The sequence below is a fragment of the Coregonus lavaretus genome, assembly GCF_964263955.1.
Source record: "Coregonus lavaretus genome assembly, chromosome: 24".
NCBI classification, from domain to species: Eukaryota; Metazoa; Chordata; class Actinopteri; order Salmoniformes; family Salmonidae; genus Coregonus; species Coregonus lavaretus.
In genome coordinates this window covers 30663461-30724931 of record NC_140011.1, presented here as the reverse complement: position 1 = coordinate 30724931, position 61471 = coordinate 30663461, and the positions used below count along the sequence as shown (strand labels likewise).

Sequence of the window (61471 nt, the reverse complement as noted above, 5' to 3'; positions counted from 1 at the left end):
CTTCCAAATGGACAATGACCCCAAGCATACTTCCAAAGTTGTGGCAAAATGGCTTAAGGACAACAAAGTCAAGGTATTGGAGTGGCCATCACAAAGCCCTGACCTCAATCCTATAGAAAATGTGTGGGCAGAACTGAAAAAGCATGTGCGAGCAAGGAGGCCTACAAACCTGACTCAGTTACACCAGCTCTGTCAGGAGGAATGGGCCAAAATTCACCCAATGTATTGTGGGAAGCTTGTGGAAGGCTACCCGAAAAGTTTGACCCAAGTTACACAATTTAAAGGCAATGCTACCAAATACTAATTTAGTGTATGTAAACTTCTGACCCACTGGGAATGTGATGAAAGAAATAAAAGCTGAAATAAATCATTCTCTCTACTATTATTCTGACATCTCACATTCTTAAAATAAAGTGGTGATCCTAACTGACGTAAAACAGGGACTTTTTACTAGGATTAAATGTCAGGAATTGTGAAAAACTGAGTTTAAATGTATTTGGCTAAGGTGTATGTAAACTTCCGACTTCAACTGTAATTAATATGGCACAGAATTTAGGATTACATAATCTAGGATAACCTTAGAGAATGGAATACCCTAGTGTCCGTATGTGTTCTTATAAAATATCATTTTGGAATTAAGCGTTACAATAATATCTGAACAAATGTGAAAGTTTGCACAGTTTGTTGCTGATCAGTCAACGTACAGTCCTTTTGGCTGTCTTAAGGAGGTGGTAATAGTGCTCACTGGCTAGATAACATCTGTACTCTATTCTACACTGAGAACAGCATGTTCCAAACTGAGGCAGAGTGTCATGCATTCCAGCTGAGTTTATATTTGTTACTAGGGGGTGGGAGAGCAAGGTGGGGTCGTAAAGGGGGGAACAATCTCTCACTGTGATTTCTGTCCCATGTGCTATATTTGCATTGGTGGAATGTTTGTTTTTTAATACAGTCAGTAGATCAACATTTGTTCACTGTGTACATTGAGTGCTCTGTTTAGGTTATTGAATTCATATTTGTGCAGACATGTTTTATTAAGAGTTATGTGTGCTGTATGTGCTGACACTGCATAATAGAGTAATGCTTCTTATTCCTCTGTCAGTTGCATTTCAGTATGTGTTTCACTCTGCAGCTCCTCCCTACTCCGCTATCGGCAGGTTTCTAGGTGAGGCCTATTTCTATCTAGACGTGCAGCCATATGGCCATAGACTGATATTTTATACTGTATCAGGGACCAACGTGGGCACCCCATAAGTGTCAAATATATAAGTTGGATAGGCCTAAGAGTCAAGCAAAGCAAGTAAGCTGTGAGTGTGTGATGTTTTGTTGTAGTTTTTACCTAAGCTTAGCCTACTGTAAAAGGTATAAGCATGAGCTCTTGTCCTGGCCGAGGTAATCTTTTCTTAGTTACTTTCCCAGTGATCGAAGAGAGGGTGATTGTTTTATCCGTTTTTTAAGGAGAGTTTGCGAGTCAGCGGCCAGGACTACGGCTGCCAGTGTGGGGGGTAAGATGGCGGACAGGAAAAAAATGATAAAACTGGAACATGTTTTGAGTGAATATGGAGTGGTGGATCACACAGAACTTTTGGAAGAGCTACAGAAGGAAATTGAACGTGACGAGCGTGAGGATGAATTAACTGCGGTGGCAGGTGCGGTGAAGACCGTCAAGTTTAAGCCTTGTCCTGATGATGGCATAGATGATTCTGGCCCAGTGGGAGTGAGATTTTTGGAGAGCTTGGATCCATGCCTTCAGGGAGATCAATATGTGGTGTAAGGTTGGGTGGAGAAGAGGTTGGGGAATGTTGGGTCGGTGAAAGTGACTCGAAGTGGAATCATGTAGATTTTTTGTGTTTCTGCCATCCAGAGGGAGCGTGTGATCCACACCACGCGACTGGGGACAAGAACTGTGACTTAAAAGGAGTGATAACTGGAGTGGCGTTAAGTGTTGTGGAGGATCAACTGAAGTTGAAGATTCCCTGTGTTTATGACGCCCGCCGTTTGGTGCAACGCAGACCCGGTGGAGAGCGTGGTGAAACAGTTAAGACACTGTCTGTACTACTGAGTTTTGATGCAGAGTCTTTACCAGATAAAGTTAATTTAGGATGTGTCAGTTGTCCCATGAGAGCTTTTGTCCCGAATCCATTACGGTGTTTTAGGTGTCAAGCTTATGGTCATGTGGCAGCAGTGTGTAGGAGGGAGATTCCTAGATGTGAGAAGTGTGCAGGAGGACAGGAGACAAAGGAGTGTGTAGTATCGGTGGAAAAAGTTGTGTGTGTAAGCTGTAGGGGTACCCATGGTGCTGGAGATCAGAGGTGTCCGGTGAGAGAAAAGTAGGTTGAGGTTGCCAGGATCAGAGTAGTGCAGAAGGTGTCTTATGCTGATGCAGTGAAGAGAGTAGTAGAGGAAGATGGGCCCAGGGTGAAGGATCCTAAGTCCCTGTGAGTAGGCCGAGGCCAATAGAGAGTGATTGGAATAACATGTGCTTCATTAAGGTTGTTTTTTTTGGCGTTCATGGCCATGGTTGTCAATTGTACCGCAGTAATGGAACGTAAATCACAGAGGATAGATGTTGTGGTGGCAGCTGCAGAGAAGTACTTGGGTGTACGAGATTTTACTGCAAAAGAGTTACAAGATGTTTTGAACAATAGTGTCCCGTCATCCTAGGCTGCTGGCCTGGAGTAGGATCAGATAGTGCCAAAGTAGTGGAATAGTGGTGAGGTTTGAATGGGTGCAGGGTTAGTTGGTAGGGACATTTTTTCCACAAAGTGTAATGAATTCATACTACAGAATAATAGGCTGATACACAGCCAATACTGTAGGTGGCAGCAGAAGAATAATTATTTTATTTTTGTATTTAACCTTTTTTAACTAGGCAAGTCAGTTAAGAACAAATTATTATTTACAATGACCGCCTACCAAAAGGCAAAAGGCCTCCTGCAGGGACGGGGGCTGGGATTAAAAATAAAAATATAGGACAAAACACACATCACGACAAGAGAGACACCACAACACTACATAAAGAGAGGCCTAAGACAACAACATAGCATGGCAGCAACACATGACATCATAGCATGGTAGCAACACAACATGGCAACAGCACAACATTGTAGCAGCACAAAACATGGTACAAACAATATTGGGCACAGACAACAGCACAAAGGCAAGAACGTAGAGACAACAATACATCGCGCAAAGCATCCACAACTGTCAGTAAGAGTGTCCATGATTGAGTCTTTGAATGAAGATGGAGATAAATCTGTCCAGTTTGAGTGTTTTTTGCAGCTCGTTCCAGTCGCTAGCTGCAGCGGACTGAAAAGAGGAGCGACCCAGGGATATGTGTGCTTTGGGGACCTTTAACAGAATGTGACTGGCAGAACGGGTGTTGTATGTGGCGGATGAGGGCTGCAGTAGGTATCTCAGATAGGGGGGAGTGAGGCTTAAGAGGGTTTTATAAATAAGCATCAACCAGTGGGTCTTGCAACGGGTATACAGAGATGGCCAGTTTACAGAGGAGTATAGAGTGCAGTGATGTGTCCTATAAGGAGCATTGGTGGCAAATCTGATGGCCGAATGGTAAAGAACATCTAGCCTGCAGCTTTGATATGTGCTGAGAGAAGGACAGTGTACCATCTAGCCATACTCCCAGGTACTTGTATGAGGTGACTACCTCAAGCTCTAAACCCTCAGAGGTAGTAATCACACCGGTGGGGAGAGGGGCATTCTTCTTACCAAACCACATTACCTTTGTTTTGGAGGTGTTCAGAACAAGGTTAAGGGCAGAGAAAGCTTGTTTGACACTAAGAAAGCTTTGTTGTAGAGCGTTTAACACAAAATCAGGGAAGGGGCCAGCTGAGTATAAGACTGTATCATCTGCATATAAATGGATGAGAGAGCTTCCTACTGTCTGAACTATGTTGTTGATGTAAATTGAGAAGAGTGTGGGGCCTAGGATCGAGCCTTGGGGTACTCCCTTGGTGACAGCCAGTGGCTGAAACAGCAGATGTTCTGACTTTATACACTGCACTCTTTGAGAAAGGTACGGTAGTTAGCAAACCAGGCCAAAGACCCCTCAGAGATACCAATACTCTTTAGCTGGCCCACAAGAATGGAATGGTCTACCTTATCAAAAGCTTTGGCCAAGTCATTTAGGTCCTTTAAGGTTGCAGTGACACATCCATAGCCTGAGCAGAAACCAGATTGCATACCAGAGAGAATACTATAGACATCAAGAAAACCAGTCAGTTGATTATTGACAAGTTTTTCCAACATTTTTGATAAACAGGGTAAAATAGAAGAAGAAGAAGAAGAAGAAGAAGAAGAAGAAGAAGAAGAAGAAGAAGAAGAAGAAGAAGAAGAAGAAGAAGAAGGTGATTGCAGCAGAAATACTTTTGAGGAGATGGGAATCTCCATTGGAAACATATTTCCGCCTGTTGTGTGTATGTTGCCCATACATTGTCAATGGGACGCGCGGTGCATTCTGGGTGATTCTGGGATGGGGAGATCACTCCATCAAGGAGTAAATGGGAGTCAATTGGGCGTTAGCTAAAAAAAAAAAAAACATTACCATGAATTACGTGAACAATAAGTACAACATTACAAATCTTTTCAGAGAAATTAGATAATGAAGTTGTTCTCTGCAATATCATACAGCTTTGAAATCGTGACATTGCGTTCTTTCGAGGAAAATAGGCAAGTTTCTCGACTCATACCCTGTCTTTTAGAAGGGATTGCGTGACGATTAGCTTAGCAACCGTGTGACGCAGCATGACAATGTGAACGTGATTGGTCGACAGTCTGCTGGGCGGAGCGTTAGATGTTTATTCATTCGTTTCCGGCTGGGATTCTTATCTCCTCCTTTTCTAATGTCAATTCAAGGGGCTTTATTGGCATGGGAAACATATGTTTACGTTTACATTTTAGTCATTTAGCAGACGCTCTTACATTGCCAAAGCAATTGAAATGGATGAACAAAAGTGAAATAAACAATCAAAAGTGAACAGCAAATATTACACTCACACAATTAAATGACTAAAATGTAAATGTCTATATACAGTGTTGTAATGATGTGCAATATCTCTGATTGCATTGTTGTAACAATATCTCTGATTGCAGTTGGAGAGCAGTGACTTGACCGGCACAGCTGATCGGGCCATAACGAGGCACTGAGGCAGACAGGCAGTCAGCTCGTTCGCCTGGGATGTTTTCGTGATGTTACCAAGACAAAGATACACAAATACAGAGGTAAAGGTAACCAAAATGCATAACTAATAGTCATTAATGCCGTTTTGCTACCGCGTGAGGTTACATTTGCATAGGACGCGTGGGAACATGGTTCACGTTCGCTATTTTACCTGGTCTGTTGTTGCAGTGGGGTAACGTTAGCTGGCGATTCTGTGATCGTTTATCAGGCCTTTCTGGTCCAACATGACATTTGAATTGGACTTGTTTAGGTATACGGGTAGGACGGGGTAGTTTATAATAAATTAAATTGATAGAATAGGCACAGAGTTTCTAAACCCAGAGACGCAACATCGCGAGACTTCCTGGAACGCTTGCGAAATAGACCAAGCAGACCAGGCCGGGGTTTGGGGTTTGAGAAATCAATGAGAGAAGTAAAAACTTCTATCTTAACTGTTCATTTTCTCGAAATCTAAAGGCACAACCTAGATTGGAGACAATGTCTCCAACCTCGTGAAAGTGACAAACTGACACGTTTTCATTTTCGTCCAAAAACAATTTTATATCGAAGGGGTACCTTTGATTTGACAATGTGCACATGCGCAGTTCGGAGTGAGACGACCGTTAGACCCGATGATGTATTTCTGCGCATGGGATTAGCCAGCCAACGTCGCCGCGACATCGCCTACAAGCGGATCGGGGATTTCTATTGGAGAAGCAGTTTCTCCCTATCTTCATACTGTACTGTCTTTGGAATAGGTGATTACTCAATGGGCTTGCACCGAGGTAAAATTCGTTTTATATTGGATATTAGGTGGGTATTCGGTTTTCTCATCAATATCTATTGAACCAAGCATGCCATGGCTATGAAGATGGTATATTCTGAATCAGGGGTGGATGGAGAAAAATCCACACCTTTTTATTTACTTTTATTATTATTTTAAAATAATACGATTTTGGATTTCAATCTTCAATAGCTCTTACACAAAGCGTGCCATGACCATGATAATTATATATTCTGAGTCAGGAGGATGGACAAAAATCCACGGCTTTTTATTGTTACAATTTAGAAGGAAAAATGTTTGTCCATCCTTCCCCGAATTCATAATATATAGTTGTAATAGTCATGGCACGCTTTGTGTAAGAGCTATTGAAGATTGAAAGCAAATAAAAATAAAATACAGGTAGCTTAGTGGTTAAGAGCGTTGTGCCAGTAACCGAAAGGTCGCTGATTCTAATCCCCGAGTTGACTAGGTGAAAAATCTGTCGATGTGCCCTTGAGCAAGGCACTTAACCCTAATTGCTCCTGTAAGTCGCTCTGGATAAGAGCGTCTGCTAAATGACTAAAAGGTAAATGTAAATTTTAACAACAACAATAAACAGTGGTGGATTTTTGTTCATCCTCCCATGACTCAGAATATATCATTTGTATTGGCATGGCACGCTTTGTGTAAGAGCTGTTGAAGATTGAAAGCAATATATATATATATATAATAATTATGATATTTCAACAAACAAAAGAAGACATGGTAAGGGTAGGTAACAACACATCAGCCTCGCTGATCCTCAACATGGGGGCCCCTCAGGGGTGCGTGCTCAGTCCCGTCCTGTACTCCCTGTTCACCCATGACTGGATGGCCAGGCACGACTCCAACACCATCATTACGTTTGCAGACAACACAACAGTGGTAGGCCTGATCACCGACAACGATGAGACAGCCTATAGGGAGGAGGTCAGAGACCTGGCCGTGTGGTGCCAGGATAACAACCTCTCCCTCAACGTGATCAAGACAAAGGAGATGATTGTGGACTACAGGGAAAAAAAGAGGACTGAGCACGCCCCCATTCTCATCGACGGGGCTGTAGTGGAACAGGTTGAGAGCTTCAAGTTCCTTGGTGTCCACATCACCAACAAACTATCATGGTCCAAACACACCAAGACAGTCGTGAAGAGGGCACAACAAAGCCTATTCCACCTCAGGAGACTGAAAATATTTGGCATGGGTCCTCAGATCCTCAAAAAGTTATACAGCTGCACCATCGAGAGCATCCTGACTGGTTGCATCACCGCCTGGTATGGCAACTGCTCCGTCTCCGACCCTAAGGCACTACAGAGGGTAGTGCGTACGGCCCAGTACATCACTGGGGCCAAGCTTCCTACCCTTTTCAGGACCTATATACCAGGCGATGTCAGAGGAAGGCCCTAAAAATTGTCAAAGACTCCAGCCACCCTAGTCATAGACTGTTCTCTCTGCTATCGCATGGCAAGCGGTACCGGAGTGCCAAGTCTAGGACCAAAAGGCTTCTTAACAGCTTCTACCCCCAAGCCATAAGACTCCTGAACAGCTAACCATTTCACTGTAAGGTCTACACCTGTTGTATTCGGCGCATGTGGCAAATAACATTTTATTTTATTTTTGTGCATTCTCCCCTGATTCAGAATATATCATAGTCATGGCAAGCTTTGTGTAAGAGCTATTTCAGATTGAAATCCGTAATCTTATTATAAAAAAATACATTTAAAAAAAGTGTGGAATTTTCTCCATCCACCCAATTCAGAATATACTATCTTCATAGTCATTGCATGCTTTGACGAGAGAACCGAATATCCAATATTAAACTAGTTTTACCTCGGTACTTCACGGATGATGCAAAGTATGCGACATAGGGTGTGATGATTATGATGCTAGGTCTGCGCACTGAATTCGCTGTGTAGGACCTTGCGGGGCCTCATCTTTTGACTGTGTGAACAATGTATGTATAGGAATTGACATAGTTCTGCTACTGGTACGAGACCCCTCGCATGAAGTAAGCTTCTATCTCTGGGCACTACTTGCAACTGCAGCTGCTGCAAGAGCGGCCGTTTGCTTTCCGGGCCGGCGACGTCATTCATGGCTAACAACGGTAGGATAAATGTAGACAGATGAATGTAGCCAATGTAATACTATTTGGAAACTTTTCTGTGTCATAATTTGGGGATTTTAAATTGTAACCAATCACGAACGCACCCGTAGAGGACGTAGGAGAGTCCGCAGTTCTCCACGGGAAGAACAATATCCTGCTACCCAGCACTTGTCTTGCTCTCTAGCTAGCATCTGTCACTCCTTGTATTTGGTTACACAACCATCTCCTATGCAAAACAGTAACACGTGTCTCGGCGTGGTGTAAAAAAGCCTTGTTTACCTCAGCAAAACAACACGGAAAACTATGGATATAGAATCGACAGTCTCAAGTAGCTAGCTAGGTAAGGTTAGATCTATTTTGTGATACGATTATTAGGATGAGAGACGTTTTATACAGCTGAAAACGGTTAGCTAGCTCCGACCGTATCGAAAAGGTTACGCAATCGGGACAGTGTGTGCAGACGAATTGATGTTATTGCTTTACGAAGTCAAGATGTGTTTGTCTTACAGAAAAGAGGATGAAAAGAACATGATTAGCACCGATGGCCTCTCTAAATGCGAGGCGACCCGGCGCGAGACGGGGAAAAGGCCACTGGGGGAGATGCTGCGCCTTCTGTCCGCTGTCATTGTCTGGCTTGTGACGGGGACGACGATCTCCAGTCTTAACAAATGGATATTTGCCGTGTACAACTTCAGGTACCCCTTACTGCTATCGGCCCTGCACATGTTGACAGCAATAGTGGTGGACTTTTGGCTTATTAAACTGCGAATGCTCCAGCACAAAGGCGGTGTTGACAAGCATAAGGACCTTACCAACAGCGCCAAATGGAAGGTGTTTCTATTGAGCTTGACATTTTGTGCCAGCATCGCGTTTGGCAACGTGGGTTTGAACTACGTCCAGCTGTCATTTGCCCAAATGATCTACACCACCACGCCAATCTTCACCCTGGCCATTTCCACCCTGATCTTGGGCAAGCAACATCACATCCTCAAATACACGGCCATGATGCCCATCTGTCTGGGAGCCTCGTTCAGCATTATGGGCGAGGTCCAGTACGACCAGACAGGTTGCTTCTTCGTATTCGCCGCGACAATGTTGAGAGGTGTCAAAACCATCCAGCAAAGTGAGTAAAGTCCCAGCTGATACCTTTTATAACTCCTTTATGATTGTTCTTATGTTGCATTTCTGATGGGTGTTGACATATATTTGTCATCACTTTTTAACATTTTAACTGTATAACTGTGGTAGGCCTAAGCTATTAATGTATGGATGTTATGTTGGAATAAAACAGAATGGCCCTGTGTACTTCAATACTTTCCCTTCAAGAGAGTGGAAAATATGGCCCATAAACGAAATTCTCTGACATCAGTGTATATTTGGTGTTCCCTCCAATCCCATGGTCATATTAAACTTCCCACACTGCAGTCAGGGTTGGAACATTTTCCTGATGCTCTGAGTCACTCCTCAAGTGACACACCCAGTCTAGCTAGAGGTGGTATGTTGCCTGTTGCTAAGGAAACTTTCAAAACTACTGACAGAGTTTACCCATGGAAAATGTATCAAAAAGGACTAATCCCTGCCTGGTAAACAGGTTGGAGCCAATGTTCCCTCTAATTTGTTTCATCACTGAGCAAATTTCAGGTCTGATGAGTGCAAACTTGAACGTTGTGAAAATTCTGTCCAACTTCCTGTGAACACTGAGGCTGTCCCCACTTTAAGTTCGTTTTAACGGTGGTCAAGTAGGCTACTGTGGCTATTTGATCATAATGTAGGCCTACCAGAGTGGCCTACCATAAAAAACAATGGAGAAAATGCATCCCATAACATTTTAACATGGAATTAGCTGTTCTATCGTTCAGCCTACAGTAGCAGCCAATGTGTGGTGTTCAATGTAGCCCTACATTCCATGAGAGTTTTTGAAAAAAACATGCAGGGCTTGACATTTAAACTGTTTATCCGCTTGTCCATCAGACAAGGAGGTGACTGAAAATGTTGTTGTGTTGTTTGATGTAAGAAACCACTTTACAAAATAAAATGCATAATTATTCCCATAGGCTACTTAGCTTATTCAAGCCTGTCTCAAAATACAACACTGCCCCTTTAAGAGAAAAAAAAAAAAGAAGCTCTTTACCTGACTGGCTTTTCAAAGATGTCTAGAAATGCACAGTTTTGTGCTCTTGTAGGAAGCAATCACTCTCCCATTGCTGACTACAAATGATCTATAACTGGGCTAATAACTCACTAACTAGCAAAAGATATGAACAAATGTGCACACGTCGCGCTACATGTAGCTCTCGCATTGATCTCAAAACAAGAGCACCTATTCACGACTGCTCATGCTGTAAAAACAGTCCAGTTCAAAGTTAATGGCACAGATCTATTTACGGCTATGGTCTGTTTGCATATAGGCCTACTACAGCTCTGATTGGTTATGGCGCACCGGTCTGTGTAGAGTACAGGCCTGAGTCCTGTCTATCAATGCAATAGAATCCTACTGTGTTCTGCCTACAACAAAATCTCTTGCATGGTTAGTTTTGCATACTAAGTCTTGCATAGTTTGTTTTGTTTCGGTATGTTGCATTGAAAGTGGCTAATATTGCATTGATTCGATCACAATTCCCACAGTAAAGGGAAACGTTGATAGTGTTAACTAACGGGGAAAACTCTAGAAAGTTGAGTGAAGTTCAATCTTGTGCTTCTCTGCGAGCGCTTATATTTATTCTGTGCGCAGTCCCGGGGGGAGCTGCGCACGCCCTAGCAGGCGCCCAACTTAGATGGAACAATGGTTAGAGCACTCAAAAAAACACGCAGAGAGCTCCAACCTGTTTACCATAAAATAGTCCTATCACTACAGTACATACTGTCAAGCGCAGAGGCGTACCTGAACTCTTAAAAAATATATATAAAAAAAATCCATCCACTTATGAATACCAAACGTAGGTAAGGAATCATGGAGGAGTTCTGTTTCCCCTAGGAATTGATGTCAGCTGGGGTTTGTTATGTTGGCTTAAGTGGTGTCCTAGTTACAATCATCTGGTCAATGTCCTAGCTATGTTCAGAGAAGGAACAATGTGTAATTTGAATCCTGGTTCTGTATTTGACTAGTATGAACTTGTTCATATATTTGCTGTAGACCTACTGGTTTTGTCAGTGTACAGCGTGTACTGTACAGAGCTGTAATGATAATGAGCATGCTAGTCTCATGGTGTGAAATCCACTCCGAGTTAACAAACCTTTGACATTTCCATGTTCTGAATTTCCTCCTCATCACTCAGAACCACCTTCCTGAATTGCCCATGTAGTTGGATGGTGTCATTTTGTTTGAGCATGCTCGTAAGGGGCTCACTTGTTTACGTTGTATGACACATATCGGTGGTGCACCTGTCTCTTATTTTGCTACAGGTTGCTCACTCCCTAGGGATCCATGCAATTATCTGACGTGTTACGCAAAAATAACACATCACAATGGCATGAATGTGGAACTACTAGTGCTGAGCGATTACTGCTTTTTGAGGTCTGGTCCCGGTTATTCAAAAATAATCACGGTTTTTGGTTTTGATAGTTATTTTTAAACATTAAATGCATTATGAAATAATCACATCAAAGTAATTTTAGACCTTTTTAATGGAAATTCCAAAGCCAAAAATAGTGAACATACAACTGCCAAAACATTGAAAACATTCAATTGTCTCTGTCAGGTCCACCTTGGTAGACAGCAAAATAACATTTTGAAATTAATATGAAAGAATACAATATTTCAGTTGTGTATACTGCTTTGTTTTTATTTGATGACTTTATTATTTTTCATTCCTTAAAGTCATCATCTCATCTCTGCTCAGGCAGTAGCAGCCAGCCAGCCAGACAACCATCTAATGTTATCTCTGTGCTCCCCATACTGTGCTGTCTTTGAGCTAGTAGCTGTATTCTGCAGTTGTCTGATGAAATCATTTTACTAGTTCTTCAAAGTACATAAGACATATTTTCAAGACCGCTTATTACCAACTACTAAAACTATCCACCGGGTAGAGCTACCTCACTAACTGTCTCTATCCCTCTCATCTTGTGTTGTGCACATTCTTCACTCATGCTGTATCTGTGTAGGCTATCCGTCTCTGTCCGAGCCAGGAAGAACAGGTGCAATGGATAATGGTCATTGTAGTTAATTACCATGTTTCTGCGCTGAACTAGGTTGAATATTTGCTTAATGAAAACTACAGGTCCCTTCAGCCCAGCATCCCACATAGTTCTTCACTTAATGGCTGCGTTTGAGAGCATCAAAACCGTGATTTATCATGGGTAAATTCTGACGGACTGACTGATCTACAAATAATATATAAAAAAATAAAAATAATTGTAGAGTGCATTTCCCACTCTCAATGTGCATAAGGAGAAAAACAAAAACAACAACAATACATAAAGTAGAAAAAACTCACAATAGACCAAAACATAACCTACTAATGCAACATATAGACTTTAAGCAGATTAAGCGATCAAACATTAAAAGCTAGCTGGAATAGGTCAATCTTTAGTTGTTTTTTAAACGAGGAAATTGAAGCTGCCTCCTTGACATGCACAGGTAGAGTATTCCTGCCAATAGGCCCTGGCAGCCACGCCGCACAGGTTTGTGGCTGGTGTGACCAGGCTGTTTGAGTCTGACGATCGTGCTGGGGAGTACTTCTCAAGAAGTTGGCATATTTATATTGGTGCATTACCCTGGAGAGCCTTAAAGGTAAGCAGCAGAATCTTAAATTTGATCCTATTTTGAACAGGAAGCCAATGGAAGTTGAATAAAACAGGAGTAATGTGAAGTATGTGAGAGCATCCTGGCAGCTACATTCTGGATCATCTGGAGTTGAGACAGGAGCCTTACTGGGATTCCTATCAGCAGTGCATTACAGTAGTTAAGTCGAGATGTTACCAGGGTATGCACAAGCTGTGACGGTGTCATCATCCAGAGAAAGAGAGAAAGGATTCATCTTACTCTGTGCACTCTTAGAGCCAAGTACAAGCTCTGTTTTGCAGCAATTAAGTCGTAAGGAAGTTCAAATGCATCCATCTCTTGATTGCATCTAGACCACAGGAGGCTGCTGAGGGGAGGACGGCTCATAATAATTGCTGGAATGGAGTGAGTGGAATGGTATCAACCACATGGAAACCGTGTTTTTGATGTATTTTGATACCATTCCATTGATACTGTTTCAGCCATTACTATGAGCCCGTCCTCCCCAATGAAAGTGCCACCAGCCGCCTGTGATCTAGACAGTCTGTCAGTTTGGTTGTAACAGTCTGAGTCCCCTTTTGTCCTCACATATATTTGAGTGTCATCAGCATAACAATGAAAGTTCAGTCCAGATCTTTGTATTAGTATACCAAATGGCAGCATGTATATAGAAAACAGGAGTGGCCCCAGAACAGAGCCCTGTGGGACCCCTTGAGTGACTGTGGCAGGGTTGGATAATTGCCACGTGTCACAAAGTCTGCAAAATCCAAGCAAGTTCGTTAGTCTGCTGATGAGAATCTCATGATTCACTTTGTTGAAGGCTGCTGTCATGCCCATAAATAACTATTGAATAGTTATTTATGATGCAATGTGATTTGTAGATTAACCAGTCTCGCCTTTCAAGTCGGCTGCAATGTTGAACGGGCCCAATTTGTCTTGTGAATTATTTGATTTCTCTCTTGAGAAACCGCACGTTGAGCTCTCCAAAAACTACAGTGCTGTACTATATGATTGTTTAAATTGTTTTATTTCTGTCTATCCTCTCTTATCTTCGTATTTAATCTCAGCACCCAGAACCAAATCTTGTGTTTGCGCTATAATGTTTAATTTGTCAGGAGACTACTTTATATTTGACCACTACGTGTGAAGCCTACTTTTGTGTGTGTTCTGTTTCTCTCTATGTAGGTTATATTTAAATGGTTTAAAAAAATGTTTGTGTCTCAGGTATCTTGCTCCAGGAGGAGAAGATCAACTCTGTGTTCCTGCTCTACCTGATGTCCATCCCCAGTTTCTGCATCCTGGCCGTAGCTGCTCTTGCCCTGGAGAACTGGGCCGTGCTGGAGTCTCCAATGCACTATGACCACAACCTGTGGCTCTTCATCCTGCTCAGCTGCCTGGGCTCAGTCATGTACAACCTGGCCAGCTGCTGCGTCATCACCCTCACCTCTGCCGTCACCCTGCACATCCTAGGCAACCTGAGCGTGGTGGGCAACCTGCTGCTCTCCCAGCTGCTGTTCGGAAACGAGATGTCAGCGCTCAGCTGCGTCGGCGTGGCGCTCACGCTCTCCGGCGTGCTCATCTACCAGAACTCTGAATTTATCTCCGACTACATGGACGCACGGCGAGCCAAAGCCAGGGAGCTCAGCCGAGGGAGTGAGGAGGACATCGCTGGCCAATCACAACCGCCCCCCCAAGACCAGCAGGAGAGGATAGATGCCGATGGCAAGCGAGAGGACAAGAGAGACTGAAAGAGAAGAAGAGAGAGCGAGAGGGTGAATAGGAGTTGGACTGTTTACAGCAACCCTGTCCTTCGGGTTAGTTAAGTCAGGTGGTTCTGTGGAGAGGATCAGGAGATGGGCTTCGACCTCATGAGGTCATAGTTGATGATGATGACATGAGTGACAGAACTTGTTTGGTTGGGTCGTTTTTACCTCTTCACTGTGCCAATGTATTTATTTCTGCCATGGTCTCATGGAACGAGAAGTCAGTCTAGGCCAGCTGACAAAAAAATCTGATGCCTTTACGAAAGTGACAGTTGAGTTTTTACTGTTCTAATACCCATACATGCACACATACTGGTATATGCATGCATGAGCACACAAACAATGTGATATATCTAATGAGGTGTCACTCGCACTACTCCACTGTGAAAATGTTCAACATGAGTGAGTGCTCAATGGGATGTTGGGAGGGAAGGACTAGGAACACTCCTCATATGGATGGGCAAAAAAAAAACAACGAATTGTACTGTTACTTAACCTTCCCCTGGTCTTGTATAGGTGGGAAAGAGGTTTCCTGGCAGCTTTTTATGTGGGGGATCTTAAAATGGGGGGGGGGGATCGTATTTGTTATAGTGCAATAGCTTTTGTCTAGATGACGTTTACAATGGCGGAGACATACAAGCTAACAGGGTTGGCATATCATTTCTGTTGGCTGTTTGTAGGCATGGAGGTCTGTGAGCCACACTGTTAATCTACTGCATAGTGAAGCAAAGATCTGAGGGGAGGCACTTTGTCCTGCTCAGTGTCCTCTTATTGAATTTCCTCTTAATAAAAGGAACCTATTATTCCGTTTAGTAACCTGTACAGCAGTTCTCACTGCAGCAAACCTCTATTATTAGGCCCATCCTCTCTAAGGAGTCTCACTCATCTTTAGTACAGTCCTTTTCTTCTGGGAGAGATCATAAAAAGGATTTCATGATCCTCTCCTTACCGCCACTCCAGGACCGAACAGAAATGTCTACCCTGCCAGGTCTCATGTCTCCACTCAGAGGGTGCCTCTATTTTTAACGTTTAGTCTCCCTTATAACTGACCTCTGCTGGACACTGTTATTGTAACTCCCATTTTAATACATTTTAATATTTATTAATACATTTTTGTTTTATTGTTTGTTTGTTTTTTCCCCTTTTTGAATTGGGTAAGTAACATTATTTGATGTCCCGTTTTGTGGTTCTTAGTAAGGACAAAGAGAACATTTTGTTTTTGTTTTTCTATCTACATAAAAACAAATGATGTAATTGAAGTTTGGAAGCTCTTACTTTATCTTGTCTATAGCAGGTTTTCCCAAAGTAGGTCCTGGGGCCCCCCCTGGGTGCACGTTTTGGTTTTTGCCCTAGCACTACACAGCTGATTCAAATAATCAAAGCTTGATGATGAGTTGGTCATTTGAATCAGCTGTGTAGTGCTAGGGCAAAAAACAAAACATGCACCCAGGGGAGGCGTACCAGGACTGAGTTTGGGAAACCCTGGTCTATAGCGCTGACGTATGACAGAGGTCACTCAGTAGCTGGAGGTCTAATCAACTGGTCTGTCACTTGGCAAACTGTCTGTCCTGTGACTGGAGGTCTTGCGTAACTCTCAGACCCAGGTGTAAGATTGCATGTAAGGCCAACGTACAGCAAGGAGCTTATGAAGGTGTTTCTAATCTTCCTTTCCCAGTCGAAATAACCTTCCGGTGTGCCAAACATTGACTTCTTGGTTCAGCTTCTGTTCAGTTCAGCCTCAGATCGACACTGGACAACAAAGTTGCTCTCTAATTGGAAATGGTTATATATATTTTGTTACCCACCTGTTATTTTTTCCCTAATATGTTGCCATATGCACAGCAGTAGACACAGAATGATTTGTTGCCAGCCTCGACCCGATAAATGAGTAATTGGAATGAAGATAAGATTAATGCCAGTCACCCATTTGTTTTAACATTCATAGTTCTATCAAGAGGATCTTGTTATTGATGTTAGTTTAAATACCTCAGTCTTCAACATGGCTTGTTAAAGACCATTTGTTTAATTACTTAAGTAAGTTAGCAGTTGAAGAGAGATCAAGCAGCTGAAAGCATGTCTGCCCACAACCACGGTTTGTCAACTGTTATCTGTTTGGTAAATAGCCTACTGTTTTAAAAGCCAATTTGGTTTAGTAACTTCGAATTGACGATAAGGGCTTTTCAATCACACAGCCCTTAGAATACCTATATATAGACTGTACCAGCTTCACAGATCTGGGTTTGATTTTACAGACAAAGTCGGTTTGACAACTCTGGGTTTGACTAGTCAGGCTGCATATTCACACAGAGTTGTCTTTGAGGGTGGGCAAAGCTCATATTGCACTGAGGAGTTATGGAGATGCTGCCTTTACAGCATAGGGCTCATGTGTATGTACTGTTTTTGATGTCTGCAAAAGTTACATGTAAATCATTATTTTATTATATTTATGTATTTTACAATCATGGCTGGCTCAAATATACTTGTTCAAGAACATATTTGTCTTCCGTCTTATTTTAGCTTAACAAAAAGGACAATGGCATGTCTAGACACACCTAAGCAAACACACAAAGTACAGTTAAACAAACTGACTACTGGTATGGTTAAGGGTAGGGACGTCCTAAGGATCCCGGATAGCACTAACCTATGTACAATACTGTATGTATTTAGTTTAGCTCACCACATGGTGGAGGCATTTTCCTAGTTACTGATATGTTTGACCTCAAAATCCCCAAGTCTCAACTAGGGCTGGGAATTGCCAGGGAGCTCAAGATACGATATTATCATGATACTTCGGTACCGATACGATATGTATTGCGATTCTCACGATTCTATATGTATTGCGATTCAATGTTCCAAACATATTGCTCACCATATATCTATTGCAGAGGGACATGGAAATAAAAGTGCTGAAAACAAATTGGCTCCCTATTTAAAAAGAGGATTTAGAACAAGCTATGAAGGATAAATACTGGAGTTACAGCCAACTAGCGCAAAAATTATATTGTGATATTGTCAAAACGATACGATACAGTTCATTCAGAAAGTATTCAGACCCCTTGACCTTTTCCACTTTGTTACAGCCTTATTCTAACATGGATTAAATGTTTTTTCCCCCCCTCATCAATCTACACACAATACCTCATAATGACAAAGCAAAAATGGGTTTTTAGAAATGTTGGCAGATTGATTTAAAATAAAAAACTGATCTTACAATTACATAACTATTTAGACCCTTTACTCAGTACTTTATTGAAGCACCTTTGGCAGCGATTACAGCCTTGAGTCTTGGGTATGACGCTACAAGCTTGGCACACCTGTATTTGGGGAGTTTCTCCCATTCTTCCCTGCAGATCCTCTCAAGCTCTGGCAGGTTGGATGGGGAGCGTCGCTGCACAGCTATTTTCAGGTCTCTCCAGAGATGTTCGATCGGGTTCAAGTCCGGTCTCTGGCTGGGCCACTCAAGCACATTCAGAGACTTGTCCTGAAGCCACTGCTGCGTTGTCTTGGCTGTGTGCCTAGGGTTGTTGTCCTGTTGGAAGGTGAACCTTCGCCCCAGTCTGAGGTCCTGAGCGCTCTGGAGTAGGTTTTCATCAAGGATCTCTCTGTACTTTGCTCCGTTCATCTTTCCCTCGATCCTGACTAGTCTCCCAGTACCTGCCGCTGAAAAACATCCCCACAGCATGATGCTGCCACCACCACGCTTCACCATAGGGATGGTGCCAGGTTTCCTCCAGACGTGACATTTGGCATTCAGGCCAAAGAGTTCAATGTTGGTTTCATCAGACCAGAGAATATTGTTTCTCATGGGCTGAGAGTCCTTTAGGTGCCTTTTGGCAAAATCCAAGTGGGCTGTCATGTGCCTTTTACTGAGGAGGGGCTTCCGTCTGGCCACTCTACCATAAAGGCCTGATTGCTGCAGAGATGGTTGTCCTTCACAGAGGATCTCTGGAGCTCTGTCAGATGGACCATCGGGTTCTTGGTCATATCCCTGACCAAGGCCCTTCTCCCCTGATTGCTCAGTTTGGCCGGGCGTCCAGCTCCAGGAAGAGTCTTGATGGTTCCAAACTTCTTCCATTTAAGAATGATGGAGGCCACTGTGTTCATGGGGACCTTCAATGCTGCAGAATCTTTTTTCTACCCTTCCTCAGATTTGTGCCTCGACACAACCCTGTCTCGGAGCTCTACGGACTATTCCTTCGTCCTTGGCTTGGTTTTTTTCTGACATTCACTGTCAACTGTGGGACCTTATATAGACAGGTGTGTGCCTTTCCAAATGATGTCCAATTAGTTGAATTTACCACAGGCGGACTCCAATCATGTTGTACAAACATCTCAAGGATGTTCAATGGAAACAGGATGCACATGAGCTCCTTATGTAAATAAGGTATTTCTGTTTTTTATTTTTTATAAATTTGCAAAATATTCTAAAAACCTGTTTTTGCTTTGTCATTATGGGGTATTGTGTGTAGATAGATTTTTTTATTTAATCCATTTTAGAATAAGACTGTAACGTAACAAAGGGGAAGGGGTCTGAATACTTTCCAAATGCACTGTATATCATCAAATAATATCCAAATATGTAAGTGTATCGATTCCCCCCCCCCCCCCCCCCCCCCCCCCCCCATCACTAGTCTCAACCTTGTTGTATGAAAAGAACATAATGAGAGTAGATTGGATTTGCTATCCATCTTCTGCCAAATGTGTGTGTGTTCAGTCTTTCCATACAGGGATGTCTTGGCTCTCTGTAAACAGTGAACAGTCGCTTTCTTGCCTGAATAAGGCAGTGTTATTGCTCCCCTTCTGCCCTGCATTTAACCCTTTCACTTCCTCTCAAATCATTTGTATATAGGGCGCTCTAAACAACTCTTCACTCGCCCCATGAGTTGATTAAGAGCTTTGTGTCAAAATGGTGTCATTACAAAGACATGGTACGCTCTCTAGTTATGCCTCATAAAGTTTTACATGACATAAGAGTCAATTGAGGAGAAGAGTTTTGAAGGAAGTGGTGAGGGAGGAGAGGACCGACATGATTCATTCTGTTCTTCCTCCTCCTCCCTGCCCTGAGTGTGGTGTTATAGGGCTGAGCACTCCCATGTACAGGTCTGAGGCAGAGGAGAAAGTGGAACAGGGGTACTGAACTGAACATCAGGGTAAAACTGAAGTCTCCATCACCTGCTGCAAACAGCTGCTGCGTTGTCCCCCAAGACACACAGACAGAACCCACAAAACAGGTAGGTGTGGGACACTATCACTCGGACTCTCCTGCTCTCTCAATTCCTATAACAGCTTTTAGCTTCCTCTATATGAATTGATGTTACCCTTCATGTACTGTATGTTTAGTTACTGTGTGTGTAGTTATATCAGTCTGTCTCTTTTATATCCATCTATTTTCCTCTTTGTGCAAATTTCATGGATGATTGGTGTTACAATGAACGAAGCTACATAACTATATTTGTACATGTTGTATACTGTTTGTGTGCTGCTCTAGGCTGGTTGCTGAGAGAATAAGAAGGCACACAAACAGTTCTCTAGAGCAGCATGGTTTATGTCAGTTTAGACCCAAGCACTGTTTATATTCAGATTACTGGAAGGACTACAAGTCGAACAGATGGTGTTATGCGTTTACATTATGAAAACGCTGCTATCGGCACATCACTGGGAGTTTAAACTTAAATCTAGAGCTTAGGACTATAAAGTTCTATCTGCAAAAAGATGATTCTGAGATAATTGGGTTGAAAGTTCCGACACCTAATTGGTTTGAATGGTGTCAGCATTTTTTAAAAATTATCTTGTATTCTTTTGAACTTAACATAAATTGGGGTATTTAGAGTAGTATATACAGTGAGGGGAAAAAAAGTATTTGATCCCCTGCTGATTTTGTACATTTGCCCACTGACAAAGAAATGATCAGTCTATAATTTTAATGGTAGGTTTATTTGAACAGTGAGAGACAGAATAACAACAAAAAAATCCAGAAAAACGCATGTCAAAAATGTTATAAATTGATTTGCATTTTAATGAGGGAAATAAGTATTTGACCCCTCTGCAAAACATGACTTAGTACTTTGTGGCAAAACCCTTGTTGGCAATCACAGAGGTCAGACGTTTCTTGTAGTTGGCCACCAGGTTTGCACACATCTCAGGAGGGATTTTGTTCCACTCCTCTTTGCAGATCTTCTCCAAGTCATTAAGGTTTCGAGGCTGACGTTTGGCAACTTGAACCTTCAGCTCCCTCCACAGATTTTCTATGGGATGAAGGTCTGGAGACTGGCTAGGCCACTCCAGGACCTTAATGTGCTTCTTCTTGAGCCACTCCTTTGTTGCCTTGGCTGTGTGTTTTGGGTCATTGTCATGCTGGAATAACCATCCACAACCCATTTTCAATGCCCTGGCTGAGATAAGGAGGTTCTCACACAAGATTGGACGGTACATGGCCCCGTCCATCGTCCCTTTGATGCGGTGAAGTTGTCCTGTCCCCTTAGCAGAAAAACACCCCCAAAGCATAATGTTTCCACCTCCATGTTTGACGGTGGGGATGGTGTTCTTGGGGTCATAGGCAGCATTCCTCCTCCTCCAAACACAGCGAGTTGAGTTGATGCCAAAGAGCTCGATTTTGGTCTCATCTGACCACAACACTTTCTCCCAGTTCTCCTCAGAATCATTCAGATGTTCATTGGCAAACTTCAGACGGCCCTGTATATGTGCTTTCTTGAGCAGGGGGTCCTTCACGGCGTAGTATGTTACCAATTGTTTTCTTGGTGACTATGGTCCCAGCTGCCTTGAGATCATTGACAAGATCCTCCCGTGTAGTTCTGGGCTGATTCCTCACCGTTCTCATGATCATTGCAACTCCACGAGGTGAGATCTTGCATGGAGCCCCAGGCCGAGGGAGATTGACAGTTATTTTGTGTTTCTTCCATTTGCGAATAATCGCACCAACTATTGTCACCTTCTCACCAAGCTGCTTGGCGATGGTCTTGTACCCATTCCAGCCTTGTGTAGGTCTACAATCTTGTCCCTGACATCCTTGGAGAGCTCTTTGGTCTTGGCCATGGTGGAGAGTTTGGAATCTGATTGATTGATTGATTGCTTCTGTGGACAGGTGTCTTTTATACAGGTAACAAACTGAGATTAGGAGCACTCCCTTTAAGAGTGTGCTCCTAGTCTCAGCTTGTTACCTGTATAAAAGACACCTGGGAGCCAGAAATCTTTCTGATTGAGAGGGGGTCAAATACTTATTTCCCTCATTAAAATGCAAATCAATTTATAACATTTTTGACCTGCGTTTGTCAGGATTTTTGTTGTTGTTATTCTGTCTCTCACTGTTCAAATAAACCTACCATTAAAATTATAGACTGATCAGTTCTTTGTCAGTGGGCAAACGTACAAAATCAGCAGGGGATCAAATACTTTTTTCCCTCACTGTAGGTAGAGAGCATTGAACAGAACAAGACTATGTCAATAACTTAATTTTGACAAGAATGCAGATAGAACATTATAGTCCCAAACACTCTAAATGTCAATGCTGCCTAACCCTGTTAGCTTTATGAAGTTAATTATATAACAAGCTTATATGAATGATGGTATGTACTGATAATGATTAATATAGGTCTAGCCCTCTCATCCCCACACACCTACACATTATTCTCTCTAGCACACAAATACTGTACACACACTTTATCCTCAACCTCTGACCACTTGTCTTGCTCTGTCAGTCTGAGTTTCTTCAGATGTCCCTCTGGTTCAGGGAAAAGAGAGAGATGGTTGAAGATGATCATATGTTTAATGAAGCAAAAATAAAGGAACACCAACATAGTGTCTTAATAGGGCATTAATAGGGCGTTGGGCCTTGGCATAGATTCTACAAGTGTCTGGAACACCATTGGAGTGATGCAACACCATTCTTCCAATAGAAGCTCCATAATTTGGTGTTTGTTGGTGGTGGAGGAAAATGCTGTCTCAGGCGTCACTCCAGAATTTCCCATAAATGTTCAATAGCGAAGGTGCATAAAGATGGTGGCCCCCATGTCCTTACCACAAATGCCTTGTTTGCTAAATTCGACGTATTATACATTGTTCTCCGTTACTCTGCTTTTGTATCGGCATTAGCACAGTATACATGATCCCAATTCTAGTTCCAAGACGGCTGCAATTAGAAAACAACAAAAAAGTAGATTTGTGCTGATTTACTGGCACATTGGACCATGTTTAAGTGCCGTAGTTTAAGAACTCTGTGGGTAGTGCTAATAACAATGACATCATATTTGAATTCCTCCATCTTTATGCACTTTCGCCATTTGATTGAGATCTGGTGACTGAGACACACACACACACTTTAAACCCACTATACTCCTTTGAGACCCCTCTTTCAAAGTCACTGAGATCTCTTCTTCAAGCCACGGTAGCTAAAATAATGGGCAACTGGGCATTTTTTATACATGTCCCTAAGCATGATGGGATGTTAATTGCTTAGGGAGTGAATGTTATTTATAATAAGTGTTACATGGAGAAAATCTGACCTCTTTGAAATGAAAGTGGATGGCCCTCCCTTCAGCTAAATATATTTTACCTAAACCCTCCCTGAACCCTCCACTATATGCAAAATAATAATTACAACAAAGTGGATAGCAGAGAACATGTCTACCGTTTACCCTCACTTCTTGGACAGATCAGAGCCTTAGATATGCAGTTTTAGAAACGGTTCTTCGTCCTGTCAGCATTACATGGCAACTCGAATTTGCCTACTTTCAGCACAATGAGCTGTCCATTTCCGATTGATTGTGCCGTGGCTGCTGCTTCAAGTTTCAGCACCACAATGTAAGTTACTCAAATCTGGTTTATTGTGAGGTCAATAACTCTGATAAATACATAATGGGCAATAAACGTTGTTTTTAATCAATTATAGTAGTAGCAAGAAACTTTTTTTGTGTTGTAGATATGTGGTGATAGAGTAGTGGCCTGAGGGCACACACTTAATGTGTTGTGAAATCTGTTGTGAAATGTAATGGTTTTTTTAAATTGATATACAGTGCCTTGCAAAAGTATTCATCCCCTTGGCGTTTTTCCTATTTTGTTGCATTACAACCTGTAATTTAAATGGATTTTTATTTGGATTTCATGTAATGGACATACACAAAATAGTCCAAATTGGTGAAGTGAAATTAAAAAAATAACTTGTTTCAAAAAATTCTAACAAATAAATAGCGGAAAAGTGGTGCTTGCATATGTATTCACCCCATTTGCTATGAAGCCCCTAAATAAGATCTGGTGCAAACAATTACCTTCAGAAGTCAAATAATTAGTTAAATAAAGTCCACCTGTGTGCAATCTAAGTGTCACATACAGTGAGGGAAAAAAGTATTTGATCCCCTGCTGATTTTGTACGTTTGCCCACTGACAAAGAAATGATACGTGTATAATGTTAATGGTAGGTTTATTTGAACAGTGAGAGACAGAATAACAACAAAAAAATCCAGAAAAACGCATGTCAAAAATGTTATGAATTGATTTGCATTTTAATGAGGGAAATAAGTACAGTGGGGAAAAAAATAATTTAGTCAGCCACCAATTGTGCAAGTTCTCCCACTTAAAAAGATGAGAGAGGCCTGTAATTTTCATCATAGGTACACGTCAACTATCACAGACAAATTGAGAAAATAAATCCAGAAAATCACATTGTAGGATTTTTTATGAATTTATTTGCAAATTATGGTGGAAAATAAGTATTTGGTCACCTACAAACAAGCAAGATTTCTGGCTCTCACAGACCTGTAACTTCTTCTTTAAGAGGCTCCTCTGTCCTCCACTCGTTACCTGTATTAATGGCACCTGTTTGAACTTGTTATCAGTATAAAAGACACCTGTCCACAACCTCAAACAGTCACACTCCAAACTCCACTATGGCCAAGACCAAAGAGCTGTCAAAGGACACCAGAAACAAAAGCGTAGACCTGCACCAGGCTGGGAAGACTGAATCTGCAATAGGTAAGCAGCTTGGTTTGAAGAAATCAACTGTGGGAGCAATTATTAGGAAATGGAAGACATACAAGACCACTGATAATCTCCCTCGATCTGGGGCTCCACGCAAGATCTCACCCCGTGGGGTCAAAATGATCACAAGAACGGTGAGCAAAATATAACTTTTTGGTAAAAACTCAACTCGTCGTGTTTGGAGGACAAAGAATGCTGAGTTGCATCCAAAGAACACCATACCTACTGTGAAGCATGGGGGTGGAAACATCATGCTTTGGGGCTGTTTTTCTGCAAAGGGACCAGGACGACTGATCAGTGTAAAGGAAAGAATGAATGGGGACATGTATCGTGAGATTTTGAGTGAAAACCTCCTTCCATCAGCAAGGGCATTGAAGATGAAACGTGGCTGGGTCTTTCAGCATGACAATGATCCCAAACACACCGCCCGGGCAACGAAGGAGTGGCTTCGTAAGAAGCATTTCAAGGTCCTGGAGTGGCCTAGCCAGTCTCCAGATCTCAACCCCATAGAAAATCTTTGGAGGGAGTTGAAAGTCTGTGTTGTCCAGCGACAGCCCCAAAACATCACTGCTCTAGAGGAGATCTGCATGGAGGAATGGGCCAAAATACCAGCAACAGTGTGTGAAAACCTTGTGAAGACTTACAGAAAACTTTTGACCTGTGTCATTGCCAACAAAGGGTATATAACAAAGTATTGAGAAACTTTTGTTATTGACCAAATACTTATTTTGCACCATAATTTGCAAATAAATTCATTAAAAATCCTACAATGTGATTTTCTGGATAATTTTTTTCTCATTTTGTCTGTCATAGTTGACGTGTACCTATGATGAAAATTACAGGCCTCTCTCATCTTTTTAAGTGGGAGAACTTGCACAATTGGTGGCTGACTAAGTACTTTTATCCCCCACTGTATTTGACCCCCTCTCAATCAGAAAGATTTCTGGCTCCCAGGTGTCTTTTATACAGGTAACGAGCTGAGATTAGGAGCACTCCCTTTAAGAGTGTGCTCCTAATCTCAGCTTGTTACCTGTATAAAAGATACCTGTCCACAGAAGCAATCAATCAATCAGATTCCAAACTCTCCACCATGGCCAAGACGAAAGAGCTCTCCAAGGATGTCAGGGACAAGATTGTAGACCTACACAAGGCTGGAATGGGCTACAAGACCATCGCCAAGCAGCTTGGTGAGAAGGTGACAACAGTTGGTGCGATTATTCGCAAATGGAAGAAACACAGAAGAACTGTCAATCTCCCTCGGCCTGGGGCTCCATGCAAGATCTCACCTCGTGGAGTTGCAATGATCATGAGAACGGTGAGGAATCAGCCCAGAACTACACGGGAGGATCTTGTCAATGATCTCAAGGCAGCTGGGACCATAGTCACCAAGAAAACAATTGGTAACACACTATGCCGTAAAGGACTGAAATCCTGCAGCGCCTGCAAGGTCCCCCTGCTCAAGAAAGCACATATACAGGGCCGTCTGAAGTTTTCCAATGAACATCTGAATGATTCAGAGGAGAACTGGGTGAAAGTGTTGTGGTCAGATGAGACCAAAATTGAGCTCTTTGGCATCAACTCAACTCGCTGTGTTAGGAGGAGGAGGAATGCTGCCTATGACCCCAAGAACACCATCCCCACCGTCAAACATGGAGGTGGAAACATTATGATTTGGGGGTGTTTTTTTCTGCTAAGAGGACAGGACAACTTCACCGCATCAAAGGGACGATGGACGGGGCCCTGTACCGTCAAATCTTGGGTGAGAACCTCCTTCCCTCAGCCAGGGCATTGAAAATGGGTCGTGGATGAGTATTCCAGCATGACAATGACCCAAAACACACGGCCAAGGCAACAAAGGAGTGGCTCAAGAAGAAGCACATTAAGGTTCTGGAGTGGCCTAGCCAGTCTCCAGACCTTAATCCCATAGAAAATCTGTGGAGGGAGCTGAAGGTTCGAGTTGCCAAGCGTCAGCCTCGAAACCTTAATGACGTGGAGAAGATCTGCAAAGAGGAGTGGGACAAAATCCCTCCTGAGATGTGTGCAAACCTGGTGGCCAACTACAAGAAACGTCTGACCTCTGTGATTGCCAACAAGGGTTTTGCCACCAAGTACTAAGTCATGTTTTGCAGAGGGGTCAAATACTTATTTCCCTCATTAAAATGCAAATCAATTTATAACATTTTTGACATGGGTTTTTCTGGATTTTTTTGTTGTTATTCTGTCTCTCACTGTTCAAATAAACATACCATTAAAATTATAGACTGATAATTTCTTTTTCAGTGGGCAAACGTACAAAATCAGCTGGGGATCAAATACTTTTTTCCCTCACTGTAATCTGTCACATGATCTCAGTATATATTCACCTGTTCTGAAAGGCCCCAGAGTCTGCAACACCACCAAGCAAGCGTCACCATGAAGACCAAGGGAGCTCTCCAAACAGGTCAGGGACAAAGTTGTGGAGAAGTACAGATCAGGGTTGGGTTATAAAAAAATATCAGAAACTTTGAACATCCCACAGAGCACCATTAAATCCATTATTAAAAAACGGAAAGAATATGGCACCACAACAAACCTGCCAAGAGAGGGCCGCCCACCAAAACTCACGGACCAGGCAAGGAGGGCATTAATCAGAGAGGCAGCAAAGAGACCAAAGATAACCCTGAAGGAGCTGCAAAGCTCCACAGCGGAGATTGGAGTATCTGTCCATAGGACCACTTTAAGCCGTACACTCCACAGAGCTGGGCTTTACAGAAGAGTGGCCAGAAAAAAGCCATTGCTTTAAGAAAGAAAGAAGCAAACACGTTTGGTGTTCGCCAAAAGGCATGTGGGAGACTCCCCAAAGATATGGAAGAAGGTACTCTGGTCAGATGAGACTAAAATTGAGCTTTTTGGCCATCAAGGAAAACACTATGTCCGGCGCAAACCCAACACCTCTCATCACCCCGAGAACACCAGCATCATGCTGTGGGGATGTTTTTCATCGGCATGGACTGGGAAACTGGTCAGAATTGAAGGAATGATGGATGGCGCTAAATACAGGGAAATTCTTGAGGGAAACCTGTTTCAGTCTTCCAGAAATTTGAGACTGGGACGGAGGTTCACCTTCCAGCAGGACAATGACCCTAAGCATATTGCTAAAGCAACACTCGAGTGGTTTAAGGGGAAACATTTAAATGTCCTGGAATGTCCTAGTCAAAGCCCAGATCTCAATCCAATTGATAATCTGTGGTATGACTTAAAGATTGCTGTACACCAGCAGAACCCATCCAACTTGAAGGAGCTGGAGCAGTTTTGCCTTGAAGAATGGGCAAAATTCCCAGTGGCTAGATGTGCCAAGCTTATGGAGACGTACCCCAAGAGACTTGCAGCTGTAATTGCTGCAAAAGGTGGCTCTACAAAGTATTGACTTTGGGGGGGGGTGAATAGTTATGCATGCTCAAGTTTTCTGTTTTTTTGTCTTATTTCTTGTTTGTTTCACAATAAAACATATTTTGCATCTTCAAAGTGGTAAGCATGTTGTGTAAATGAAATGATACAAACCCCCCCAAAAATCCATTTTAATTCCAGGTTGTAAGGCAACAAAATAGGAAAAATGGCAAGGGGGTGAATACTTTCGCAAGCCAATATAACTGCCTTAATTTTGCTGGAACCCAGGAAGAGAAGCTGCTAATGGGGATCCATAATAAATACAAATACAAACTAATTATGTTATTTGCTCTGGCTCTTTGGATATTTGTGTAGGAGTTCTTGCCATTGGAGCCCCCTTATCTCCGTTCTTTACCTTATTTAGTCCCATACAGTACATTGGACATGGAGGCGGGACCTGATGAGGAAGTGGCGGGGGCTGTGTCTGCAAACGAGACCTCCGAGACGACCCCCAGTGACACTCCGTCAGGCATACTGACCAGTCAGCAGTTATCTGCTATTGAGGATGAAGAAGTCCTGAATAAACTGGTGAGGCAGTAGCAGTGCATACTTCACATAAGCTATGTTTCCATTATCTTGTCCAGTGATTTTTTTGTAGACATTTAGAAAATAGATGCGACAATTGCCTGCTAGGGTAAATTTCCATTTATCTTGGGTTGATAAAAACAGCTGGACGTAATGACGTCACACACACACACACACACACACATATAGCTGTGGAAAAAATTAAGAGACCACTGAATAATTATCAGTTTCTCTGGTTTTACTATCTATAGGTATGTGTTTGGGTAAAAATAAAATGTTTGTTTTATTCTATAAACTACTGTCAACATTTCTCCCAAATTACAAATAAAAATATTGTAATTTAGAGCATTTATTTGCAGGAAATGACAACTGGTCAAAATAACAAAAAATATGCAGTGTTGTCAGACCTCGAATAATGCAATGAAAATAAGTTCATGTTCATTTTTAAACAACACAATACTAATGTTTTAACAGGAAGAGTTCATAAATCAATATTTGGTGGAATAACCCTGATTTTCAATCACAGCTTTCATGCGTCTTGGCATGCTCTCCACCAGTCTTTCACATTGATGTTAGGTGACTTTATGCCACTCCTGGCACAAAAATTCAAGCAGCTCGGCTTTGTTTGATGGCTTGTGACCATCCATCTTCCTCTTGATCACATTCCAGAAGTTTTCAATGGGGTTCAGGTCTGGATATTGGGCTGGCCATGACAGGGTCTTGATCTGGTGGTCCTCCATCCACACCTTGATTGACCTGGCTGTGTGGCATGGCACATTATCCTGGTGGAAAAACCAATCCTCAGAGTTGGGGAACAATGTCAGAGCAAAAGGAAGCAAGTTTTCTTCCAGGACAACCTTGTACGTGGCTTGATTCATGCGTCCTTCACAAAGACAAATCTGCCCGCTTCCAGCCTTGCTGAAGCACCCCCAGATCATCACCGATCCTCCACCAAATTTCACAGTGGGCGTGAGACACTGTGGCTTGTAGGCCTCTCCAGGTCTCCGTCTAACCATTAGACGACCAGGTGTTGGGCAAAGCTGAAAATTGGACTCATCAGAGAAGATGACCTTACTCCAGTCCTCTATGGTCCAATCCTTATGGTCTTTTGCAAACCTCAGCCTGGCTCTTCTTTGCTTCTCATTGATGAAGGGCTTTTTTCTAGCTTTGCACGACTTCAGCCCTGCCCCTAGGAGCCTGTTTCGAACCGTCCTCGCCGTGCACTTCACCCCAGCTGCCGTTTGCCATTCTTTTTGTAGGTCACTTGATGTCATCCTACGGTTGTTGAGTGACATTCGAATGAGTTGGCGGTCATTCCGGTCAGTAGAGAGTCGTTTTCGCCCTGTGCCGGTCTGTAGCTTTGTTGTCCCCAATGTCTGCTGCTTGACCTTGTTCTTATGAACTGCCGTCTTTGAAATTTTCAGGATGAAAGCAACCTGACGCTCACTGTATCCCTCTGCCAGTAAAGCCAGAATTAAACCCTTATTTTCCTCACTCAAAACTTTCCTTTTCAACTCTTTTGGCATGGTCAATAGTTATTTTTGGATTAATATTACTTTTGAGGTACTATTATCACTGTTTTTGCCATCCAGCTGGTCCTATTGCAAGAGGATAGTGATGACCACAGCAGTGGTTTTTATACTTTTCCTTGTTAAATAAGATTTGGTTCAGGTGATCACCTAATCAGTATCTCCCTCAGCCTGGGGCTCCATGCAAGATCTCACCTCGTGGAGTTGCAATGATCATGAGAACGGTGAGGAATCAGCCCAGAACTACCCGGGAGGATCTTGTCAATGATCTCAAAGCAGCTGGGACCATAGTCACCAAGAAAACAATTGGTAACACACTATGCCGTGAAGGACTGAAATCCTGCAGCGCCTTCAAGGTCCCCCTGCTCAAGAAAGCACATATACAGGCCCGTCTGAAGTTTGCCAATGAACATCTGAATGATTCAGAGAACTGGGTGAAAGTGTTGTGGTCAGATGAGAACAAAATCGAGCACTTTGGCATCAACTCAACTCGCCATGTTTTGAGGAGGAGGAATGCTGCCTATGACCCCAAGAACACCATCCCCACCATCAAACATGGATGTGGAAACATTATGCTTTGGGGGTGTTTTTCTGCTAAGGGGACAGGACAACTTCACCGCATCAAAGGGACAATGGACGGGGCCATGTACCGTCCAATCTTGGGTGAGAACCTCCTTCCCTCAGCCAGGGCATTGAAAATGGGTTGTGGATGGGTATTCCAGCATGACAATGACCCAAAACACACGGCCAAGGCAACAAAGGAGTGGCTCAAGAAGTAGCACATTAAGGTCCTGGAGTGGCCTAGCCAGTCTCCAGACCGTAATCCCATAGAAAATCTGTGGAGGGACCTGAAGGTTCAAGTTGCCAAACGTCAGCCTCAAAACCTTAATGACGTGGAGAAGATCTGCAAAGAGGAGTGGAACAAAATCCCTCCTGAGATGTGTGCAAACCTGGTGGCCAACTACAAGAAACGTCTGACCTCTGTGATTGCCAACAAGGGTTTTGCCACCAAGTACTAAGTCATGTTTTGCAGAGGGGTCAAATACTTATTTCCCTCATTAAAATGCAAATCAATTTATAACATTTTTGACATGTGTTTTTCTGGATTTTTTTGTTGTTATTCTGTCTCTCACTGTTCAAATAAACATACCATTAAAATTATAGACTGATCATGTCTTTGTCAGTGGGCAAACGTACGAAATCAGCAGTGGATCAAATACTTTTTTCCCTCACTGTATATACACTATCAGTCAAAGGTTTGGACACACCTACTCATTCAAGGGTTTTCTTTATTTTTACTCTTTTTTACATTGTAGAATAATAGTGAAGACATCAAAACGATGAAATAACACATATGGAATCATGTAGTAACCAAAAAAGTGTTAAACAAATCAAAATATATGTTATATTTATACTCCTCCATGCTTTACGGTGGGAAATACACATGCGGAGATCATCCGTTCACCCACACCGCGTCTCACAAAGACACGACAGTTGGAACCAAAAATCTCCAATTTGGACTCCAGACCAAAGGACACATTTCCACCAGTCTAATGTCCATTGCTCGTGTTTCTTGGCCCACGCAGGTCTCTTCTTCTTATTGGTGTCCTTTAGTAGTGGTTTCTTTGCAGCAATTTGACCATGAAGGCCTGATTCACACAGTCCCCTCTGAACAGTTGATGTTGAGATGTGTCTGTTACTTGAACTCTGTGAAGCATTTATTTGGGCTGCAATTTCTAAGGCTGGTAACTCCAATGAACTTATCTTCTGCGGCAGAGTTAACTCTGGGTCTTCCGTTCCTGTCGCAGTCCTCATGAGAGCCAGTTTCATCATAGCTCTTGATGGTTTTTGCAACTGCACTTGAAGAAACGTTAAAAGTTATTGAAATGTTCCGTATTGACTGACCTTCATGTCTTAAAGTAATGATGGACTGTCGTTTCTCTTTGCTTATTTGAGCTGTTCTTGCCATAATATGGACTTGGTCTTTTACCAAATAGGGCTATCTTCTGTATACCCCCCCTACCTTGTCACAACACAACTGATTGGCTCAAACGCATTAAGAAGGAAAGAAATTCCACAAATTAACTTTTAAGAAGGCACACCTGTTCATTGAAATGCATTCCAGGTGACTACCTCATGAAGCTGGTTGAGAGAATGCCAAGAGTGTGCAAAGCTGTCATCAAGGCAAAGGGTGGCTATTTGAAGAATCTCAAATATAATATATATTTTGATTTGTTTAACACTTTTTTGGTACTACATGATTCCATATGTGTTATTGTATAGTTTTGATGTCTTCACTATTATTCTACAATGTAGAAAATAGTAAAAAATAAAGAAAACCCCTGGAATGAGTAGGTGTCCAAACTTTTGACTGGGTACTGTATATAAAGCGTATTTACAAAAACCTACTGTGTCTTTATAAAAATGTAGTGGTTGAAGTGTTTCCATTACCCATTTAGGCAAATTGCGCATTAATAAATTGGCAACAGCCTGTATGCCCTCCCGCCTATCTGTTTCATGTATCAGGTAGCCCACAGAAGCCAGCATGGATAGAATGCAATAATAGACTAATATTTGCCATATTCTAATAACTATCATGTGCCAACGTATCGCCACCGCCCGTGCCATGGTGAAACTTGCACTCCTGGATGGATGGTGAAACTTGCCAGCCAACCAGAAAAGCAAGGCGAAGCTATTCAGGCATTCTTGAAAGTCAGGACAATCCTTGTCCTGCAAAGAAGCATTATTTGTTTTTAGTTGAACAACAAACAAAGATTTTGCAAGCAGTAGGCATTTAGAATTAAATGTGGCGTGGCGCGTATAGTTAGGCTACGTGATGACATCACGTGCTCCGCCTACCTTCAAAAGTATTCGCCAATTATTACTTATTCGGAAAAACACTGTTTCCATCAACAGTTGTCGTAATAAAGAAAATCCACCCCTGTAGAAATGTTGCCTATCTTTAGAAAATGTATCCTATATCTGCTGTTTCCATTACACATTTTTTTTGCGACATTGCTTTTGTCGAGTAAACCTGGGTCAATGGAAACCTGCCAATAGACAGCAGGTGGCGTTGTTTCGTTGTTTCGCCCACCAAGCAATTAGTTTTTGTATGGAGGTTAATGAGTGTCGAATTTGGTCAACAGAAAAATGAATAACTTATTTGCTACGTGAGGTTTATTTGATCGAATAGAAGTTTCGTAATGCTTAAGTTGTTACGAGTGTACTAATATACGTAGGATACTTGACATCTTGGTAACTTTGAGAAATAACACTATATGTCTCGAGATGGCTATGCATATTCATGGTATGAGGCTAGCAGCATAATACAGACGGTTGATATCAACAACCCCTCATCGAATATTCAAATAAGGATTACAATAATGAGATGTATCCACCAATCCAAAGAAAGGATAGGTGGGCGATAGACAGCCCGCCATGCCGCTTTGTAGACAACGACTCCCATTGTTAGGGCGGAGAGACATGTATCTTGTCAGTATATCCATAATCTTTGCTATAGATCTCGCCAGCTTGTAGTCCTAAAAAACGGAAATGATTTACCTCTGGTTCGTTCAGCCATTCCGATGGGCAAAATGAATGGGGAAAGAATAGCATTTTAGAATAAACGCTGAAAACGCAGGTTTATGAGATCTTATACGTTTTGTTCTATGAGATAATACAGTATCAGTCAGTTAACATGGCCTTTATGAATTATGAAGCCTTTATGTGCGTTGTGTTTTTTTTAAATTACATATATGCTTCAAAATTCACAAAATGTGACATTAGCTGATGAAGATTATCTCATAGAAGAAAATGTATAAGATCTCTTATGTTTACCACAGACCTTATTTTTGTTCAACGAACCATGCCGGAGAGGAAGGAAACCGCTCAGGGATTTCACCATGAGGCCAATGTTGACTTCAAGCATAGTGGTGGCTGCATCATGCTATGGGTATGCTTGTAATCGTTAAGAACTGGGGAGTTTTTCAGGATAAAAAAGAAACTGAATGGAGCTAATCACAGGCAAAATCCTAGAGGAAAACCTTGTTCAGTCTGCTTTCCACCAGACACTGAGAGATGAATTCACCTTTCAGCAGGACAATAACCTAAAACACAAGGCCAAATCTACACTGGAGTTGCTTACCAAGAAGACAGTGAATGTTCCTGAGTGGCTGAGTTACAGTTTTGACTTAAATCTACTTGAAAATATATTGCAAGGCCTGAAAATGGTTGTCTAGCAATGATCAACAACCAATTTGACAGAGCTTGAAGAATTTTGAAAATAATAATGGTCAAATGTTGCACAATCCAGGTGTGGAAAGCTCTTAGAGACTTACCCAGAAAGACTCACTGCTGTAATCGCTGCCAAAGGTGCTTCTACAAAGTATTGACTCAGGGGTGTGAATACTTATATAAATTAGATATTTATGTATTTCATTTTCAATCAATTTGCTAACATTTCTAAAAACAACAATATGGGGTACTGTGTGTAGATGGGTGAAAAATATATATTTTGAATTCATGCTGTAACACAACAAACCATGGTGGAGTTATTGCCTACAAAAAAACGCCATTACTATTACTCTCTATAGACATGCAGTAGTTGGGTTGAGTTTGGCCTTGGTCTCCTCATCTTTTGGTTTTTACATGATTTATCTCTGACAGTTGGATAAGGCAGTGGATTTTGATGAAAGGCGACTGATCCGTGCTGCATTGAGGGACCTGCTCAAGAAGAAGAGAGGTAAGATCAGAGAGCTTCAACATGAAATGTGACAGGATCACGTCTTTGCTATCACTACTGACAACTCCTTTGAATGTCCACTCGCTGTCCTACTTCCAATTTCTATACTACAATGCTATTTTTATCCCTCTACTTCTCTCTAAAGAGAAGCGAGAGAAAGAGCGGGGGTCCAGGCAAGATGACCTGAGACAGCAGGCTTTGAGTAAAGCAGGCACAGGACAGATGGGAATGAACAGAGGCCAGACCAGCAACCACCAGCAAAGATCCCACAGTGAGTATCATATCCCTCCCCAGGACACAACACAGACACACACACACATTTTACATTTTAGTCATTTAGCAGATGCTCTTATCCAGAGCGAATTACAGTTACTGCATTAATCTGAAGATAGATAGGTGGGACAACCATATTTCACAGGCATAGAAAGTATATTTTCCCCCAATAAAGTAGCTATCAGTAGATAGCTTTCAAATCAAAGTGGGATTGTGAGAGATGACCTGCTTCCCTACTCAAAGTAAATACATGCCCCTCTCCTGCTGTCCCCTTCTGTTTCTCTACAGTGCACAGCCAATTCTCTGCATCAACCACCAACTCCTTCACTAAGACAACTGGCAGGTGAGTCATTGCGCTAACAGCCAGCCATGCTTCATGTGTGATTGATCAAATTCTGCATGTCTAAGTCTGTTAAGCATTGTGATACTAGGAGTGTGTTAAATAACATGTTTATCCTCTCTCCCCAGCATGGCCAACCCATCTATGGCACCAGCCCATCAGTGTTCCCATGTCGTTGCAGCACCCAACATGAAAAATGTCAAGCAGATGTTACTGGATTGGTGCCGGGCCAAAACCGAACCATATGAGGTAAGTATTTGAGGACTCTCTATCTTATCTTTGCATGAATATCTTCTTGTTTTATACCCCCAGTGTCCCCAGCATACCAATAACCTTACTTCACTTGATCATTGTCTTTGTAAATCCTCTCTCTCTCCTCTCTCTCTCTCCTCTCTCTCCCCTCTCTCTCCACTCTCTCTCCTCTCTCTCCACTCTCTCTCCTCTCTCTCTTTGTTGTTCCCTTTTCTGTCCCCTTCTCCCTTACTCCGTGTAGGGGGTGGAAATCCGCAACTTCTCCTCCAGTTGGAGTGATGGTATAGCGTTCTGTGCCCTGGTGCACAGGTTCTTCCCAGATGCATTTGAGTACTCCATACTCAACCCCAACGCACGCAAGGACAACTTTGAGCTGGCCTTCAGCACTGCAGAGTGAGTTCCCCATGTATCTATTCTAAACAAACATTGAAACACAAAAACAGACACACACACCCTCAGCCACAGAAAACCTACTCTGACAAAATTCACTTTCTACTCATAGATGCACAGGAAGGCCCCAAGGGCTGTGCAGTGATAGATTGAACTTGACAAAAAAAACTTTCTCAGAGACAAAAAAGACTCCCATGTAGTGTCCTCTAGCTCAGCTGCCAGTGGATCCTGCCTGCTCAGGCCTGTGCCTCTCTCCTCTCCTCTCTTTTGGCTGCAGGAGGCTGGCAGATTGCCCCCCTCTGCTGGACGTTGAAGACTTGCTGCGGATGCGTGAGCCTGACTGGAAGTGTGTGTACACATACATTCAGGAGTTCTACCGATGCCTGGTGGAGAAAGGCCTAGTTAAAACCAAAAAGAAACTCTAGAGACGGATTTCACAATATACTTAATACATGTTGTGTCCGCATGCCCATGGGGAGGGCATATAAGAGTTTGCAGTTTGCTGCAGCGCCTTGTAAGCACATAGCTGGGATTTTTATTAACTCTGTGTATCTTTGTATTGGTTTGTGTGTATTAGCTGACACTTTCTGTGTATGTTTTGAGAGGACAGCTGGCACTTAGAATCAGTACATTCCACTGAGATTACACATCTGCATTAATCTCAGTCAGAGCCATAGAGAATCTGGGAATGGCTTTTTATGGTGCTGCGGTGCTGTGCCCTGACTACAATGCCTTTTTGTGTGTAGGCTATGTATCAGTTAAAGATACATGAGGTCAAATGTAATATGAATGATGTGATTTGATTTGTGAACATTTATCTTGTTCTACTACATTTCTATTACAGGGAACCCGTACCATTTTCAGCCTGAAAGAAGATTGTTGCCAAATCATTACTGTATTTGGTCACTATTTAAAAATGGCAAATACCCCTGAAGTCTATTCTATCAAAGTTTAGGACACACCCAAAGGCATCTTGGTCCAGGGCAAATAAAAGGCTCACAGTAACACTGATTTATTATAGGCTAACCTACTCAGGACCACCATGTGCTCAGGGACAGACTATAATCATACTATATAAACACCATACCTTGTCCTGCATTTTTATTTTAATCTTGAATGGTTTGGATGTTTTCCCCTCCATTATTGATAGTGCACTATGTTAGTCATATAGCCTACATTATGTAGCCTAAATGCATACGGTTTGGAAGTAATAATTCAAAATCTTGGCACACTACTCTAGCTCACCAGACTGTGTAGGCTAATGTATATCAGTGAATAACAGTTAAATAAACAAACCTAGCCTACTAATCTAATAGAGTGCACTGTATGTGTGTCTATTTTGACTGATATATTTTTTAGGCGCTGTCCCCAATACACAATAAAATAACATAGCTCGCACCTCTGACGCGGTGGGTTGTCGTCTTCTTGCCCACGTGCATGATTGCCAGATGTTCACATCATGGACTTCTTTCACTCTGTTTTACCAGATAGATCCATCAGATCCATCCCAGTAGCCTACATTTTACGCTTTCAACGGACAATCATAGTTCACATAACGGTTAAATTATGTTTTCTCTGCCGATCCTGTCAGAGTTATCTTACTTGTGAAATTATTGCTTTAAATGCGCTCAAGCATAGTGGTCACGCGGGTCCCCAACTCCGGGCGCTCTTGCGCAGTGTCCAGTAGGATAACAACTAGGCTATAGGCTACACGCCTGTGCACTTTAAGGTAGCCTACCTGCCTGACATTTTAATTCTGCGCAGTTCATTTATAGAAACCTAGTCACAACGTCTGCTGAATTTGGAGGTTGAGATTTATTGGGTGCATTTATTACGGTCTCACTCTCTCTATTCTCAATGAGATATTATCGGGACGCTGTGTGAGTGATGTGGGTTCCCCTCTAGGAAAACAGTTGCACCGGTCAGGCAGCAGGTAAGCGGGATCGAGGCGCAGGCAGCTGTCCCGTTAACTGGGAAGTCTGCATCACGCGCACAGACGCTCCTCTAGTAGCCTATTTATTTAAATGAGCTAAACACACATCTCAAGGATGATATGTTGACTGGAAATAAGGCACTAGGCTAGTCTTTTCACGTTTTATGACACTAAACTCGCGTACCGGGACCGGCGCCCGGTTTTTCACATTTGACAGCTCGCGCAAGCGTCACTGACTGCTGTCATTCTCCACGGTATCTACTTGTCTCTCCACGGTATCTACTTGTCATTCCCGTAGTAGATATTTCAGATGAGTCGAAGAAAACCGTAAACCGTAAAGTCCTGTCTTTTTGACGATTGAAAGAAAGCCTAGATGTTTGGATAAGTCTATGTTACCATGCCCTGCCTTGCGCCAGTTTGAGACCGATTCCTTGTTCACCTTTCAGATAAAAGGTAAGGTATTTGTCGGAGTGTGCGCAGCCCTACGGCAGGCATCTGTCTGTAGGCTATGTGATTATTAATGTATGTTGATTGATGATCATACATTCTTATTTTTTATTTTCTATAGTTAAAATATGTCCGTGTGCCCCAGCAGAGAGGTGCATGGCTGAGTAGAGCTGTATTAAGTGATGTTATAGATCTGTTATAATCTTTGATGTGTGTCAGATGGGTAGAATATCATCTCTAGGCCATTACAGTAGTAATCCACCGATTTGACTCCACCTCTGCTGAAATAGCCATTATCAACAACATTTGTGGTGGCTTTTCACTTTCCAATATATTGATGTATTGACACACCTTCAATGACCACAACCACAATCTATTATGTTTAGGCTACACTTGCACAAGCAAGTGGTCACATGTGCCCTTCAATGTCATAAATAAATCAGGGGGGTCAGGGCCAGCTCTAGCATTTTGGGGGCCCTAAGTGAGATTTGGTTGTGACTGTCAGTGACTGACAAAACAAGAGAAAAACTGTGGATGCACAACCAAATTTCGAACTTGCACCTTGTATATTCTACTATTCTAACTCTCAACAGTAAATTGAGACCCCAACTGAGTAATATAATAATAATAGTTTTTTGGGGGGGTCGGGGGCCCCCTAGCAGCTGGGGGGCGACCGCTTATACCTGGAGCCGGCCCTGAGGAGGGTATTTTATTTCTGTAGGTCAGAGGACAAACAATGTGGTTGGTAAGTGAGCTGTCATACCTGTCACTGGCCTATAGGCTATTTCTCATAGCGAGGGGGACTATCACTATGTAGAGCACTAAATGTCATGTGACCCGTCTGTTGGCATTTGTGTTGTGCACTGTTTCCCTCTATATCTGCTGCTGCAGTGGGTTAGTGTTCCATCTCTTACAGACACTCTCGCTGCCACAGAAAGTGTGTGTGTTAGAGTGTATTAGAGAGAGACCTAGCTAGTTCTAACTGAGGCAGAGGAGCATGATATATTGGTTTCATGCACAGAAAAGCCCATCTTCCCCCCTCCATCTCCATAACATACAGTAGTTGAAAGGGAAGATGCAAGGAGGGAATGGGGTAGAAAGATGGTTGGGGGACTGAAATATGTTGCTAAGCAACAGGGAAGTAGACCAGGATGGGGGTAGAAAGTTGGTTCCCACCAGCCTGCCTGTGGTTCAGTATGGTGATGATGTCAGCAGTGGTGTCTGGGGACTGGGGGGCAGGAGGTGGACAGGTACTCAATGTGAGCCAGCTCCCCCCACCTGCTTCTGGCTCCATGCCTATCCCCCCTCCCGTTGGGCCACAGGGCTCTGTGATAGATGGAGAGACAGTCTGTGACCAGAGGGAGGACGAGGGAGGGGGTTGTGAAGGACAAACAAACACAGGTCACTCATCTTCTCATTCTACATTGGTATCAGTTACACACCAGAGGAGTCTGGTGGGAGGAGCTATAGGAGGACAGGCTCATTGTAATGGCTGGAATGGGATCAATGGAACAGAGTTAAACACGTTGTTTCCATGTGTTGGATGTGTTTGATACCATTCCATTGATTCCTTTCCAGCCATTACAATGAGCCCGTCCTCCTATAGCTCCTCCCACCAGCCTCCTCTATTACACACCCAGCCCAGCAGACTGCACATTCCTCTCTTTATCTCACAATTACTCTCCCATCCCTACACTATGATTTGTGGTTACTAATCAGGTTGATGGATCAAATGCAGCATAAACAAAGCAGCACAGATCCAGCCAGACCCTCTGGACAACCTGGGAGGAATGCTTTTCCAGGACCTGCTCCACCGCTGCAACCAACAGCCCAGGACAGCTCTATCACCAGTCCCATAGGGGGGTCTGGGAAACTCCCAGGACTGGGTCCAGTTCAGGCGTCAGGTGTACGTGAGATGCCAAACCAGGTGAGGCCGGAGAATGTACAGCCTGGGTCCAGTCCTGCAGTTCCAGTCAATATCAGCCGTCCCAGACCTACTGCACTAAATTCCTCCAGAGGTTCCGAGACTGATATGAAGGATAAGGCCTCTATTCCAAACCGCATTCCTGGACCACACAGCCCCATCTTCCTGTCCCAGTCCCCCACAGAGTCTTCCCTGTTGTCCCGCAGCCCTCAGAGTCCTCACAGCACTCAGCCTTACACCGGCCAGCCTTTCCTCATCCCCCAGCCTAACCTGCCTCAGCCCTGCCTCACCCCGCCTTCTAGCCTCAGCCCCAAACCAGGCTCCAGTCCACAGCCCCAGAGGACCAGCTCCACTTGGGGCGCTGTGGAGAATCAGCCACAGACTGACAAGACTGTAGGAGAAACGGATCACGGTTTCAGGTGAGACAGATCACGAATGATGATGCCAAGTACTATTTTAGTAGCATGCCCACTGAATGACATTTGTTCTAACGTTTCTACTCCCTGACTAAATATAGTAACATGTTGTTGTCTCCATGGAGATAGTTTTCTCTTTCTGTTCCTTCACAACCACAAAAATCACTGCTACTGATAATTGATTGTTGTTCCTGTAGGTGCAGAGTGTAGTCTCCATTTACCCTAGGGTAAAGGCATTGGCTATAATATCTTCACTGGTCAATGTACAGTATGAGTTCAACACTTAACATTGAGCTATACATTATTACATAATAATTACATTGTAACTACACAGTTATGATTGCAAATCACTGTAAAGTGAAAGTAATGTAGGTGTTTGCATAACTACTGATAATGTAGGATGTGCATGCCCACCTGTGTTGTCCTCTAATAGGGTGCACATTGTCACATGGAATGTGGGCTCTGCTGTTCCCCCTGATGACATCGCCACTCTATTTGGGCCGCATGCTGGCGATGGGAGCACAGACATGTTTATCATTGGGTGAGATTCTGCTCCAATCACAATGGTGCCAGAGGGAAAGCCTTGAATGTCTCCTCCATCATATCTCTATCATGTTCTGATCTCTCCTCTACTACCGATGTCACCTCATCTATTCATCCAAACATTTTCTCATTCCTCTTCTGCTCCCACTGAGTTATGAGTCGTTATTCCTTTCTTCCTCCCCACTCAGGCTACAGGAAGTGAACTCTATGATAAACAAGCGGCTGAAGGACGCTCTCTTCCACGACCAGTGGAGTGAGCTCTGCATGGACACACTCAGTCGCTTTGGATATGTGCTGGTCAGTAAAGAGTTAGCTCGCTATGATGTGCCAGTCACTGTCTCAATCTCTATGGGGACAGTTACACATGACAGTCGTGACATACAGAGTATAATGTCAAACATATTATCTAACGGTTTATCTTCTTAATGTTATTTATTCTTTCTCTCTCTCTCTCTCAATTCAATTCAATTCAATTCAATTGAAGGGCTTTATTGGCATGGGAAATGTATGTTAACATTGCCAAAGCAAGTGAAGTAGATAGTAAACAAAAGTGAAATAAACAATAAATATTAACAGTAAACATTACACTCAGAAGATTCAAAAGAATAAAGACATTTCAAATGTCTATACAGTGTTGTAACAATGTGCAAATAGTTAAAGTACAAATGGGAAAATAAATAAACATAAATATGGGTTGTATTTACAATGGTGTTTGTTCTGTCTTCTCTCTCTCTCTCTCTCTGTCTCTGTCTCTGTCTCTGTCTCTGTCTCTGTCTCTGTCTCTGTCTGTCTCTCTCTCTCTCTCTCTCTCTCTCTCTCTCTGTCTCTGTCTCTCTCTACCCTTCTCTTCACATCCTCCTTCATCACTATAGGTGGCGTCCCAACGTATGCAGGGGGTGCTGTTGCTGGTGTTCTCTAAATTCTGCCATCTTCCATTCCTGAGGGGGGTGCAGACAGAGAAAACACGCACAGGTCTCGGGGGCTACTGGGTGAGTGTCACCCCTGGCAACCCCTGCTCTAAAATAGGAGCTTGTCTGTAAATGCACAGTCCAGAAACACTTGTTCACAAATAGTTTTTAGATTGCATTAAAATATGTTAATATGCCAGGGAGAGAGAGAACGAGTGTGTGCGTGTGTGGGGCGGGGGAGGGTGTGTGTGTGTGTGTGTGTGTGTGTGTGTGTGTGTGTATGTGACCTTCCTGTGCGTGTTAATGTCAGCATCACTACTGGCTGCTGGTGCAGTCTCCTTTTCTCTGAGGTCAGTGCAGCAGGACTGTCAGGCTGTCTGGTTCTCTGATACCATGCCATCTGTCCTTTCATCCTTATCACAGTGGATATTTGATTACAGAGACCTGGAGAGCATCCATGTTTCATCTATCAGTGTGTGTTACATTTTCACACTCTCTCTCTATCGCTCTCTTCCCCGCTCCCAGGGTAATAAAGGGGGTGTAAGTGCAAGGATGACGATGTTTGGCCACCCGGTGTGTTTCCTGAACTGTCACCTGCCGGCTCACATGCGGAACTTGGAGCAGCGCATGGAGGACTTTGAGAGCATCCTGCAGCAACAGCAGTTTGAGGGCACGACGGCCTCGGGTGTGCTGGACCACGAGTGGGTCATTTGGATAGGGGAGGGCTGATGTAAACAGTATGTGTAGGGCCAGGAGTTTTTCCCACTTGACCACCGGGCGGCAGGTAGGAAAAACTCTCATAGATCCTTGGACCAGTAACCGAAAGGTTACTAGTTCGAATCCCTGAGCACTTAACCCTCATTTCTCCCGGGTTGCCGTCAATAATGGCTGATGCCATGCCATGACCCCACTCTCTGAGGATGTCTCAGGGGTAGTTGGGATATGCAAAAAACACATTTCCATTTCACCACACATGTAAATGTGTGAAACAGGACAAATAAAATAACCCCCTATTTGACCTATGAGCTTTTTCCTTGGTCATATGGTCATGAAATACTCCTAATTATGTGTTCTGATGATCAGTCGTTGGCTCATGGAGTGGTCAATTAAATTGTTCTTTGTTCTTCTCCCAGCGTGGTGTTCTGGTTTGGGGATCTTAACTTCCGCATTGAGGACTATGACATTCATGTAGTGAAGAGTGCCATTGACAGCAATAAGCTCCCTTTGCTGTGGGAGCGAGACCAGGTGAGAAAGCTGTAGAATCTATTTATTTGACATGAAAAAAAGTCCAAATGGAATTTTCTGGAAGTCATGATTATCTTTGGAAACAATGACTGTTGATTCATTACCAACAGAGGGAGCTATAGCACCACAAAAAATGAACCTACGCCCAATAAAATGTACTCACTCAGTAGTCAAGCGAGCTACTTTGATGATTAATTGGTATTCTGTCTCTTTCCCGCTGTCTCTCTCTCTCTCTCTCTCTCTCTCTTCATTCCCACATGTTTGTTTTGCAGCTCAACATGGCCAAAAACAGTGAGTCCATCTTAGACGGCTTCTTGGAAGGCCCTCTCAAATTCCCCCCCACATATAAGTTTGATGTGGGGACACACACATACGACACCAGGTATGTGATGCTGTGTAGAGCAATACATGGTTTGTGATTGATGTGATGCTTCCTTGTGCAGAAAAAGTACTGACCTCTATTAACTGATTCACTGACCTCTATTTCCCACTTTTATCTATCTCTATGTCCCTCTCACAGCAGTAAGAAGCGAAAGCCAGCATGGACAGACCGTATCCTGTGGCGTCTGCGTTGTACGGGCTCTCCTGTTCCTACCCACAATGCCGCTCTGCAGCGCGGCCTAACCTCGTGGCTGGGTGGGGCAACAAAGGTGGTGCAACACTCCTACCGCAGTCACATGGGCTACACCTGCAGCGACCACAAGCCTGTCTCTGCTGTCTTCTCATTACATGTAAGTCCAACCTCCCTGTGACCCCTGAACTCTCACCCCAGCAGTCACACTGTTTGATGTTTATCCTGATATGGTGAAAAACCTTCACAGTTACTGTTACATTATAACTTTAGTATGGCGTCACATCATTAGAATCACCCTCTGAAATTATCTTTCTTTCGATCTGTCTCTGTCTATTTATTTTTCACTATCATACTCTCTCCCCCAGTTCCCATTCAAAGTGGACCTTCCTCTTGTAACGTTAGAGTATGAGAAGGAGTGGACTAAAGTTTCTGACGCTACAGTCAGATTCACTGTGAGGTCCAACTTCCAGCGCAGCTCATGGGACTGGGTTGCAATATACAAGGTAACTGTGACTTCAACTTTAAAGCAGTGAGATTTCATATTTTCTCTCACACATACCTACAGTGCCTTCAGAAAGTATTCACACCCCTTTACTTTTTCAAATTCCTTTGGTGTTACAGCCTGACATTTTTATTGATAAAATGTCTATTTTTTTAATCACTGGCTTCCACAATATACCCCATAATGTCAAAGTGGAATTATGTTTTTAGACATTTTTACAAATTAATAAAAACTGAAACCTTGAAATGTCTTGAGTCAATAAGTATTCAACCGCTTTTTATGGTAAGCCTAAATAAGTTCAGGAGTAAAAAGGTGCTTAACAAGTCACATAATAAGTTGCATGGACTCACGTGAGTACTCTGTGTGCAATAATGACAATAATATCATTTTAAAATCACTACCTCATCTCTGTACCCCACACATACAATTATCTGTAAGGTTCCTCAGTCGAACAGTGAATTTCAAACACAGATTCAACCACAAAGCCAGGGAGGTTTTCCAATGCCTCGCAAAGAACGGCAGCTATTGGTAGTTGGGTACAAATTTTAAAAAGCAGACATGAATATCCCTTTGAGCATGGTGAAGTTATTAATTACACTTTGGATGGTGTATCAATACTCCCAGTCACTACAAAGATGCAGGCATCCTTCCTAACTCAGTTGCCGGAGAGGAAGGAAACCGCTCAGGGATTTCACCATGAGGACAATGGTGACTTTAAAACAGTTACAGAGTTTAATGGCTGGGAGAGGAGAAAACTGAGGATGGATCAACAAAATTATAGTTACTCCACAATACTAACCTAATTGACAGGGTTAAAATAAGGAAGCCTATACAGAATACAAATATTCTAAACCATTTATCCAGTTTACTAAAGTAATGCTGGAAAATATTTGGCAAAGCAATTAACTTTTTGTCCTGAATACAGTGTTATGTTTGGGGCAAATCCAATACAACACATTACTGATAGTGGTGGCTGCATCATGTTATGGGTATGCTTGTAATAGTTAAGGACTGGGGAGTTTTTCAGGATAAAAAAGAAACAGAATGGAGCTAATCACAGGCAAAATCCTAGAGGAAAACCTTGTTCAGTCTGCTTTCCATCATACACTGGGAGATTAATTCACCTTTCAGCAGGACAATAACCTAAAACAGGCCAAATCTACACTAGAGTTGCTTACCAAGAAGACAGTGAATGTTCCTGATTGGCTGAGTTACAGTTTTGACTTAAATCTACTTGAAATCTACTTGAAAATCTATGGCAAGACCTGAAAATGGTTGTGTAGCAATGATCAACAACCAATTTGACAGAGCTTGAAGAATTTTGAAAATAATAATGGCCAAATGTTGCACAATTCAGGTGTGGAAAGCGCTTAGAGACTTATCCAGAAAGACTCACAGCTGTAATCACTGCCAAAGGTGCTTCTGCAAAGTATTGACTCAGGGGTGTGAATACTTATGGAAATTAGATATTTATGTATTTCATTTTCAATACATTTGCTAACATTTCTATGGGGTACTGTGTGTAGATGGGTGAGAGAAAAAAATATATTGAATCCATTTTGAATTCAGGCTGTAACGCAACAAAATGTGGAAGAAGTCAAGGGGTATGAATACTTTCTGAAGGCACTGTAGGTTATTAGGTCTATGTTTAATTGTTCCATGGTCAATTTATGTCTGTGGTTTTTCTTCACAGGTTGGGTTCAAACATCACAAGGACTATGTAGCATATGTGTGGGCCAAGGCAGATCATGGGTCACAGGTATGATACAAAGCCTGACAAACATACACTCACAACCAACCTCAGAGATCCATTGAGATAATAACATAAATCCACACACACCCACTTACTATCTTTCCATTCTCTCTATTTTGTTCTTCACTCTCTTTTTCCCTTTCTCTCCTCAGGTGACATTTACAGAGGAGGATTTACCCAGGGATGCAGGGGAATACATTTTGGGTTTCTACAGCAGCAACATGAACACTATTATCGGAGTGACATTGCCCTTTCAGGTCAGGATCCTTTCCGCAGTTTTCCTTCCTGTGTTGTTCAATGAACAGAGAATAAAGCAGTTGCTTTCTGCCATTCAGTTCTGCTGGATACAGTATTTCTCCTTTTCTCCTCATTTTGTTCCCTCACACCATTTACTCTTACTCTCTTCTCCAACCTTCCTCCATCTCCCATAGATCCATGTTCCTGTGCGCAGCCCGACAGCCCCACCAGTATGCCGCTCAGACAGTTCTGACGTCAGCTCGGAGGATGACAGCACACTGGTCCTGCTGGCCCCTGCTAGCTCCCGCAGCCCAAGCCCTGGAAAAAACAAACATCGCCACCGCCGCAGCTGCAGTCCTGCTCACTCCAACACCCCCATGCCCTCCCTGCAGGGCCTCAGCTTGCACCCACGGCCCCTAGAGGGGCTCCCAAGCAGCCGCTCGCCCTGCTCTGCAGCTAAGAAGGAGCGCCTGGTCTCCCCCCAGGACACCCTGCCGTCACCCATCAGCCCACTCACGCCCCGCAGCCCTGTGTCCCCCGGGGGTGGGGTCTCAGCCCCAGAGGCTCTGATCGCTGCCATCCTGGGGGAACACAGGCCAACTCAGGTCACCCCCACAGGGGGCAGGTCACCAGACAAGACTGGAGAGACAAGTTTATGAGAAGCCCAACCAACAGTCTCTGTGGGGTCATGAATGTGCACAGACATTAAGATAAGACTGTTGAAATGAGGCCAGTAAAGACCATATGATTATAGAATCTAGGGCTGATATGGTCCACTATTCTGATGATGATCTGACCCCACACTGTCACTGCAATCATAAAAGCAGTGCATTGTATGACTTGTAGTTTGCAACATTCCACATGGTAGTGAACCAGTTGTATCTGTTTCTTAATATACTTATCAGTGACTTCATGCCATACATACACTGTGTGTACTTTGGAGTCAGGAGCTAGTCCAAATCGATAACAGTCTATGTCTTACCCCAAGAAGTGCTTTTACAGACTCATATCAATACTCTATGTACACAATAAATGTAAAGCCAAAGCAAGAGTAAATCTGCAATGTACAGTACTGTTGTTGTTATCGTAAGTTTAAGGGATGTCTATATGCCCAACCCATATGGGCCTGGATCACTTGGTGTGGTATGATATCCATCTTTCCATACCCCCAAGCTCCAACTGATATTAAACCACTCCAAGTGGTTTGATTCTGAATCTCTCCATCTTGTGTATATGTGTGTAGAACTGTACATGTTTGAGAGAAAAAAACATTCCTGTCTTATTTTCAGAGTGATAAGGCTTCTAATGGTTTGGTGGTTTGTTTTGGTTGTGGAAATATTAGTTGTGTGAGGGTGTGTGAGGAAAATAAAATGGTCAACCTGAGAAAGAGACTTCTGATTTTTGATATCATGCACAGAACATTCAATGGGACAGCTCGTAATTATGATGTGCAAAGAGTCCACATAGGCTAATGGCCAATCCTCAAAAAGGGCTTTCGTTTTTGAGATACCCCTACCCAGGGTAGAACAAAACATAATCATGTTGTTTCACATCACTTATGTCTCCCATTTATGAAATGGATGGTTGTGTAAAAATATTTCACTGCAAAAGTGGTTCAATTGATAATGTGACACACACCCTAAACTCAAAAAGTGCAGAATAATGCCGGGCTGGAGGGGGGATCGGCTGCATAACTTCATGGAACCCTATATTGCAAGCTCTAATATTGCTAAAATGTGGAATACACGTAGTCTGTTGTCTGCCCTACATACACAAACACACATCATAAGGATATCTTGAAGCATATCATATTGGCAATATAGACATAGAGATACAATAGGCAGAATTATCAACTACAAATATTTATGATGAGCGTAAGCTTTCGTTTTTGGTAGCTGATTAATAGACAACTTTCCAAGTAACTTATTCAGTTCTGTATGGTCCTGCCTGAAGAAAATACATGAAGTGCCTTCAGAAAGTATTCATATCTCTTGGCTTATTCCACATTTTGTTGTGTTACAGCCTAAATTCAAAATAGATTAAGTGAAAGTGAAAACATGTTTTTTTGAATTTTTTGAATGACAAAATTTAATGAAACAGAAATATTTCATTTACGTAAGTATTCACACCATTGAGTAAATACATGTTAGAATCACCTTTGGCAGCGATTACAGCTGTGAGTCTTTCTGGGTAAGTCTCTAAGAGCTTTGCACACCTGGATTGTACAATATTTGCACCAAATTCTTCAAGCACTGTCAAGTTGGTTGTTGATCATTGCTAGACAGCTATTTTCAAGTCTTGCCATAGATTTTCAAGTAGATTTAAGTCAAAACTGTAACTCGGCCACTCAGGAACATTCACTGTCTTCTTGGTAGGCAACTCCAGTGTGTATTTGGCCTTGTGTTTTAGGTTATTGTCCTGCTGAAAGGTGAATTTGTGTGTTTTAAAGCAGACTGAACCAGGTTTTCATCTAGGATTTTGCTTGTGCTTAGCTCTATTCCGTTTCTGTATTATCCTAAAAAACTCTCTTGCCGATGACAAGCACACCCATAACATGTATTGTATTTGTATTTGCCCCAAACATAACGCTTTGTATTCAGGACATAAAGTTCCTTTCTTTGTCAAATGTTTACTTTAGTGCCTTATTGCAAACAGAATGCATGTTTTGGAATATTTTTATTCTGTACAGGCTTCCTTCTTTTCACTCTGTCATTTAGGTTAGTTTTGTGGAGTAATTAGAATGTTGTTGATCCATGCTCAGTTTTCTCCTATCACAGCCAATAAACTCTGTAACTGTTTTAAAGTCACCATTGGCCTCATGGTGAAATCTTTGAGATGTTTCCTTCCTCTCTGGCAACTGAGTTAGAAAGGACGCCTGTATCTTTGTAGTGACTGGGTGTATTGATACATCATCCAAAGTGTAATTAATAACTTCACCATGCTCAAAGGGACATTCAATGCCTACTTTTTTATTTTTACCTATCTAACAATAGGTGCCCTTCTTTGTGAGGCATTGGAAAACCTCCCTGGTCTTTGTGGTTAAATCTGTGTTTGAAATTCACTGCTCGACTGAGGGACCTTACAGATAATTGTATGTGTGTGGTACAGAGATGAGGTAGCCATTCAAAAATAATGTTAAACACTATTATTGCACACAGAACGAGTCCATGCAACTTATTATGTGACTTGTTAAGCAAATATGTACTCCTAAACCTATTTAGGCTTGCCATAACAAAGGGGTTGAATACTTATTGGCTCAAGACATTTCAGCTTTTCATTTTTCATTAATTTGTAAGAATTTCTAAAAACATCATTCCACTTTGACATTATGGGGTATGGTGTGTAGCCCAGTGACACAAAATTTCAATTTAATCAATTTTAAATTCAGGCTGTAACACAGCAAAATGTGGAAGACGTCAAGGGGTGCGAATACTTTCAGAAGGCACTGTACAGTATACATGTTTATTTTTTTTATGTTGTGGCTATTGTAATCTGCTCTGAAGGAAACACCCCCTGAACTCGAAAAGTGCTGAATAATTCCTGGCTGGAGGTGGGATGGGTCACATAAGCTCATGTGTCACACCCTGGCTCTGGGGACTATTATATGTTGAGCCAGGGTGTTAGTTTCTATGTTTAGTGTTCTATGTTCTTGTTCTAGTTCATGTGTTTCTATGTTGGCCGGGGTGGTTCCCAATCAGAGGCAACGAGAATCAGCTGTTGCTTGTTGTCTCTGATTGGGAACCATACTTAGGCAGCCTGTTTTGCACTTGTCATTTGTGGGATCTTGTTCCGGAGAGGTTTGTGTTTTGTTAACCTTAGGACTTTACGTATCGTTTTGTTGTTTTGTTATTGTCATTAAGTACTCATTAAAAGATGTACGCATATCACCCTGCGCCTTGGTCCGTTGCTTACGACGATCGTGACAGAAGATCCCACCAAAACAGGTCCAAGCAGCGTGTTTCGGAGCAAACGCCGGGTAAGGAACTGGAGAAGTTGGCGATGTCCCAGATGGGCGAATGGTGGTCTTGGGAGGACATGTTCGTGGGAAAATGGCCATGGGCTAAAGTTAAAGCCCTGGCGAGAGAGGAGGTACGGCGCCAACAGGGCCGTCGTCGGACAGGCGAGAGGCAACCCCAAGACATTTTTTGGGGGGGGCACACGGCATGCACGACGGGGCTGCTGGAGGCAGCTACAGGGCGAGTTTGTGGACTATGAGAGGAGGCCACCAGGTTACGGGGGCCATTGGTCAGGAGGGAGAAGGAGTGTGGAGGCACGGCGAGAGGAACTGAGTAGGCAGCAGAGGGAGCGGAGGTTTATGAGGAAACGCAGTCCCGCTCCTCGCACCAAGCAAGTGGTGTGTGTCACCAGTCCGGTCCGTTCCTGATTCCCGCACAAGGCCAGTGGTGTGTGTTCCCAGTACGATCAGGCCCGTTCCTGCTCCCCGCACTAAGTTAGTGGTGCGTGTTCCCAGTACGGCCCAACCCGTTCCTGCTCCCCACACTAAGTTAGTGGTGCGTGTTCCCAGTCCGGCCCGACCCGTTCCCGCTCCCCGCACTAAGTTAGTGGTGCGTGTTCCCAGTCCGGCCCGACCCGTTCCTGCTCCCCGCACTAAGTTAGTGGTGCGTGTTCCCAGTACGGCCCAACCCGTGCCTGCTCCCCGCACTAAGTTAGTGGTGCGTGTTCCCAGTACGGCCCAACCCGTTCCTGCTCCCCGCACTAAGTTAGTGGTGCGTGTTCCCAGTCCGGCCCGACCCGTTCCTGCTGCCCGCACTAAGATAGTGGTGCGTGTTCCCAGTACGGCCCAACCCGTTCCTGCTCCCCGCACTAAGTTAGTGGTGCGTTTTCCCAGTACGGCCCAACCCGTTCCTGCTCCCCGCACTAAGTTAGTGGTGCGTGTTACCAGTCCGGCCTGGCCAGTTCCTGCCCCTCGCACCAAGCCTATGGTGCGCATCGCCAGCCCGGCCCGGCCTGTTCCTGCCCCTCGCACCAAGCCAGTGGTGCGCGTCGCCAGCCCGGCCCGGCCTGTTCCTGCCCCTCGCACCAAGCCAGTGGTGCGCGTCGCCAGCCCGGCCCGGCCTGTTCCTGCCCCTCGCACTAAGCCAGTGGTGCGCGTCGCCAGCCCGGCCCGGCCTGTTCCTGCCCCTCGCACCAAGCCAGTGGTGCGCGTCGCCAGCCCGGCCCGGCCTGTTCCTGCCCCTCGCACCAAGCCTGTAGTGCGCGTCGCAAGCCCGGCCCGGCCTGTTCCCGCCCCTCGCACCAAGCCTGTGGTGCGCGTCGCCAGCCCGGCCCGGCCTGTTCCCGCCCCTCGCACCAAGCCTGTGGTGCGCGTCGCCAGCCCGGCCCGGCCTGTTCCTGCTCCCCGCACCAAGCCTGTGGTGCGCGTCGCCAGCCCGGTCCGGCCTGTTCCTGCTCCCCGCACCAAGCCAGTGGTGCGCGTCGTCAGCCCGGTCCGGCCCGTTCCTGCTCCCCGCACCAAGCCAGTGGTGCGCGTCGTCAGTCCGGCACAGCCCGTGCCTGTTCCACCGGTGCCTGGTCAGGTACCGGTCAGCTGCTCCACACCGGAGCCTAAGCAATCCGCTCCACCGATGTCCAGTCCAGCTCCAGCCAGCGGGACCAGACCAGGGGCGCTACGGGGGGGTAGCTAGAGAGTGGTGGTCACGCCCGGAGCCGGATCCGCCTCCGAGGCGGAATGCCCACCCGGCCCCTCCCCTGTTGGGTTTAGTTGGCGCGGTCGCAGTCCGTGCCTTTGGGGGGGGGGTACTGTCACGCCCTGGCTCTGGGGACTATTATATGTTGAGCCAGGGTGTTAGTTTCTATGTTTAGTGTTCTATGTTCTTGTTCTAGTTCATGTGTTTCTATGTTGGCCGGGGTGGTTCCCAATCAGAGGCAACGAGAATCAGCTGTTGCTTGCTGCGCCTTGGTCCGTTGCTTACGACGATCGTGACATCATGTAACCCAATACTGATATTGATAGAATTTGAAATACATGTAGTCAGTTGTCTGCACTACATACACAAACAAACAGCATCAGGATATCTTAATGCATCTTGGAATTACAGTCCTGTAGACACAGAGATACAATAGGCAGAAATATCAACTATTTATGATGAATGTAAGCTTTACTTTTTGGTAGCTGATTAATAGACAACTTTCCAAGTCAAATTTGCTCTCATTCAGTGCTGTATGGTCCTGTCTGACAAGAATACATACAGTTACATATGTGTTTTGATGTGTTGGGTATTGTAATCTAATCGGCTCTAAGACAAACAAGTGGGGGAACTTGACACAGACACGAATGATCTGTTTAGTGTGTTATCACAATATTGGTGGTTTGTTGTGACCAAGTGTTGGCACTAAACGGTGTGTTATTGTTATTGGATGCTAGTCTGCTAGTTGGCTATGGAGTCATAGTTGGCTAGCTGAACAAAGTGGGTTGAGTCTACTCCTTTAAACATTGAACCGCTGTGGTTCACAACAATTCTGATTTCCAAAGGCGGAAGTTGGGAGAGTTTTTTTCTTCGGGTGGTTCAGTGAAACAATTTTAGTTTCCGAGGTAGAAGTTTTGGTGAGGGAGGCCCTGCTCTCTCCACTCCCAGATGCTTAGCCCATTTCATTCCGATCTCCTCTGCATTTTTGTAGCCATTTGCTACAGCCTGTCAACTATGCCTCTGCCTATCCCTGTTCTCTCCTCTCTGCACAGGCTACACAAACGCACCACACCGCGTGGCTGCTGCCTCTCCAATCTGGTGGTCCCTGCACGCACCACCCACGTGGAGTTCCAGGTCGCAGGCAGCCTCTGGAACTGCCGTTCTGCTGCCAACAAAGCTGACTTCATCCCAGCCTATGCCAACCTCCAGTCCCTCGACTTCCTGGCGCTGACGGAAACATGGATCACCACTGAAAACACCGCTACTCCTACTGCTCTCTCCTCGTCTGACCATGTGTTCTCGCATACCCCGAGAGCATCTGGTCAGAGGGGTGGTGGTACAGGAATCCTCATCTCTCCCAAGTGGACATTCTCAATTTTTCCCCTAACCCATCTGTCTATCTCCTCATTTGAATTCCATGCTGTCACAGTCACTAGCCCATTTAAGCTTAATATCCTTGTCATCTATCGCCCTCCAGGTTCCCTTGGAGAGTTCATCAATGAGCTTGACGCCTTGATAAGTTCCTTCCCTGAGGATGGCTCACCCCTCACAGTTTTGGGGGATTTCAACCTCCCTATGTCCACATTTGACTCATTTCTCTCTGCCTCCTTCTTTCCACTCCTCTCCTCTTTTGACCTCACCCTCTCACCGTCCCCCCCTACTCACAAGGCAGGCAATACGCTTGACCTCATCTTCACTAGATGCTGCTCCTCTACTAATCTCACTGCAATTCCCTTCCAAGTCTCCGACCACTACTTTGTTTCCTTTTCTCTCTCACTCTCCTCCCACACTACTCACTCTGCCCCTACACAGATGGTAATGCGCCGCCGCAACCTTCGCTCTCTCTCTCCCACTACTCTCTCCTCTTCCATCCTATCATCTCTTCCCTCTGCTCAATCCTTCTCCCTCCAATCTCCTGATTCTGCCTCCTCAACCCTCCTCTCCTCCCTTTCTGCATCCTTTGACTCTCTGTGTCCCCTATCCTCCCGGCCGGCTCGGTCCTCCCCTCCAGCTATGTGGCTTGATGACTCATTGCGAGCTCACAGAACAGAGCTCCGGGCAGCGGAGCGGAAATGGAAGAAAACTAAATTCCCTGCCGACCTGGCATCTTTTCACTCCCTCCTCTCTACATTTTCTTCATCTGTTTCTGCTGCTAAGGCCACCTTCTACCACTCTAAATTCCAAGCATCTGCCTCTAACCCTAGGAAGCTCTTTGCCACATTTTCCTCCCTCCTGAATCCTCCCTCCCCCCCCCCCCCCCCTCCTCTCTCTCTGTGGATGACTTCGTCAACCACTTTGAAAAGAAGGTTGACGACATCCGATCCTTGTTTGTTAAGTCTAATGACACTGCTGGTCCTGCTCACACTGCCCTACCCTATGCTTTGACTTCTTTCTCCCCTCTCTCTCCAGATAAGATCCTGCGACTTGTGACTGCAGGCCGCCCAACAACCTGCCCGCTTGACCCCATCCCCTCCTCCCTTCTCCAGACCATCTCCGGTGACCTTCTCCCCTACCTCACCTCGCTGATCAACTCATCCTTGACCGCTGGCCATGTCCCTTCCGTCTTCAAGAGAGCGAGAGTTACTCCCCTTCTCAAAAAACCAACACTCGACCCCACTGATGTCAACAACTACAGACCAGTATCCCTTCTTTCTTTTCTTTCCAAAACTATTGAGCGTGCCGTCTTTAGCCAACTCTCTTGCTATCTCTCTCAGAATGACCTTCTTGATCCAAACCAATCAGGTTTCAGGACTGGTCATTCAACTGAGACTGCTCTTCTCTGTGTCACAGAGACTCTCCGCACTGCTAAAGCTAACTCTCTCTCCTCTGCTCTTGTCCTTCTAGACCTGTCTGCTGCCTTTGATACTGTGAACCATCAGATCCTCCTCTCCACCCTCTCCGAAATGGGCATCTCCGGCGCGGCTCACTCCTGGATTGCGTCCTACCTGACCGGTCGCTCCTACCAAGTGGCGTGGCGGGAAGCTGTCTCCGCACCACGTGCTCTCACCACTGGTGTCCCCCAGGGATCGGTTTTGGGCCCTCTCCTTTTCTCCCTATACACCAAGTCACTTGGCTCTGTCATATCCTCACATGGCCTTTCCTATCATTGCTACGCTGACGATACACAACTAATCTTCTCCTTTCCCCCTTCTGATAACCAGGTGGCGAATCGCATCTCTGCATGTCTGGCAGACATATCAGTATGGATGACGGATCACCACCTCAAGCTGAACCCTGGCAAGACGGAGCTGCTCTTCCTCCCGGGGAAGGACTGCCCGTTCCATGATCTCGCCATCACGGTAGACAACTCCGCTGTGTCCTCCTCCCAGAGTGCGAAGAGCCTAGGCGTGACCCTGGACAACACCCTGTCGTTCTCCGCCAACATCAAGGCGGTGACCCGCTCCTGCAGGTTCATGCTCTACAACATTCGGAGAGTGCGACCCTGCCTTACACAGGAAGCGGCGCAGGTCCTGGTCCAGGCACTTGTCATCTCCCGTCTGGACTACTGCAACTCGCTGTTGGCTGGGCTCCCTGCCTGTGCCATTAAACCCCTACAACTCATCCAGAATGCCGCAGCCCGTCTGGTGTTCAACCTTCCCAAGTTCTCTCACGTCACCCCCCTCCTCCGCACACTCCACTGGCTTCCAATTGAAGCTCGCATCCGCTACAAGACCATGGTGCTTGCCTTTGGAGCAGTGAGGGGAACGGCACCCCTGTACCTTCAGGCTCTGATCAGTCCCTACACCCAAACGAGGACATTGCGTTCATCCACCTCTGGCCTGCTGGCTCCCCTTCCTCTGCGGAAGCACAGCTCCCGCTCAGCCCAGTCAAAACTGTTCGCTGCTCTGGCACCCCAATGGTGGAACAAGCTCCCTCACGACGCCAGGACAGCGGAGTCACTCACCACCTTCCGGAGACATTTGAAACCCCACCTCTTTAAGGAATACCTGGGATAGGCTAAAGTATTCCTTCTAACCCCCCCCCCCCCCCCCCCCCCCAAATTGTAAAGTGGTTATCCCACTGGCTATAGGGTGAACGCACCAATTTGTGAGTCGCTCTGGCTAAGAGCGTCTGCTAAATGACGTTAATGTGCCCTTGAGCAAGGCACTTAACCCTAATTGCTCCTGTAAGTCGCTCTGGTTAAGAGCGTCTGCTAAATGACTAAAATGTAAAATGTAAATGTTGATGCTTATGTGAATGCATTAAGAGAACTGGCTAAATCATGTGAGTTTGATGCACTGGAATCAGACATATTGAAGGATCAGCTAGTGGACATACAGTTGAAGTTGAAAGTTTACATACACTTTGGTTGGAGTCATTTAAACTCGTTTTTCAACCACTCCACAAATTTCTTGTTAACAAACTATAGTTTTGGCAAGTGCAAATCAATCCCAGAACAACAGCAAAGGACCTTGTGAAGATGGTGGAGGAAACAGGTACAAAAGTTTCTATATCCACAGTAAAACGAGTCCTATATCGACATAACCTGAAAGGCCACTCAGCAAGGAAGAAGCCACTGCTCCAAAACCGCCATAAAAAAGACAGACTACGGTTTGCAACTGCACATGGGGACAAAGATCATACTTTTTGGAGAAATGTCCTCTGGTCTGTTGAAACAAAAATAGAACTGTTTGGCCATAATGTCCATCGTTATGTTTGGAGGAAAAATGGGACAGCTTGCAAGCCGAAGAACACCATCCCAACCGTGAAGCACGGGGGTGGCAGCATCATGCTGTGGGGGTGCTTTGCTGCAGGAGGGACTGGTGCACTTCACAAAATAGATGGCATCATGAAGAAGGAAAATTATGTGGATATATTGAAGCAACATCTCAAGACATCAGTCAGGAAGTTAAAGCTTGGTCGTAAATGGGTCTTCCAAATGGACAATGACCCCAAGCATACTTCCAAAGTTGTGGCAAAATGGCTTAAGGACAACAAAGTCAAGGTATTGGAGTGGCCATCACAAAGCCCTGACCTCAATCCTATAGAAGATTTGTGGGCAGAACTGAAAAAGTGTGTGCGAGCAAGGAAGCCTACAAACCTGACTCAGTTACACCAGCTCTGTCAGGAGGAATGGGCCAAAATTTGGGCCACCAATGGGCCACCCAACTTATTGTGGGAAGCTTGTGGAAGGCTACCCGAAACGTTTGATCCAAGTTAAACAATTTAAAGGCAATGCTACCAAATACTAATTGAGTGTATGTAAACTTCTGACCCACTCGGAATGTGATGAAAGAACTAAAAGCTTAAATAAATCATTCTCTCTACTATTATTCTGACATTTCACATTCTTAAAATAATGTGGTGATCCTAACTAACCTAAGACGGGGAATCTTTACTAGGATTAAATGTCAGGAATTGTGAAAAACTGAGTTTAAATGTATTTCGCTAAGATGTATGTAAACTTCCAACTTCAACTGTATTTGTATACAAAAGACTGAGAGATAAATTGCTGCAGGAAGAAGGGTTAACACTACAAAGAGCTCTCACTGTTGCTAGAATATTTGAAGCAGTACAGGCAGAAATAAAAGTGCTTTCTGATAATTTTGGCAAGGCTAAAGACAGACATGTTAATTTTACTGGAGGACGTGCAAATGCTAATAAACAGAGAGGCAGAGCACAAAATGGAAACAAAAGCACTGATGCAGAGGAAGGCAATAGCGACACTAAGTGTTTCAGATGTGGACTGACAACACACAAAGCAAATGAATGTGGAGCTATAGCAGCTAAACGCTTGTACTGTAAGAAAACAGGCCATTATGCAAGGCTGTCTGTAGAAAAATGAAAGACAATTCAAAAGAACAAAAGCAAGGTGACAAAAATAAAGACAGAGACAAAGCTAAAACTGACAAACCAGTTAGAGCTGTGAATTAATCTGAATCTGACTCAGACGAGTTTGTGTACTCAGTCGATCATGAGGGAAAAGAAACAGTGAAAGTAAATGGACAAAAGCTGAAAATGATAATTGATACAGGCAGTGGAAGGAATTTCATTCAAGAAACCCTGTTCAAGAGAACGTTTGCACACACAGGAATGGAACTTAAAGAGACTAAGAAAAAGTTAAATGCTCAGACTACTCCACTACAGTGTATAGGTTACTTCGAAGCAGAGCTAGTATGGAATAAATGTGCACCAAAAGACCAGATATTCGTGATCAGAGGAAATGTAAAAGCATTGATGGGCAGGAAAACATGTTTTGACTTGAAAATACTGAGCACAAGAGATAATGTCAACTCAGCAGAACAATTACCAGGCAGATTTGTGCAGCTAGCACAGGAATATGAGTCCCTATTCCAAGGACTTGGACATATCAATGGATACAGTCACAAAGTTATAGTGAATGAGCAAATAGCCCCTGTTGCACAAGGCCTGAGACACATTCCTTATCCAATGCTGGAAGCTGTCAATCAAGAACTGGACAAGATGTTAGATGATGATATTATTGAAGAAGTGAATGAAGGATCAGAGTGCATTTCCAATATTCTCCTCATTCCAAAGAAGACACAAAATAAATCAGAGGTTGTGTTGATTTACGAGAACTAAACAAAGCTGTCATACGAGAACGACACCCAGTTCCCACAGTAGATAGTATACTGCAAGCAATGCAAAGAGTGAAAGGGTTTGCAAAACTGGACGAGAGAAAAGGAGTTGAACTAGCCCCAGAATCAAGAAACCTGACAACATTCATCAGACACAGAGGATGCTACAGATTCAAGAAAGTTCCTTGTGGATTATCAAGCGCACCAGTGGCCTACCAGAAAGCCATGGAATTCATGCTATGTAGATTACAAGGTGTAATTTGCTACATGGACAATGTTGTTGTCTTCGCTGAAAGTGTAAGTGAACCAGAACAGAGACTGAGCAAAGTCTTCCAAAGATTCCAAGACAAAGGACTAACACTTAACAAGGAAAAATGCATCTTTGGACTAAAGCAGATTAAAATCCTTGGACATGTAGTCACAGCAGAAGGGATAAAACCAGACCCACAGAAAGTTGAGGCCGTAGGAAAAGCAACAAGACCAGATAATGAAAATGGCTTTAAACTGTGAAACCTTGAAAAGTTCTAGTTGTTATTAAAGCGAGTTAAATGAGAACCAGGGCTACTTCTTTAATTCAACAACACAACAGTCCTCATTGGATAATATTTTCTGCAAACTGGAAGGTTAGTACTGTATGTAATACAGGACTAAGATTGAATCGTACTACACCGGCTCCGACGTTCGTAGGATGTGGCAGGGCTTGCAAACTATTACAGACTACTAAGGGAAGCACAGCCACGAGCTGCCCAGTGACACGAGCCTACCAGACGAGCTAAATCACTTCTATGCTCGCTTCAAGGCAAGCAACACTGAAGCATGCATGAGAGCATCAGCTGTTCCGGATGACTATGTGATCACGCTCTCCGCAGCCGATGTGAGTAAGACTTTTAAGCAGGTCAACATTCAGAAGGCTGCAGGGCCAGACGGATTACCAGGACGCGTACTCCGAGCATACGCTGACCAACTGGCAAGTGTCTTCACTGACATTTTCAACATGTCCCTGACTGAGTCTGTAATACCAACATGTTTCAAGCAGACCACCTAGTCCCTGTGCACAAGAACACTAAGATAACCTGCCTAAATGACTACCGACCCGTAGCACTCACGTCTGTAGCCATGAAGTGCTTTGATAGGCTGGTCATGGCTCACATCAACACCATTATCCCAGAAACCCTAGACCCACTCCAATTTGCATACCGCCTCACCAGATCCACAGATGATGCAATCTCTATTGCACTCCACACTACCCTTTCCCACCTGGACAAGAGGAACACCTAAGTGAGAATGCTATGAATTGACTACAGCTCAGCGTTCAACACCATAGTGCCCTCAAAGCTCAACACTAAGCTAAGGACCCTGGGACTAAACACTTCCCTCTACAAGTGGATCCTGGACTTCCTGACGGGCCGCCCCCAGGTGGTAAGGGTAGGTAACAACACATCTGCCATGCTGATCCTCAACACGGGGGCCCCTCAGGGGTGCATGCTGTCCCCTCCTGTACTCCCTGTTCACCCATGACTGCATGGCCAGGCATGACTCCAACACCATCATTAAGTTTGCCGACGACACAACAGTGGTAGGCCAGATCACCGACAACGATGAGACAGCCTATAGGGAGGAGGTCAGAGACAAACAAACTCTCCCTCAACATGATCAATACAAAGGAGATGATTGTGGCCTACAGTGAAAAAAAGAGGACTGAGCACGCCCTCATTCTCATCGACGGGGCTGTAGTGGAACAGGTTGAGAGCTTCAAGTTCCTTGGTGTCCACATCACCAACAAACTATCATGGTCCAAACACACCAAGACAGTCGTGAAGAGGGCACGACAAAGCCTATTCCCCCTCAGGAGACTGAAAAGATTTGGCATGGGTCCTCAGATGCTCAAAAAGTTATATAGCTGCACCATCGAGAGCATCCTGACTGGTTGTATCACTGCCTGGATTGGCAACTGCTCGGCCTCCGACCGCAAGGCACAACAGAGGGTAGTACGTACGGCCCAGTACATCACTGGGGACAAGCTTCCTGCCATCCAGGACCTCTATTACAGGCGGTGTCAGAGGAAGGCCCTAAAAATTGTCAAAGACTCCAGCCACCCTAGTCATAGACTGTTCTCTCTGCTACCGCACGGCAGGTGGTACCGGAGCGCCAAGTCTAGGTCCAAAAGGCTTCTTAACAGCTTCTACCCCCAAGCCATAAGACTCCTGAACAGCTAATCATGCCTACCCAGACACCTCCTCTTTTACGCTGCTGCTACTCTCTGTTTATTATCTATGCATAGTCACTTTATCTCTACCCACATGTACATATTACCTCAATTATCTCGACTAACCTGTGCTCCCGCACATGAACTCCGTACCGGTACCCCCTGTATATAGCCTCCCTACTGTTATTTTATTTTACTGCTGCTCTTTAATTATTTTTGAATTAGATTTTTTATTCATCTATTTCTTTACCTAACACTTATTTTTCTTAAAACTGCGTTGTTGGTTAAGGGCTTGTAAGTAAGCATTTCACTGCAAGGTCTACACCTGTTGTATTCGGCGCATGTGGCAAATAACATTTGATTTGATTTTGATTTGATAACTGTAACTGTTAACTTCTGGTCAGCTTCTTATTTTTTACACACCCCGTCACAGAATGTTTGGTGCAGCCTAGCTACTTACAGTGCTTTCAGAAAGTATTCACACCCCTTGACTTTTCCACATTTTGTTGTGTTACAGCCTGAATTCAAAATTGATTACATTCTTTTTTTTTCTCACCCATCTACA

General features: G+C 43.9%; 3 protein-coding genes across 4 annotated transcripts; all 3 read left to right on the top strand.

Annotated features, from left to right (window-relative positions):
- Positions 1–7842: 7842 nt before the first annotated feature.
- LOC311100161 (solute carrier family 35 member E4-like) lies at positions 7843–17045 on the top strand. 2 transcript variants are annotated; one of them, XM_084140947.1, is made up of 3 exons: positions 7843–8082; positions 8592–9205; positions 14027–17045. In XM_084140947.1, the coding sequence occupies exons 2-3, from the start codon at positions 8611–8613 to the stop codon at positions 14548–14550; spliced, it is 1119 nt and encodes a 372-aa protein (XP_083997073.1). In that variant the 5' UTR covers positions 7843–8082; positions 8592–8610; the 3' UTR covers positions 14551–17045. The 2 variants fall into 2 exon arrangements, with proteins under 2 accessions (XP_083997073.1, XP_083997072.1); XM_084140946.1 differs by lacking the exon at positions 7843–8082 and having other exon boundaries at positions 8278–9205.
- Positions 17046–19665: 2620 nt separating this feature from the next.
- smtna (smoothelin a) lies at positions 19666–37434 on the top strand. Its single transcript, XM_084140948.1, has 8 exons — positions 19666–19796; positions 28346–28509; positions 34701–34776; positions 34922–35047; positions 35338–35392; positions 35518–35638; positions 35883–36034; positions 36309–37434. Exons 2-8 carry the CDS (start codon positions 28366–28368, stop codon positions 36454–36456), a joined length of 822 nt encoding a protein of 273 aa, XP_083997074.1. The 5' UTR covers positions 19666–19796; positions 28346–28365; the 3' UTR covers positions 36457–37434.
- Positions 37435–40134: 2700 nt separating this feature from the next.
- On the top strand, positions 40135–47172 carry LOC311100159 (inositol polyphosphate 5-phosphatase K-like; the record flags this gene model as incomplete). The annotated part of the gene is made up of 12 exons (XM_084140943.1): positions 40135–40754; positions 41185–41292; positions 41483–41591; positions 42167–42283; positions 42728–42903; positions 43336–43447; positions 43720–43829; positions 43968–44178; positions 44387–44524; positions 46217–46282; positions 46429–46533; positions 46708–47172. 12 exons carry the CDS (start codon positions 40135–40137, stop codon positions 47170–47172), a joined length of 2337 nt encoding a protein of 778 aa, XP_083997069.1.
- Between the last annotated feature and the right edge of the window lie 14299 nt (positions 47173–61471).

Bases quoted from the DNA above. Each gene is read 5' to 3' on its own strand.
- LOC311100161 (XM_084140946.1), top strand. From the start codon at position 8,551: ATGTTATTGCTTTACGAAGTCAAGATGTGTTTGTCTTACAGAAAAGAG. The intron at 9,206-14,026 runs GTGAGTAAAGTC...TTTGTGTCTCAG, and splicing joins TGTCAAAACCATCCAGCAAA to GTATCTTGCTCCAGGAGGAG.
- smtna (XM_084140948.1), top strand. From the start codon at position 28,366: ATGGAGGCGGGACCTGATGAGGAAGTGGCGGGGGCTGTGTCTGCAAAC. The intron at 28,510-34,700 runs GTGAGGCAGTAG...TATCTCTGACAG, and splicing joins AAGAAGTCCTGAATAAACTG to TTGGATAAGGCAGTGGATTT. The intron at 35,639-35,882 runs GTAAGTATTTGA...TACTCCGTGTAG, and splicing joins CCAAAACCGAACCATATGAG to GGGGTGGAAATCCGCAACTT.